Here is a 72,089-nt window from a genome sequence, read left to right on the forward strand (position 1 = left end):
ATGAAATGCTCATTTATTACAAGCATTTGAGTTTATTTTTAATAATATTGTTACTTTTGTTAATTTTCAATTTTGACATAATAATTTCCAATTAATGGCATTAAAAACATACTGTCGTATAGGTGTAAATCGAGTCATCCCGCTTGTAACCCGGCCTAACTTTGGACCGACTCGGCCCGATACGGCACAATGGCACACAGGTCGTGCCAGACCCGGCATGATGGTCTATGTCATGCTAGACCTAGGGTTCGAAGTCCATGGGCCAGTACGTTGGGATTCTGAACCAGTAATCCAGGTAAGTCCAATTAAATTAATTTTTATTTTTTTTAGAATTAAAAAAAAAAGTCTGGCTCCTCCTGGAACCAATTCCCCAACATGTTCAATGTCAACGATATTCAATTGCATCATAATAGTGTTAGCACTAATATAGATGCTATTGGTATTGATGGAACTTCCACCCCTAGTATTGATACTAGGGGAAAGAAAAAGATGGCCTCTAACTTGATTAGCCTGGTTTGGAAAATATTTAAAGTAGTGGAGGTTGAGGGGAAGGGAAAAAGAGTTGTTTGCCAAAAATGTAGGAAAGACTTTAGCTACTATAGCAATGGTGGCACTGGCCATTTGGGCAGACAATTGCTCACCCATGAGAAAAAATAAGAAAAATAATAGAAAGAAACAACACAAACACAAATTGTGAAAATATTAACATTGAAATTGGAAATAAAAAAGAAGAAATTAATAGTTTATTATTTGAAATGTATAGTTTATATAAATCTGAAGTAATAGGAAACGATTCTACAAGTTGTACAGCTGCACCTTCTACTTCTGAACTTGATCACAATAGTAGAAGAGAAAAATTTTTTTATTTAATAAGAAAAAGGCACAAATCTGTTAACTCAACAACAAGTTCATTTATGAAACTTAATTTTTATTTACAAATAAATTTTTCTACTTTAGGTGAAGGAACAAATAATTTTGATATTTTAGCCTAGTGGAGTGAACATTCAAAAAATTATCTAGTTCTCACCACCATGGCACGTGATCTACCAACCCCTCTGATGTCTACAGTTCCATCAGAGTCTTGTTTTAGTGCAAGTACTAGGGTGTTGGATGACAAGAGAAGTTGTATGAATGATGAAAGTATAGAGATATGCCTCTGCTTTAAAGATTGGCTGGATGTTGAAGGCATATTACAAGACAAAGGAGGGCATGACACTACACTCGATATTTCACCTAAAGCATATGATGAAAGTCATGATTCATGAACAATAGCTGTATAGCATTTTTTTTCAAATTATTGTAAATTTTATTTAATTTATTTGCTATTTTTTAACAATGTAATTTTGTATTTTCAGTTTATAACTATATTGTATTTTTTATATTTTATTAATTTATTCCATTTTCCAATTTTCATATTTCATTCATCCAAGTATCCAACCATTGTATGCTTTGTAATTTGTACCATTTAAATTTAAATGAAATAAAATTCATATTTTTCTTTCAATTTGTTATTCCATTCTTATTTGATTAAGTATTTTTTTCATTTATTTGTTAGATTTCTCATTTCTTATTTTTTCAAATAGTTCCCAGAGGCTAAAGGAAAGTTAAATATTTTAGTTTTACACTTTTACTTAGCAAACAAATAAAAAAAATCAATTTTTTCAAAAAAAAAACAAAAATAAAATAAAATAAGGTAAAAAAACCAGTTTTGCCCAATTCGGCCCACGCCCAAGGCCCAGCCTATAGCCTAACCCAGGCCCATAGCACGGCGCGGACCCACACGGGCTTGGGCCATGGGCTGTGCCAAGCCGACCCCCCAAGTTACCCCTAGGGAGGGCAGCACCGGCACGGCACAGCCCTCACTTTGCGCAGACCGCCCGTGAGCATGACCCATTTTACACCTCTAAGCAATCGTCGACACTCCTTCTCTACCACCTCTCCCTTCCCATGCACCTTACCTTCACAACTTTCATCTTTCCATGTCTGGATCAAGTCGACCACTCATACAGAAATTGTCCCAAGTAACTTCTCATAAGCTTGGGGCAATTCACACTTGCCTCCGAGATCATGACACATAGCACTTTCGAGATTTGTATTCAATTTGATTAAATTTTGAATCAGAATTTTATACTAGTGTTTGGAACTGATGCCATTTTCTTGAAAAAAGGTGCCACATCAGTGTCATGTCTAAAATTCGTGTTTTTGGACATATCTCGACATTTGCTTATGTGTTTTTTTTTTTTTTTAATTCTCAAACCACACCTTAGAAATTGGGGAAAGTGTGATATGAGAAAATGTACTTTTTGGTGTTTTCTTGTTTTTACTATTGCTACAAACATGACATTGAAAAATGCCTACGTGGCAGCACCAATAATGATCCCACACACATTTTTTTGAGAAAATGACATGCCAATGCAGCACCGTTCTCTCAAAAAGCATCTCTTATAAAATGACATTGATGCCAAACATGGCAATAAACAATCTTATATAACAATCGGACAACATAGGATGATTATATGTATGTATTGTATTTATTAACCTTAGGCCGTGTTTGGGAGTGCTTAAGTTAAAAAAGTGCTTATTCCAATAAGCACTTATTTGCATTTGACACCCAACTTTTTCAAGTGCTTATTTTAAAAAATAAGCACTTATTTTATATTGGGCATTTGGTAGTCTTTTTCTCTAATAAGCGCTTAAATAAACATTTGTGACTATTTTATCCTTCATTTTCTTTCAAATTTTCAAAATATACTCTTTGAAAGAACTTTTATTAAATTAGTTTTATAAAAACACTTTTTTGAAAGTACTTTTATAAAAGCACTTTATGAACTGGACATTGCTCTCAAATTGGACATGTCCAAAGCTTTCGACATAATGTTCTTGCTTTTTCTCAAAGAAACACTAAACAAAATGAGTTTCCCATCAAAATGGACTCAAATGATCTATCAATGTATCTCTACCCCAACCTTTTCAGTAAAACTAAATGGCAAATGTTATGGCCATTTCAAACTAAGACAAGGCCTCAGACAGGGAGATCCCCTCTCCCCATATTTATTTATCACGGGTATGAAGATACTAACACAATTGCTAGCATGTGCTGAAAGTGAAGGTCTCATTGATGGAGGCAAAATTTGCAAGAATGGTATGTCTGTTACTCATTTGCTATTTGCAGATGATTGCATCATTTTTTGCAAGGCGGATGTGTCACATGTTAAAATTTTGAGCCAAATCTTATCTATTTTTGAGCAACTTTCGGGACAAAAGGAAAACTATGAGAAATCCTCCATCATGTTTAGCAGCAATGTCCCAAGACACCACAGAAACGGGTATGGAGATACTAACATAATTGCTAGCATGTGCTGAAAGTGAAGGTCTCATTGATGGAGCTAAAATTTGCAGGAATGGCATGTCTGTTACTCATTTGCTATTTGCAGATGATTGCATCATTTTCTACAAGGCGGATGTGTCACATGTTAAAATTTTGAGCCAAATCTTATCTATTTTTGAGCAACTTTCGGGACAAAAGGAAAACTATGAGAAATCCTCCATCATGTTTAGCAGTAATGTCCCAAGACACCACAGAAAATTTATCTCTCACATACTCAAGGTCAGAAAAACCTCTACAAGGCACAAAGTACCTGGGCACCAGATTAGGAGTTCAAGACAATAGGATATCAACACATCCGCCCTTAGTGGACTGAGTGATATCAAAAATAACATATTGAAACTCTAGATTTCTATCCCAAGCAGGGCACACCACTCTGATTCAATCAATCCTCCAAGCCATGCCAATCTACTCCATGCAGACACCTCTTCTCCCCAATGGGACACTCTCCAAACTAAACAAGTTGATGAGGGACTTTTGGTGGCATATGGGTGATAACAAGTCTAAACACACAATATAGTGGAGAATAGCGAACCAATCAAAACAAAATGGAGGTTTAGGATTCAGAAAAAAGTCAAGACATGAACAAGGTAGTTTTTGGGAAACAGGTATGGAGAATGATATCCCCTCCCAACACTTTGTGGAGTCAAATCATCAAACAAAGGTACTTCCCAACTCAAAGCCCATTTCAGGCCAAAGTCACCCGCACTTCATCACTACGGTGGCGTTCCACACACAAATTTCTAAAAGAACTGAAGCCAAACATAATATGGCAAGTCAGTTCGGGCAGGAACATTTCAGCCTTCTCGGACCCTTGGGTTCCAACTATCACAAGGGGTATCCCACATCCAAGAGATACAACCTTTGAAACTCACGATAACCAACATTTTTCATCACTATTGAACCTAGACCGAAGCTGGAACCGCCATATTCTAGCCCAATTTTTTTATGAAGAAACATGCTCTCATATCCTTCAAATTACACCTGACACTGAGTCAAGCCAAGATAATATTTTGTGGAAACTCAACACCTCTGGAACATATACAGTGAAGTCAGCATACAAGGTTTTTGAAAACCATAAACCATCACCCTCCAAAGCACATTTCCCATCAAATTACACCTGACACATAGTCTTCATTTGGAAAGTGGTTTGGAATGGCCTCCTAACCCGAAGTAAATGTACAAAATGGCTCCACCCCTCCGAAACAAACTGCCCTTTCTGTAAATATCAAAAAGGAAACAACCTCACATCTCCTCTTTACATGCCCTTTCACAAGAGTAGTTTGGTGTGAAGCTCAGGTAGGGCTGAATCCGAATGACATCAAAGAGGAAGAGGAAGTTTATGTCTCCATCATAAAGTGGTGGGAAAAATTAAAAAAGAACTTATCGCCACAAGAGGCCATACATCTAGTGGGGAAGGGTTGCACTTTACTATATCTTATATGGAGAGCCAGAAATGACCTCGTTTTTTACCACAAGAATACCAACCCAAGGGACATTATTTCTCGAGTGTGGAAGTATCAATGCTCTCAAGACCAGTGTTTCAAAAATATAAGGACTACCTCCCCTACAACGAGAGAAGGAACACCCTCACCATACTTTACATTGATGGATCGTATGACTTACTCTCAGGTTTTGCAGGACGAGCTTTCATCATCCAATGCATAGACAGAGGCATAGTCCTTGCTGAAGGAGAACCGTGCTAGGCCATTGACAGTTATGATGCGGAACTCCGGGCCCTAATTCAAGGGCTTAAAGCAGCCAATCAACTCCAGATATTCAAGATCATGATATATAGCGATTCATTCCAGGTGATAGACCGGTTACATTGGATAAAAGTCAACCAAAGAGATGGATAAACTGGTTACATTGGATAAAAGTCAACCAAAGAGATGGATAAACTGGTTACATTGAACACAATTATTAATACTTTTATCTATTTTTGAACAATTACAGTTTGTACATATAAGCAGAAACTACAACAAGACTGCTCATACACTAGCTTACCTCGCATGCAAAGGCCAACTGAAAATATCCTATAACCCATGTTTATCCTCATCTGTACAGTTTGGTTTAACTTAATGAAGGGCTGGCTGTTTTTCTTTTTGGAAAAAAAAGAATCAAGATAGATGGTTTTAGATTTTTATTATTCCGAACTCGCAACAATTCACCTTATTAGAGTCTAGAGCCTAGACTGATCCATCGTGAACGTGCCTCTTAACTCCAAAGTCCAAACAGATGGGAAAAACAAGCACCGCGAACCTGTTACTCCCCTTCCTATTCGTCTTGTTCTCATCGTCTCCACCTTTAATCACAACTGAAGCATCAAAGCTTGGCTCCTTCAGATTTGCTCCTCGTTTCTTCGGGAGATTTGCAGCAAATGCAGACCTTAACAACTTACAAACACACAAGTCGCTCAAAATCCAATATGAAACCCGATATTTCACACAAGTCCTCGATCACTTCAGCTTCTCCAACCTTCCAACATTTCAGCAGAGGTACCTCATCAACACTGACCACTGGCTCGGCCCCAATAGTATGGCCCCCATTTTCCTCTATTGCGGTAATGAAGGCGACATCGAATGGTTCGCCGTTAATACTGGCTTTGTTTGGGAGATTGCTCCTCTATTCAACGCCATGGTTGTCTTCCCTGAGGTCACCACTCCATCTTGCCAGCTCTAATTTGCCCTTTGTTTGTGTTGTAGAAGTAACTTTACTGAATTTAAGCTTAGAGTTGAGTTTTTTGGTGTTTTTTTTTTTTGTTTAATTTTCGTGGTTACACGGCAGCACCGGTACTATGGCAAGTCTATGCCCTTTGGAAGTAGAGATTCAGCGTACAAGAATGCTGCTTCTTTGTCGTATCTCACTGCTGAACAAGCTCTTGCAGACTTCGCAGCTTTGATTACTGACCTGAAGCGGAATATGTCTGCTGAGGCTTGCCCGGTTGTTTTATTCGGTGGATCTTACGGCGGAAGTTATCTCTCTCTCATTTGTTTTGTTATTTCTTGTTAGTTGAGATTGTGAGCTTTACTAGTTATAAATAATCTTTCTTTTTATTACCAAAACAGTGTTGGCAGCATGGATGAGGATCAAGTATCCACATATTGCTATCGGGGCACTCGCTTCCTCAGCGCCCATTCTGCAATTTGAAAATATTGTGCCACCAGAAACATTTTACGACATTGTCTCCAATGATTTCAGGGTCTGTCTCTTATAATTCACTTACTGGCACCTTTATAAATATGTCTTTGTACACTTTGAGTTGCAGATTTTTATCCTCTTATGTATGCAGCGTGAAAGTGTCAGCTGCTTTAACACCATAAAAAAGTCATGGGATGCAATAGAAGCTGAGGGGCAAACAGAAGAAGGCTTGCTTCGCCTGACCGAGGAATTCCACCTTTGCCGGTAAGGCATTGTCTGGATTCAATATCTAGGCCCCAATATGTTTTAGCAAGATGGTATTATGTTGATGCTTTCGTTTTGAATAGATTGAATCTTTTTTCCCTTTTTAATCATATTTTCGAAACTTAATTTACCATACATCATGAATGGAAGGAACCTGAGAAGCACACAAGATCTTGAAGATTGGTTGGAATCTGCTTATAGTTATTTGGCAATGGTGGATTACCCATATCCTTCTGATTTTATGATGCCTTTGCCAGGAAATCCAATAAAAGAGGTAAGATACAATTTACAACATAATTGAAATAATCTCTTGGCCAATGTTGGATATCTGCTATGGTATGTAGTTTCTTGGTCTTATCTCTGTCTTTTTCTTTTCACAAAATTGTGAAAGTACTATACCCTGAAAGCCACTTAACTGTGCATAATACACAGTAGTCTGCTGAGTTTATTGGGACAAAAACATATACGGTGTGTTGAGGCTCACCATTATCAGTAGAGGTTGTGCTAAATAACATGACGGTTTTTTGTTTTCTTTCTTTTTATTTTTTTATTTTTTTGATAAATGGTGTATGCATATATATTGCATTTCTATATGTGGTAAAATTGGAAGGCATACCTAGATACAGAATCCTTACATTGTCGATGAGTTGAAACCATGAACTATGCAAGTATATCTCTTTGGCCATCAAAACCAGAATTATATTAAATCTTCCAATTGATTCTGCAAATGTTCAAAAGAGAAACCAATGCAACACTAATAGGCCATACTCATGTGGATATAGGTTCATCCTAGATGGCTTTGTTAATGCTCTTATGCCCATTAACTACAGTAGGTTCTTTGTTTACAAGCTCAATATTCTTGGACCATGACTTGCAGCCCAATTCATTTTACCCACAAACCTAAGGTGGTCAAGTTCATTATGGCAGATTGGCAGGCCTAGGGTGGAAGAAACTAGAAGAAGAATATCTTCAAAAAATATCCTAAGAGATAATACCAATTAAATAATATTCTAGATGCTTGGGTATTTTGTGATTTTATTTTCTTGTTTTCCAAGGGAATTTATCTTTCTATGAAAGGCATTGTACTCCTTTTTTCCCTTTTAAATGCATGAATATTATTAGATCTGAGAATTGGAACCTAGCAGTGAGGTCATGGTAGTAATGTCTGATTTTAGTTCTTCCTCAGCCAAAAGCCTACCTGATGCTTTGGCAAGAGCTGCAGTTGTAATGTTTAATTTGGAATGGCGGCACAAGACAGGCTGTATGTGTAAAAGGCTTCTGTGTAAACTGTTTTTGACATGGAAGCTATGAGCTGTTGTACTAATTCAATATAATTTGATCTCTTGGACTTTAGGGGTCATGACTTTTTTGATAAATAACAGAATGAATTTCATTCATATAAAAAGGATTACAAGAAAAGCCATAAGGGTAACAAGATCAGAAGCTACAAGACAGAAAGAACCTTTAGGGGTCATGACTTCTCTTGCTTCAATCAATAATATGCCTCTGATAATTGTTAATGGTAAAAAAAAAGCGATCCTATTTTCCAAGTGCATGCTAGAGTGGAATGCCAGAACAGGATTTTTGCAGCTGTTCTATGCAGTTGGCTCTCAAACAAGGATACAGACATGGACATGGATATGAGAAACTGGGATACAACTCAACATTTCCTAAGATCCTGAGCATGTTTGTGTGTGGTATCCCATTTAATATGCTTAAAAGTTTCTTTCATTTCTAACTTTTTAAGTTAGATTTCACTTCTCAATATGCATATCATGTCAAATTCAATTAAATTTCTATAGTATATACATTCTTATTATGTGATTTCTTAACCATACCATTTTAATGTTTTAAAAGGGTTTACACCATGAAGTATACATAAATATTTGAGAAACAAGGAAGTATTTCCACATTTCCTGTATCAGAGTCTTTATGTCATCTTGGGTAGATAGGTTTTTTGACATCACATGTTGGTGGTTTAGCACCTTTCTTTGAGTGCCTATTAAGCCTCTGGATATCCATTATGTAGAACTGAATTATTTGTATTTATCATTTTAATAATAAGATCTTTTCTCATTAAAACTTGTTATTTATATCTGGTATATAAACTGAGACTCAACCAAAGCCTCATATGGGGTACAGAATGTCAAACAATTAACCTTCACTGAGAAGCTTATATATGTGTGTATATACTTATTTATGTCTGTCTTTCTAGGTGTGCAGAAAGATTGACAGTTTTCCTGATGGGACTAGTACTTTAGAGCGTATATTTGCAGGAGTAAGTGTCTATTACAATTATACTGGAGTAGTTGACTGCTTTGACCTGGGGGAGAGTAATCAGGATTTGGGAGCCGATGGATGGGATTGGCAGGTCTACTCTTCCTTTATCTTATTGATTATAAAGCTTTTCGATGTTTATTATATCCAAATAACTTGTGTTAAAATTTTCCTGGAAGTATTGTTATATCTAATTGAGTTTCCCTTGAAATATATAGGCTTGCACAGAGATGGTTATGCCAATGTCAAGCAGCCAAAGCACTAGCATGTTTACGGCATACGATTTCAATTATTCTTCTTATCAAGACGAGTGCTTTAAGCATTTTGGTATCAAGCCAAGGTCTCGATGGATAACCACCGAATTTGGTGGACATGTAAGATAATAATGGGTATCTAAATTTATTTGCTTCTTTCAATCAATAAACATGAATTAGTTTATATGTTTCATTAGTCTTTATAATGTCTTTTTTTTTTAATCTAGATCCTGAACACATTATGCTTTACCAGACTAAAATACCTATAAATATATTGGTGTCTATTTTACTTTATTGGTATGCATGTTTGTAAGCAATCCTTATCTTTAAAACCTTTTTTTATCAGTAAAAGGCTTTCATAACTCATAAATTTAGTACAGTCATTAAAGCATTTTCCCATCTCAAATTACATAATATTACAACTCTGCCCAAAATGGAAGAGGCCTGTCAACGCCTTGTTTTGCCAATACATCTGTCATCCCAACAACAGTCCTTACCCAGCTGAAAGTAGAATTGAACCTTTTTGCTAGGGTATCAATTTCCTTGAAATCCTGTCTGCATTTCCAAGGGGTGGAATTGATTTTCTTTGTCCAAGCGGTGACTAATTGTGAGTCTCCTTCAGTTTCCAATTCCCTAATTTCAAGTTGTACTGCAAGTCTCATTCCTTGTAGCAGAGCCCATATTTCGAGATCGGCTTCAGTCAGGGCAAGCCCGTCCTCACACCGTGCCAACAGCCTCTTGCAACCTTGCATCGGGAATATCTCCCCATGAAATAAAGCACATAAGTACGGAGATATTCCCAATGCAAGGCTGTAAAGGCTGTTCGAACAGGCGTTGCCCTGACCGAAGCTGGACGCCCATATTTCAGCCTGAACTGAATCTCCAAAGCCAATTGGACCTGAATACAAGGCCACTGCCTCTCCTCCGTTGTTTCTGAATACACCCCATATGCCTGCTCTTCCTGGATTGCCCAATGAACTGCCATATCAAAGTTCAATTTTAGTTTGGTCAAAGCTGAAATTGAAAATGAAAATGGACAGTAAAACCTTTCTTGTCAAAAAATGAAAATGATAACTTTCATGACCAATGAGGTTGTTGGTTTGATCCGACTTACCTACAATGGACAGTAAATTATAAATATTTTGTAGAAATGATGAGATTAGAGGGCTAGTCAGTTCTTTTCATGTGTGGCCATGTCATCCTCTAGTAGGTCCGTTTCTGCTTGAGTTGTTCCAAGGTTCAAAATATTGGTGTCGCATATTGTATCGAGAAGCTTGGACATGGATATGTCATACATATACAGATTTGCTTTGGATATGCATGGATATAGTGGAAAGATATTGATATACTTAAATACATTGGGGAAACTCTTATAAATCCTAAAAATACATCAGTAACATTAAATCTAAGGTTAAAATAACTATGAATGAGGTATAAACACACAAGTGATGCACACTAATAATTTATGAAGAGATGCATTGCAATCAACATTACCGAGAATCTAAAATATGTAGATATCATACAATAAATTTACTAATAATACATCAAACAAGTTTGAGTTTCCAGTCTACTAAAATCTCTTTATAAAACACATTAAATTGTTAAAATAATGAGTGTGATAGATCATTGATAAATTCATCTTATAGTTCTTTCCATGGTTTACAATATCAACAGTATTTGGCAATATATCCTCGAAATATCCCCATTTGCTAGGTGGCGATTTGAATTCTTCCAAGAATCTTTTTTATCCAAATATCCTCGATATTTTTCCGATATGTCAACAATATTTCAGATTTCATTGATAGACTATATATTTAAAATTTAAAATTTTAGAATATTATATTTTTTTTTCAATATTTTGTTACCATCATAATTTTTTAAATAAATTTTCCTAAAAGAACCAACAGGGAATTGGTGATTAGGTAATTGGTTTACTACTTTGATATGATTCCTATGTCACTATAATTCAAAAGAAAAAGGAAAGTGCATATAACTACAAAAAAGTATTCTCAATCTAACCAAAACATATAATAACAATAAAGATAAAAGTTAAAATGGCAAATAATTGACATATATAAAGAAGAGAAGATGGCTAAAGAGAAAAAGGGAGACAAAGAGAAGCATACCTGTTACAGTATCTCGATATTTCCTATTTGATTCATATAGTTCTTTGTTTGTCCAGACAGTTTGAGCCTTAAATGTGCAATTATATTTCTTCTAATGATTTTTTTTTTGATGAATAAAGATAATTTATTAAATCAGAAAAAAGGCAATACAGGAAACCCAAGAAGAGGCACGAGCTGTTACCTCTTCAAAAACTATTACATCAAATTAAAACAAAAATAGCCAGAACTAAAATTACAGAGAAGCCCAAAATAAATTTTCCCTTGTGGCCCCTGCTTAGCTAACCATTCCGCTAAGGTATTAGCTGATCTTCCCACCCAAAGAGAGGTAACAGTCATGTTTCTTGTAAGCCAATTGACTTTCCTCAATAAATCTCTGTGTCGCCACATGGCTGAAGCTGGGTCTGTCAGCCATCCCACAACAATTTGAGAGTCTCCTTCCACTACCAGGTGCTGAACTCCTAATTGTTTTGCAATCTGAATACCTTGTACCGCTGCTAAAATCTCAGCTCTATTAGAGTCTCCTATTCCCATGGGGCCTGAAAACAAGGCTAAGATATTGCTCTTTGTATCTCTTAGCACCCTTCCAATCCCCGATGGGCCTGGGTTTCCTTGGCTGCTGCCATCAAAGTTCAGCTTTATCCATCCTTCGGGTGGGGGGATCCACACTGCAGATTCCCTATCCTTCCTTGTATGGCTGTTAGCCATCGCTATCCAATTTCTCCAAATATCATCAAAGGAAAAGGTATGAAAGAAGTCCATAGTTCTCAACCAATGAATGGTCCTAGTCAAGATACAATCCTCAACAGCCTGAATGCTTCTTTCCTTTTCCTTGAATATCCTTGCATTCCTTTCTTCCCAGATTGTCCACAATGTAGCTGCTCTAATACATCTCCACATCAATTTTCCTTTTTTTGTGTTTTGTAGGCCACACAAAAAAGGAAGGATCGAACAACTGACTTAAGTCTGTGGACAGATTCCACTTGTACCCAAACAAAGAAAAAATCCAATTCTAGATAGCACTAGAAAAGGAACAAGATACAAGTAAGTGGGAACAATCCTCACCACTAGCCCTGCAAAGTACACACTAGTTAGGGGACAAACACATGAAAGGCCTTTTCTTCTGCAAGCAATCCAAGGTATTAATCTTTCTATAAGACATTAGGAGAAACCTATCTAGTCTGCTGCTTACTGCACATTCCCTCATATTATACCAGGAAAAGGAGCCATTGCTAAGAGGAAGATCTCTAAGATTGTGCCTAGCAATAAAATCCGAGAAATCCTTCATGCTTCTTGTTACTCTCCTACAGTTTGAACTTTCACTGCAAAATCTCGTGACATTAAATCCACCACCAACACACCAGGGCAGGTCCTCAAATTCATGTAGAGAGTCCAATTCCTCCCATAATCTTCCTCTCTGTGATGGAGAATTAGGCCCATACACTCCTGTCAGAATCCAGTTGATCCCATCAGAATTGTTTGCGAAAAGGATTGAAATAGATAACTCTCCTTTGTGAAATAGACTGCTAATCTGGAAATCATGTAGCAGTTTTTTCTGGGGGACGTGAAGATGTTTCATAGAAGACTCTCTTGGAGATTTGAGGGAGGTGGGAAGAGATGGGAAGTAGGGAATTGGTACAGGAGAGAAGAGATGGGCGCGAGGGCAAAACCAAATTTTTCCTACAGTAAAGCAGTGTCGACCGACGCATGGCCGGACTTCGGACACTCATAACTCAAAAAGGTGAAGGATAAGCAGGTGGTAATGACAGAGGTCCAAGGTGTTGAGGCAAGAAGAAGGTTCCTTCGTGATTGTTTGGTGGGAAGATTCTGGTGGAGAGTAGGGGTTCGAGAAGTGGAAAACTGGGTTAGTAGAACATGGAAGGAAGTGGGGGGAGTGAGGGTAAAGAAGCTGGCGGATGACCTTTTCCTTTTCATTTTCTCTTCGAGATTTGATGCAGAGAGGATCCTTGACAATGGTCCTTGGAAAATGGGGAGAAATCATCTCCTCCTAGACTGGTGGGGAGCTAGTGCAGGATGCTTCTAGCCAGAATCGAATGTGGATTTTGATCGCTCGGAAACAACCTGGGTTAGGGTGTTTGGTCTTCCGCTAATTCTTTGGTGTTCGAGTGTGATAAAAACAATAGGGGACACATGTGGTGGCTTTTTGGAAACTGACGACTCTTCGGAGGAGCTGGTTACTTGCGAGTGGATTCGAATGAAGGTGAGAAAGAAAGATCCTCTTCCTGAGAAGGTTGAGATTGTGGTCGTGGAGACTCTCTTCTTTGTTAGCATTTGGCCTGAAACTTTGCCATCAGTCCGAAGATGGAAGAACGGTAACCAAATGAATAAACAAGTCGAAAAGGAGAGGACAGGTTCAGAGATCTCAAAGACGGTTGTTCTAGAAGACGTTGGGGAAAGTTCGCTGCTTCAAGAATCCTTGAGAGGTATTCAGACTTGTAACATGCCGCCGATGAGGTCGCCGAAGATTGGTGGAGGGGAAGAAGAGAACCTCGAAGTTAATCTGGACCGTCCAACCTTAAATCCTATGGAGGGTCGGGATCTTCTCTCAAGGGATAGCTTCGAGGATCGTGTGCAAAAATTAAAATTGGGAAGTAGTGGGGGAGATTCGACGGTTGAGGATTTGAAAATCTTAATTAAACAATGTATTAAAGAGATGCACGTGGCACCCATGAAGGAGAAAATGCTGAACACGGGGAGGGAGGTTCGAGAAGGGTCAGAATTTGGGGTGTGTGAAGGAGAGGTTTTCCCAAGACGGGTCCAGGACCCGGGCATGTGTCACTCGTACCCAAATAACCCTAATACCCGATCCAAGCTGATGTTAAGGGGAAACAAAGTCTCTAAGTTTGCCAACGAACCAAGGTGGCCTATAGGAAGACAGATTCTCAATAGCCCGGTTCGACTTGAGCCGACCTGGGTTAGCCAGCCTCCCAAACATTTAGTGACGACTGGACGTGAGACTCTAGGTGAGCCGGTTTCTCTGATTGCAGACTTGGAGCCCAGAGGTGAGGATCAGGCTGTTGTGCCTCTCTCTTTGAGTCCCCCTGATTCGGAGAGTCCGCCGGAGGTTGAACTCAGGGGATGACAAAATCAATTTCTTCCTCTGGTTCCTATGGAAGAAAATCTATTGGTGGTGACTCCTATCACAGTGGTGGGGTCGGAGGTTCAAAGTGAAGGTGCGGCAGATCGTCTCAACCAATTCAAAGAGCCGGAGAGAAGTGGGAGAAGTACTGACTTGACGAAGAGAAGTGAAGAAGCTCACCTAAAGGGAAACAAGGACAAAACAATTTCTTTGGAAGGCCAGGAAGGTAAGTACAACAATATTGTTCCTAATCCTTCTTCTTGGGTGACGTCGAAGCTTTTGGGGTTGGGAAATTTCCTAGGGATTTCGATGGAGGGGATGGAAATTGAAACAGTTAAATTTTTGGAAGGGGTCGAACAAAGAGTTCTCATGGAAAGGGGAAAAATGGCGGCAAAAAAAAGGAGGTTCTAACACTAAGAGACATAGAGAAATGATGAGACTTACGTGGGGGTTGAATGATAAGGCGAGGAGTAGTGAAGGGGTAACAAGGGGGTCTAAGAAGTGTTGAGGTGGGGGTGATTGTTTTCTGATAAGTTTTTCATGGAGTTTAAAATTTTATCATGGAATTTTAGAGGTTTGGGTTTGAGAAGGGAAAGATTGGTGATTTGTGATTCCCTGAAGTTGTCGAAGTCGAAGATTGTTCTGCTTCAAGAAACAAAGTTGGAGAATGTAAATGCTGCTATTATCCGAAGTATTTGGGGGGAAGGTCAGGTGAGGTGGAAGGCTTTGGCAGCTTCTGGGAGTGCGGGAGGCCTTTTGAGTCTTTGGGATCCTTCTTTTTGTAGCCTTGTGTCCAGCAGAATTGGAAATTTCTCAATATCTTTAATAATGAAATTACAAGATGGCTTGATTATCCAAATCATAAATGTTTATGGGCCAACAGTTGCAAACCTCAGTGGGGCTTTCTGGGAGGAGCTATCAGATTTCAGAGGTTCTCTGACCCACCCTTGGGTCATTGGTGGAGATTTTAATGCGACTTTATCGGTGGAAGAGAAAAATACGAGGGGTAGAAGAACAATGTCGATGAATTTGTTTGCGGATTTTATCAATAATATGGAGCTGATAGATGTCCCTATTCAGGGTAACAGATTCACCTGGACCAATAATCAAGAAAACCCTACCCTGGTGAGGCTGGATAGATTTTTGGTTTCCTCGAATTGGGATGACTTCTTTCCTGATTTTGGCAGGTCACCCTCCCTAGACCGGTCTCAGATCACAGTCCTATTCATCTTGTTTGTGGTCACCGTGAGAGAACCAGAGCTCCCTTTAAATTTGAAAATGCCTGGTTTGAAGAGGACAAGCTTATTCCTTTGATCAAATCTGTGTGGAATGAGTTTCAGGTGGATGACTCCAGCTCTTTCATTTTGGCAAAAAAATTAGGTGCTATCAAAGGAAAGTTAAAAATTTGGAATTTGGAGAATAGATTGAATTCGGGTACTGAAAAAAAAAGCTTTATTGAGTACCATTGAAGAGATGACAGAGCTGAAGAGGTGGGTCCCTTAACTGAAGAGTTGAAATTAAAAAGATCTAAAGCAAAAATCAGATATGACAAGTTGGCTCTTCAGGAAGAAATGAAGTGGAGGCAAAGAGCCAAAACCACTTGGCTAAAGGAGGGTGATAAAAATACAAATTTTTTTCACAAAATGGCAAATGCCCGAGCAAGAGCCTCTTCAATCAACAAGCTGGTGTGGGAGGATAGGAGTGGAGACTCTAGTTCAGAGATTAAGTCAGTGGCAACCTCCTATAAAAATCTCTATAAGGAAAGTTGGACCCATAGGCCATTTCCTTATGATCTTCCTTTCAATCTGTTGAATGAAGATCAGAAACTTTGGCTTGAGAGACCCTTCACAGAAGAAGAAATAGAGACAGCAGTCAAGAAGATTGAATGTGATAAATCGCCTGGGCCGGACGGGCTTACAAACCTCTTCTACTTAAAATACTGGGACATTGTGAAGAAAGACTTGCTGAAGGTATTCCAGGTGTTTCATACAAATGCATCGCTGTAAAGAAGTTTGAATGCTACATTCATTACTCTCATTCCAAAGATTGGGGGGGCTGTGAACATTAAAGACTTTAGACCTATCAGTCTCCTGCACAGTTTCTATAAAATTTTGGCTAAAGTTTTGGCAGAAAGAATGAAAGGTGTGCTAGGCAGTGTGATTTCCAGTAACCAAAGTGCATTTGTTCTGAGAAGGCAGATGGTTGATTCAATTCTCATTGCAAATGAGTTGATAGATTCTAGAAGAAGAGAGCGTACCTCAGGTGTAATTTGTAAACTTGATATTGAGAAAGCATACGATCACATCAACTGGAATTGCCTGAATTTGGTGTTGGAAAAAAATGAATTTTGGGCAGAAATGGAGAAACTGGATCGGAACATGTGTTAAGACCCTAAAATTTTCTATCCTAATTAATGGCCAATCGACAGGGTTTTTCAGAAGTTCTACAGGTTTGAGGCAGGGAGATCCTCTTTCCCCCTTGCTGTTTATTTGTGTGATGGAAATTCTAACTCTTTTCAGTAAGAAGGCTGCAGATTATGGGTATTGGAATGGTTTTGCTATCTCTCCTGGAAAGGAAAAAGTTAATATCCTCCAGTTTGTTGATGATACCTTATGTTTTGCTGATGCATCTCCGACTCAGTTGGAATCAGTGCTTGAGATTCTGAGCTGGTTTGAAGTGGTGTCTGGTCTCAAAGTTAATTTGAGTAAAAGTCAGATTATCCCAGTAGGTTTTGTCCCAAACTTAGTAGAATGTGCAGAAGTGATGGCTTGCCAAATTGACTCTCTCCCGGTTAAATATTTGGGGTTGCCTCTTTGGGCTAAATATTCTTCCTCTGCGACTTGGGTTTCAATTATTGAGAGAATGGAGAGAAAATTGGCTTTTTGGAAGGCAAAATATCTATCATTTGGGGGCAGAGTGACTCTGATTAAGAGTACTCTTTCTAACCTCCCTACTTATTTCCTCTCTCTCTTCCCCATCCCAATCAAAATTGCAAATAGGCTGGAGCAAATCTAGAGGAATTTTTTATGGAGGGGATGGGATGAGGAAAAGAAGATTCATTTTGTAAAATGGGAGCAAGTGTGTCTCCCAAAGGAAGCTGGTGGACTGGGAACAAGAAATTTGAAGAATTTTAACTCTGCTCTTCTTAGTAAATGGTTATGGAGATTCGCTACTGAAAGAAATGCATGGTGGAGAAACCTTATTGCGGCAAAGTATGGGGTGGAATGGGGCGACTGGAGATCCAAGTGGCCTCAATCAAGAGGGGCTAGTTCCCTATGGGTAGGTATTTTGAAAAATCTTCCTATCTTCTTGGATGGGATCAGATTTAAGGTGGGAAATGGGGATAGAATTATGTTTTGGAAGGATCCCTGGTGTTCAGAGGTGTCTTTGGAAGAAGCTTTCCCCCTCCTGTTCCAAATCTCTGTGAATCAGGATTCTTCTATTGCTGAGAATTTTATTGCTTCTGGGGATTCCGTTATTTGGACTCCGCTTTGCAGAAGAAGCTTGTTTGATTGGGAGGTGGAAGAGTATGTGGCACTATTGGGGTTGATTCAAAATCAGACGATTGATTTAAGCTTGGAGGATGAATGGAGCTGGAAATGGAACACAGATGGTTGTTTCTCTGTTAAATCCATGGTTCTTAAGCTGTATAGTCCAGGTCAGGAGGATTTCCCTGCCAGGCAGATTTGGAATTCATCTAGTCCTTCTAAGATTAATTTCCTGGTTTGGACTATGGCTCTTGATAAATGTCTAACTAGAGTTAATCTGGAGAGACGTGGCATTCAGATTCCAGATCTGTCGTGTGGTTTATGTGGTACTCTTGCAGAAACTACTGAGCACTTGTGTATCCATTGCCCAATTTCCTCGTTTGTCTGGGGACATTTCTTTAAGGCTTTGGAGATTAGTTGGGTAATGCCAAATTCTGTGAAGGAGCTGCTGAACTGTTGGAGAATTGAGGGTCTTAGCAAGAAAGGAAAACTTGTTTGGAATTCCATTCTGGCTGCAGTGCTTTGGTCCATTTGGACTGAGAGAAATAACAGAATTTTCTGTTGTAAAGCTAAAAGTCCAGATGAAATAGTGCAGAGAGCTGTTGGCAAGTTATTCTCTTGGGTGTTGGTGTTGGAGGAGTTTAAACATCAGAATTTGTATCTTTTGTCTTGTTCACTGTTTTGGATGAGATTGTAGTCTGATTTGAGCCCAAGCATCCTTTATGGCCTGGGTTTTGCTTGTAATTTTTCTATGATGAATAAATTTCCTTAACTTTTTTCAAAAAATAAAAAAAATAAAAAAATAAAACACCTCCCAGCAGAAAATAACAACTTTAGGTGGAACAGGTCTAGACCAAATCTCCTTGGTTGGAAAACCCCACTGCCTCAAGGAAGAGCAAAGGGACTTAAAGAAGGAAGCACAAGAAAAGTGGCCTTTTGGATGAGGGGACCATAATCTCACGTCAACACTAAGGGGGTCCAAAAAGACATTACCAAGAAGAGACCACAGATCTGAAACACTGTTAAGTTCATCATCCCTCAAACCTCTCCAAAAGCCAAAATCCCAACTTAAGGACGAGGGTGAAATAGGAGATGGGAGAAAATGAGAGAGAGCTTTTTCCTCGTAGAGGGAAATAGAATAAAGAGATGGGAATTGGTCCTTAAGAGCAACAGTACCCACCCAAGTGTCTTCCCAAAATAAAACAGAATTACCGGAATTGACATCATACCTGACTAAGTTGAGGAATTGAGGGAGGATACTCTGGATTACTTTCCAAGGAGATGCCGACGTTGCTCGCCGTGATACACCCGCATCCCATCCATTTTCCAGTTTGCCATGTATACTAGCTAACACTTCATGCCACAACCTCTCCCTTTCTCTAGGCCACCTCCACAATCATTTTCCTAATAGGGCTTTATGCTTGAGAGTTAACCTTCCTAACCCTAGTCCACCTTCCTCTTTGCTCCTACAAACTATTTCCCAATTGATTAGATGATCTTTCTTTTCCTCCCTTGGCTTCCAAAGAAAAGTTCTCATTAATCTCTCCAGCTTCTTAGCCTCCCTATTAGGAATCCTAAAAATGGATAAAAAAATAGACCAGTAGGTTTGCTAGGGTGGCTCTCAATAAAGTCACTCTACCCTATAGTTCCTCTTCCAAGAAGCTAATCTTTTCTCAAACTTTTCCAAAACTGGGGTCCAAAAACTACTCTCTTTCGGATTAGCCTCTAGAGGGAGACCTAGGTACTGCAAAGGTCAAGAAGAAACGGGACAACCTAGACAATCTGCCACAGACTGAAGAATCCCCTCATTCATATAGATACCTACCACATAGCTCTTATCCAAGTTTATCTTCAAATTGGAGATCTTCTCAAAGTGTTGCACTAGAGCTCTAAGGTTCCTCACTTTTTTCCTGTCACCTCCTTCACAAAATATTATGATATCGTTAGCAAACTGTAGATGGGTTACCCGGACACTGTTCCTTCCTATCCTCCAACCATTCACTTCCTCTTCCCTATCTGCCTTAGAGATTAATCTACTGAAAACATCTGCAACTAAGGTGAAAAGAAACGGGGAGAGTGGGTCACCTTGTCTAAGGTCTCTACAAGCTGGGAAAAAGTCTTTGACCACCCCATTAACCAAGACTGAGTAATGGCAGGAGCTAATACAGCCCTTTACCCAGTTGCACCATCTATCTCCAAACTCACAACACCCAAGGACGTCTAGTAAAAAACTCCAATCCACCAGATCATAAGCCTTCTCTAAGTCTAGCTTACACGCAAAACCTTGATTCCCCGACTTTCTCATGTCCTCTACACACTCATTTGCTATTAAAATCTGGTCTGTTATTTGCCTTCCCTGCACGAAAGCCCCTTGTGCTTGACTAATGATGGATGGTAGTACTACTCGAATTCTCATAGACAACACTTTAGCCAGGATTTTATAGATGCTTGTCACCAAACTAATTGGCCTACAATCCTTAGGGTCCTTTGCATCTATATTCTTTGGGATTAGGGCTAAGAAAGTTGCATTCAATCCAGGGTTTACCTTTTTTTTATCTGCAAATTCTTGAAACACCCCAACAAGATCTTCTTTAATCACATCCCAACAATCTTGATAAAAAGCCATTGTGAAGCCATTTGGACCAGGTGCTTTGGATATATCCATTGAAAACACCGCTTGTCTGATCTCTTCTTCACAAAAATCCCTTTCTATCCAGTTTACTTATTCTTCAGATATCCTATTCCAATCCAAATCTTCCATTGTTGGCTTATTATTCAATGGTTTCCTATAGATTGATTTGAAGTGATCCACAAACAATTTGCTATCTCATCTTGATTTGTTACTTCCTCCCCATTCACCTCTAACTTAGCCACGGAATTTTTTCTTCTCCTCCCATTAGCCAACGCATGGAAAATTTTTGTGTTCCGATCCCCTTCCTTAATCCATTTGTGTCTTGACTTTTGCCTCCAAGAAATTTCCTCTCTCATAAGGACCTCTTCCAAATCCTTCTTTAAGTTTCTTCTCAAAACCCTTTCTTGCTCACTCATCATCCTTTGGGCTTCTTTTGAATCTAATTCCTCAATCCTAGACAACAAATTAATTTTTTGCTCCTCTATTCTTCCAAATTGTTCCCTGTTCCACTCCTTGATTTTGGATCTCAACCTTTTCAGCTTTTTGTGGAATCTCACTCCCTTCCACTTCACCCCACTTAAATCTTCTCTCCGCCACTCCCCAATCAGGTGCACAAAATCCGGGTGAGTTAACCACATATTCTCAAATCTAAATGGCCGTGGACCAGAGGCTATTGTTTCTGGACTTAACTTGATAGGGCAGTGATCAAAAGTGACTCTGGGTAAGGCTCTAGCCATCAAGTTCCTCCAATGACTCTCCCACTCTTCATCAAGAAGGAATCTATCTAATTTCGAACAAAGGGGGTTTTCTTGGAAATTAGACCAAGTAAAATTGGCTTGTAAGAGAGGTAAATCCTTTAGACCACAATTACTAATGAATTCATTAAACTTTCTCATGCTGGTTGTAACTGTTCTTTGGGGGTTGTTAGATTCACTACAGAACCTAATTACATTGAAATCCCCCCCCCCAAGACACCAAGGACCCTTCCATAAGCCTTGTATTCCATACAATTCTTTCCACATCTCATTCCTCTCTCTATAAGTGTTTGGCCCATAGACATTGGTTAGAACCTAGGTAAATCCATCCCCCACATTCCTGACCTTCAAAGACACAGAGAATCTCCCTATTAGCTCATTCGCTGATTCTACAGCATCCTCCCTCCATAATGTTACTAGACCTCTAGAGGCTCCCCAAGAAGGGGCCGAGGTCCAACAAACTCCTCTTGATCTCCATACACTTCTGACCCACCTTTTATCCACTTCTGCCAACTTGGTTTCCTGTATCAATACTATGTTCGGTTTCTCTCTTCTTAGCAAGTCTTTAATAATAGCCCATCTCTTTCTTTCACTTCCCAGTCCTCTCACATTCCAGCTGATGATTTTCATTGAACACTTCTTTAAAAAAAAACCCTTCCCAAGAAACCCACCTTACAGCAGAGTCTTTCTTCTTTCCCCTCTCCCACTAAATTCAATGTCATCCTCAATATCTGAAATCAATCTCTCCACTTCTGATCTCTTCTTCTTCTTCTTCCTTTTCTTATTACCCTTGGTCTTCCTAGATGATGCATTAGCTTCAGCCACCTCTCCCCCCAACTTGGAGCTTCTGTAGTAGTCCCTCTCTTGAGAAGTTACTACTTTCTTCCTTTGATCTAATTCCTCCTCCTCTTTGTACTCCTCCAACAGTGCGCAGATCATCTCCCATATTCTCTCTAATTCCTCCTCCCGTCTCTCTCTAGGTGCCATTCCTCCCTCTCTCAGTTCACTCTCAGGATTGTCAATCTCTCTTCTTTTCCCCCCAATTGGAATTTCCGCCCGGGATGCTGGAGTATCTGCTACAAGCACATAAGGCACATTAGTATCCAAAACCGAATGGACATTCATACCTGTGTTATTGGGGACCGATGGGCCATCATTCAAGGGAGGGGGCTGCGCACAAGGAGAGAGGCCTAAATTTGTTCCTTGTGATTGAGCATGCCTTAGAGAGTTTATAGTAGGAGTCAATACCCTGTCGGCTTTTACAGTTAAACTATTCTTCCCATGCTGTCCTTCTTCTGGTACTACGTTACAGACCAAAGTGTTAGGATTTTTCCTTATCGACCTCATATCCCGATTTTCCTGAGCTACTGGACTGACTTCCCTTGAGAGTGCAGGCAGCACCTGAACCGCAGCTTTTGTTGGACGATCCAAAACATTCGCAACGTCTTCTTCAACTCTTTGTGAATCCTCTTCTTCCTTGTTCTCTTGAAAAAGTACCTCTGTACCCAAACTGTCTTCATCAAAAACGTTCCTCGAGCTGCTCAGATCAATGCTCCCTAGACTTGCTGTATTTTCTGAATCAGTATCACTTGAAACTTCCTCCTCAGAGCACTCATAGTGCTTCCGCTCCTCAAGATCACTTCGCCTGATACTCCTTGGATTGCGTTTTTCCGGCGACATTCTGTTTGATTTTTCTGACGCAATCCAGTGTAAGGAGTACCCAGGAATAGCGAACTTCGCTCTTCGTGGTTTTTGGGCCGTTGTGCTCAATGAAGAAGAAGATAGATGGTGTTTACCATCTATTGACTCCACCCCCTGGTCATGTGACCTTTTAAAACCCTTTTGGGCCCCTTTGATAGGCTGGTAATGTTCGGCCCATATACTGTTTTAGTATGTTGTTCCCCCTGTCCCTTAGATAGGCCCAAAATGATTGGTCCACTATTAATTTTATCCCTCCTTTTATTATTTGGCCCAAATTTTTGAACGGGGTCCACCTCTTTGAGAAGGCCCATTCACAATTATCTGGCCCGGATTGGGTAGAGATTGGGCCCTATTCATTTTAAAGGGATCCAACGTTTCAGCTCCCCTAATCTCTGCCCCCTTCTCACCTTTTGTCATTCGAACAGGTGTATTTAATGTAGAATCTTGAACGCCATGTTACTGCTAATGCGTATGATCTGTCAGGTACCCAGTTAATGCCTTGTTGGTCACGTTTGTGACTTTCCATATTCAGCAAAGCTTTTGAATTTCTAACATCTTGCTTGCCCTCTTTTATGTAACTGTATCTTCCTTGCAGGTTGACCAATCCCTTACTGCCACGTAAGGTTTCTTCTTCAACCTTACCATCTTCCTCCCTTCGAGCTTCCCTCCACATTTCAGCTTCAATGGAGGAAGTCAACCAGACCTCCATGAAAGCTCCTTCATGGGAATCTCCTCAGGCTGCCACTCTCAGGTTCACTTTCCTGGGAATCCCCTCAGGCTTGACACCATTTAATAAGATTGCTGCAGACCTGAGATCTCCCCAGAAAGCACCAGCCAGTCTTGCTCCACACAGTGTTGCGATGGCTTTTGCTGTTTCATCCTTCCACAGATGGAAAGGTAGACCAACCATGCGTACTTTAACTCCATCCATTACCGAAGATTCCTTCGAGTTTGATGATGGAGACCACCTGAATATGTTCACCGAACCCAGGTTATCTTGCAAACACACAGCCTCAATTTCTGGCTTATTATCCAGAGGATCTAGCAAAGCTTTGCCCCCATCAAAAGGAGTTAATACATATGTGGTCGTCGTCCTTAACTGTTTTGTCACCAAATCAGCAATCTCCTCCCAATTTCTACCTGGTTTATCCAACTTCAACAATCGGTTTGTTGGACCACTCTCCTTTTGCCGCAGATATCAATAATGCTGTTCTATTTCCATCTTGCACTAAGGTCGGGGCCAAGTTGTTGGGAGGCTCAAGGTTCACTACTGTCTTCAGGATATCCTCTCTTACCTTTTTTTTCCAAACCTTTTTCCTTTTTCATTTTCATTCTAGATATAAAGTCTCTCAGAGCCTTGACAATTTCAGTCCACCCTTGGCTATTCCTTCCTTCTGGAAAGCAGACCATCTGCTTCCTAGTCTTGTCATATTGCTCTGAAAGTGTTATGAAGAATCATTTGTGGTTTTTCCTGCATTCCACCACATACCTCCTTCCCACCTCTGTTAGAAATTCTTTCCAGCATCTGTCCTTTCCTTTTGCACTCGCTGCAACTGCAAAATCTATTAACCATTCTACCACATTTCAGTCCTACCAACAGCACCGTAGCCGGCTTAGCTTCCCTGATTTTCAAGCTAATCTGCCCTCTGATTCTAAGTTCTTCCAGCAGAAAGTTCTTCCCCTCCACCTTGAGATACTTTCTCCATCGATTGGCCTCCACAAAGTTCTTCGCCTCCATTCCTTTCCTGGGAGGTAGATATTTTCACACCACTGCCAACCCACCTCCTTTGTCCACTGGTCAACTGTTACTTTATTGTTTACCAAAACCTGCAGTTTTCAGAAAACATCTCCAAAGATGCTTCAAGAAAAACACACTTCTTCTCTCCCATTTTGGCTGAACTTGTTAGTAAGTGGAAAGATAGGAAGACCAGATAATTGTCCTGTAGCTAAACCAAGCTAGTATCATTTTAAGTTAACCAGAAGATGAAGTTAGATCTCGTCATCATTTATCATGCAATTTGCATTACATGGGTGTTCAACTATTTTCTTCTAATGATGTCTTGGAGGTTTATTAACAAATTCTGTGTTTCTAGAAAACTTTTCAGATTTTTCAGATTTTCCAAATATCTTAGCAAAACTAGCAAAAGTTTCTCCAACTTTACATTGCAAAAAGTTCATCAATATCAAAATTACAAATCATGGTTCTTCCTTACTATTAGAAAATAAAAATCTATTCAAGTATTCAAGGACCTTACTAACACCTTTAGATTCTAGGTTGAACAGTTCCTTGACATGGTTTTAGAGCATGTTTGACCAAGTGGTCTAGTGTTCAATCCTTATCGCTCCCTTTATAATTAATTAAATTTTAGCACAAGATATGAGTGTGCCTATGCTTGTTCATGCTTGAAGCCCAATTGGCCTTCGCATGAGGGGGCATGTTAGAAAATGGAAACCTATTTAGAGACCTCACCTAACAGCTTAAGCTTTTAGGTTGAATGGTTCCTTGACACTTACCACAAAATCATTTAGAATATATAAAATATATATATTTTTTTAACTTTGAATTTTATTAAACATTAAGAAAAAATTGACATAAATTATTCTTGGATCAATGTGTTTAATAGATAATTAATAGATCCATATTATAGTACTTTTCTAAAGTGAGAATCATTTATAACATGCAAAAATTATTTTTATAATTTTCATACTTTCCAATTTTTTTTTTGGAGAAAATCCATAGATCTAATAAGTTTGGATAACTGGTGTAATTGGATATATGCTGGTGGTTCAAACTGTCTGGACAACCTATAAAAACTATTAAAAAGTTTGGATGAATATTGAATAGTAATTCATTCATCAAAGGTAATTCTATACCAAACTGGTCCAGGAGGAAGAAGATATGTTTTTCCCTGCACATTTAATCTGGTGCAAACACAGCCCATCAAAGGTGTCTTTTTTCTTCTGGACTGCCTATTTAAATTAGATTCCCACAAGAGACAACTTGGTTAATAGGGGTGTGGTGATTGACTCTAAAAGGTGTGTCTTGTGCAACAATGATGAGGAGTCTGTTGATAACCTGTTTCTTCACTGTGGCTTCACCCACAAAATTTGGGTGAGGATTCTCAGAATTTTTGCAATCAGAAGTTGCTGGCCAAAGTCTTTGGCGACTTTTGTCAACAGCTGGAATTTACAAGGCCTAAGCAAGAAAGGGAAATGGTTATTGCATCTGATTCCAGGTGCAGTGTTATGGGTGATCTGGCAAGAAAGAAATTCAAGGATATTTCAAATTAAAAGCTGTCAAGAAGACGAAATGTGGCAGAAGATCGTGGGGAAGCTCTGTTCTTGGTCATCGACTAACTTTAAAGTTGACATTTCTTTTTGTAGCTCTCTGTTTAATTTTGAAAGTCTGTTTGTATCCCCAATGGTTTTGTGGTTTGAATCTATTCTTGTATCTCATTTGTACAGCCTCTGGTTGTACTTTTCTTTTTGAATGAATTGATACTATACTTCTTATAAAAAAAAAAGTAATTCATTCATCTATGCTGGTGATCAGATACTTTTAGCGGAAGTCATGACTGCCGCCATAAGTCCTCAATGGCACAAAGTCATTCCACCTATTCCGTGTTCCCATGTCTTAGATAAATATATGATATAGGTCCTGAACGGCACGGAATCATTCCACCCTTGCCATGTGTGCATGCCTTAAATACTACAGCTGATGGTTTAGCTAAATTGGGCACCTTTAGGGAAATTCTGTACAGTGAAAGAAATCTGTCTCTGTAATTTCTTTTTGCTGGTTTTGCTGTACAGCTGTAGTATGTACATCTCCTCATGTACCTTTCTTTTTATTAATACAATCAGTTAACTCTTATTTCAATATATATCTATATATATAATACGCCCTATATCAGGCATATTGTGTCAATATTTTGAACCTCAGATTGTTTTGCAAAAGATAAGAAATGTTTATAGAGGAAGCACTAGGAATATTTTGAACAATATGCTTCTTTCTTGATCAGATCAATTTTACCATCTTTATTTCCTTCTAAATACAATAATTTGGGAGATCCAACTTGTTTCTTTATTATACAAAAAAAGAAAAAAACTTGTTTCTTTCTTCTTTCCTTTTATTATCTTTCTTGTCTTCCTACTTACTATTTATTTGATTGGGTGGATTTGATCTATTATACATTGCTAATCATGTCTTACTACCATGATCAGATTTATATTCTATCTTCACATGGTGCACCATTTATGGTCTTCAATGAAACTTTTGTCTATTCTTGCTTGTTGCTTCCATTAGGAACTCGGTTGGAAACAATGATGGAATGTTCCCTTCTCCACTGAAACATTTTAGCATGCTGCATGCATGATATGGAAAGCATTGGATGTCCCTTTCTCATTCTAATCCATCTTTGTTTCCTTGTCAAGAATTTATTGACTGACTTAAAGACGTTTGGAAGTAACATAATATTCTCAAATGGGCTATTGGATCCTTGGAGTGGTGGCGGGTGAGCTTTCTTCCAGATGTAATGCCTTGATAAAATGTTCTCACAGATTCTTCATCTAACAATTGATAGCTGTTGATATTATCTGTTACAGCGTTCTTCAGAATGTGTCTGAAACTATCACTGCTCTTGTTACAAAAGAAGGTAATGTTCCACAAGAATTTTGCTTTCATCCCTTTGCTTCTTCTTGTAGATCTTTGGGTTTTCATCCCAGATCCCACTAGCTGTATTGTTGGATGCAAATAATTGGCTCAACAGTTGCTAAATCATCTTTTATTCACATCTCTAACATCCTTTCTAAATGATATCTTTTATAAAGAAAAGTGATGACACAACAAACCATTAATTTGCATCAGCTTCAGATCCTCCAATCCATGCTTAAACCAGCTGAATGTATTGGTGTTTTCAAATTTCAATATATTACCCTATACACAATTTCCTTATCTGTTATCTTACTTGTATGTGGTTTGTGAGTTTATCATAGCCATTTGTATGGAATGAGTAATGAATGAAGCCAATTTACCTAGGGTCCATTTGGTTCATGGACAGGATTGGAATCGGAATCGATATCCTTAGGAATCGGAATCAAAATCACCTATTCCTGACGCCTATTTGGTTCATTTGGAGTTGGAATCTGAATCAATTGAAAAATTTCAATTTTGTATTAGTCTATTTATTATTTTATTATTACTTTATTAATACTTTATGAATATATGAATATTTTATTACTATTTTATTATTTTCTTATTAGTTTATTAATATTATATTATTTTGTTTTATTATTTTAAAATTAATTTATTATTATTTAATAATTAATATGTTAGTATTTTATTATTACTTAATTATTTTATATTAATATTTTATTTGTACTTAATTAAAACTTTAGTAATATTTGTATTATATTTATTAATAATTTTATATTTTATTATTTAATTATTAATTTTTTATTATTATTTCATGATTTTTTTGTTAATATTGTATTATTATTACTTTAATTATATTGTATTAATATTTTATTTATACTTTATTATTATTATCTGTGTTTTTTATTATTAATTTATTAATATTTTATTATAATATTATTATTTTATTATTATTTTACTAATATTTTATTAATATTCAGGTTTGGGGGATTTTTGTCCCGAGTTCTTTACTTATGACAAAATGTGGAATGGGAATCCCATTCACTAGGGGGAAGCCTAGAAGGCTAGAATGGCCATTCCAACAAAATAAATGGTTGGAAATGAAATAGGCCATTCTGATTCTGATTCTAGGCACCTATTCTAGGGGTGATCATGGGCTGGGTAGGAATGGTCTTTCACACTTATAAAAGGGGCATAGTATAGTTCAGGCCTGGGCCCAACACAACCCATACTAGGCTTATAGGCCTAGAATATTAAACATTATAATGTTTTATTTTATATTAAATTAATAATTAGTTTACCATAAATCAGTCACTAAAGAGGAATATAATGGAATGCATAAACTAGCAAAGATGAGAGAAAGGAAAGGCAGAAATTTAAACCATGTTAGATGCATTAAAGATGAAGATCAAAGAGTCTTGGTAAAAAATAAGGAAATCAAACAAATATGGAAAAACTATTTTGAAAAATTATTAAATGTACAACTGGGAGAGGGTGTTAATGGAAGAGAAGCTAGCAATACTAACAGTGTTAAAAATAATACATACCTTTGTAGAGTTAGACCTACTGAAGTAAAAAAAAAAGGTACTAAGTAAGATGAAGGGAAAGGTGTTAGGACCTGATGAGATTCCAATAGAAGTGTGGAAAGGTATGGGAGAGGTATGTGCTTTATGGCTAACTAAGCTATTTAATAAGATAGTAAAAGAAAAGAGGATGCTTGATGATTGGAGAAATAGTAGTATAGTGCCTATATTTAAGAACAAAGGTGATAAACAAAGTTGTATTAACTATTGAGGGATTAAACTCATGAGCTACACTTTAAAACTTTGGGAGAGACTAATTGAACAAAGATTACGACTTGAAAGAAGTGTATCAGAGAACCAATTTATGTCAGGGGGATCAACCACGAAAGCTATATTTCTTTTGAGACGATTGATAGAAAAGTTTAGAGAGAAAGAGAAAGATCTTCATATGGTGTTCATTGATCTAGAAAGGGCTTATGATAGAATTCCTAGAGAGATAATATGGTGGGTATTGGAAAATAAAAGGGGTTCAAAATAGGTATATAGACCGAATTAAGGATATGTACAAGGGGGCAACAACCAATGTTAGAACACCAGTGGTAGAGATTTCAGATTTTACAGTTACAATGGAACTTCACCAAGGTTTAGCACTTAGCCTTTATCTATTTGCATTGATCATAGATGAATTGACTAAACATATTCAGGAAGAAGTTCCATGGTCCATGTTGCTTGCAAATGACATTGTTTTAATTGGTGAAACTAATGAAGGATTAGATGAAAAATTAAGCTTATGGACAAATGCCCTAGAAACAAGAGGTTTTAAAATAAGTTGGACTAAAACAGAGTATATGACATGTAATTCTTTTTGAAACAGGTAAAGTATGTCATGTAATTCTTTTTGAAACAGGAAAGTATATGCCACGTAAATTTAGTAGTAATAGGAGTGTAAATTAGGATACACTCAGGATTGGAGACCAAGAGATAATTCAATGTGACCATTTTTAGTACCTTGGTTCAATAATTCATAACAAGGGAGAGATTGAGGAAGATGTTACCCAAAGAATTAGAGCAGGTTGGGAAAAATGGAGGGAGTGTATTTGGACTTTTGTTTTGATAGGAGAATACCACTTTCATTAAAAGGAAAATTCTATAAAACAGTTGTAAGGCCAGCTGTGTTCTATGAAGCAAGTGTTGGGCAGTCAAGAAGCAACATGTTCAGAAAATGAGTGGTAGAAATGAGAATGCTAAGATGGTTTGGTCATCCCTAGAAACGATAGGATTAGGAATGAAGTCATCCCTAGAAACTTAGGGGTAGCTCCAATAAGCGATAAAATGAGAGAGAGTAGACTAAGATGGTTTGGTCATGTGCATAGAAGATTACCAACAGCTCCAGTTAAAAGAAGTGATTTGTTACAAGTGGAAGGGGCTAGAAGAGCTAGGGGTAGACCAAAATGGACATGGGTAGAAGTAGTAAGAAATGATTTAAGCACTAATAGTTTAACAGTGGATATGGCTTTAAATAGAATAGATTGGTGAAATAGAATTCGTGTAGCCAAACCCCCGTATAGTTGGGATAAGGCATGGATGATGATGATGATGATGATGATGATATTATTTATATTAAAACTTAAAATACTATAACTTAAAATATTATATATAAAATATATTTATATATTTTAGGCCAAGTCCGGCTTGAAATGGTAACCCCTATGTTGTTCCATCCAAGCAGATTTTTTTTGTTTGTTCAGGGAATGGTTAAACGAAATTATCCAATATTATGGTTATTTTGGAGAAGTAATTTGTTGTATCTTTTTTATTTATTATATTTTGATATGTAATATTCATTTTGTTTTATATTCATCCTATTATTACCCTTACCTACCGTTCTTCTATTTCCTTGGGGGGAAGGGGGGTTGAGATGGCTAAGTGGGTAGCAGTTGGTTTTTAGAACGCTGAAGACCTGTTTTGTTCTTGCCTGCAACTTGGGTTGAGCCAATCCAAACAAATTATTTATTTATTTATTTATCAATAAAGAATGAATTCATTAAGATCAGATAAGAGTTACAGGAAATGGGTAGCCTTGGGTACCCCATTAGAAATTAAATCAAATTACAACTTTGATTTTTCAGCCTTACAACTGAGCCCAGAAACAAAATTCCCTATTAGCCCCTTGTTTAGCTAACTGGTCTGCAAATCTATTTGCTGCTCTTGGAGTCCATTGAAATGACAGCTGCATGTGCTTGGATATGCTTTTAACCTTCTTGATTTCGTTTCTGAATAACCAGGTTTTTTTTTTTTTTCATTTTGCTTCAGCCAGCCTATAACCACCTTAGAATCACCTTCTACAACTAGCTTCCTCACCCCCATCTCCATTGCTTTTTGTATCCCATAGGCCACTGCCTTTAGTTCAGCTGTAGTAGAACCTCCCACTCCAATAGGGCTCGTGTACATCCCCACTACAATCCCCTTGTCATTCCTTAACACACTCCAATTCCAGACCTTCCTGGGTTACCAAAACTACTTCCATCAAAATTTAATTTGAGAAAGCCTGAATTGGGGGGTCCCAATCCCTCAGAACCTGTTCTCCAATTCCTAATTATGTCATCCCCACTGAAATCTGAGAACAGTCCCAGAGATTTTACCCGCGAGGTCACCATTATCATAATCCTATCTACCAGCACCCAAAGCACTGCTGCCCTTGTGCATCTCCACAATGCTCTCCCTCTTTTTTTTGGCCAGCTGAAGGTAGAGGAGTCAAATAGCCTATCCAAACTCATTGGGGGATTCCAACTGCAACCAAAAAGATTGACTAACCAAATCCAAACGCTGTTAGCAACAGGACAGGAGATGAGAATATGAAAAGCAGTCTCACCACTCGATTCCACAAACAACACCAATTAGGTGAAAGACACCAGCCATGTCTCTTCCTCTGCATCAGATCACAGGTGCTGATTGCACCATGGTAGACCTCCCAAGAGAAAGCACCCACTTTAAGGGAATAGGGTGACACCAAACTTCTTTCACTGGAAAGGGTACCCTAGGTACATTCAGAGCAGACAAGGATTTGAAGAAGGAAACACAACTGAAGACTCCAGATGGATGAAGGGTCCAAAGCCTAGTGTCTTGCTTATAAGTGTCTAGAAACACCTCATCAAGTAGCTGGAGAGAAGACAATGAAGCCAATTCAGAGTCCCTCATATTTCTGCAAAGGCCCAAATTCCAAGCAATACCAGACAGAGAGGGGGAAGGGGCTAAAAATTCAGCAACCGGCTTGCCTTTGAGGGAGGAAAGGGCAAAAATCATGGGGAACATTGTTCTTAAGGAGGACTCACCCACCCGCACATCTTCCCAAAAATTGATTTTGTTACCTGAATTGAGGTCAAACCTTACATGATTGAGCACCAAAGGTAGAAGCTTGTGAATCACTTTCCAAGGTGAGGCACTGGATACCCTGCTAAATACTCCAGCATCCCAACTGTTCTCTGAGAGCCCGTGTATGCTGATCACAACTTTGTGCCAAAGCCTGTCTGTCTCACACGGGAATCTCCAAAGCCATTTGCCTAGTAGAGCCTCATTCCTTTCCTTCAATCTTCCTAATCCCAGACCTCCAAGCTCCTTGCTTTTAGTCACTACTTTCCACCTCACTAAATGATCTTTTTTCTTCTCCCCTGGTTCCCACAAGAAATCCCTCATTATTTTCTCTAATTTCTTTCCAACAGCTTGCGGAATACAAAACACTGAGAGATAAACCCAATTTGAGTTTTAGGTTGAGTTGACTTGCTCCTTATGACCTTGGTTAGGGTTGGGCATGGACCTGAAAACCCCAACTGGACTTCAGCTTTTAGTCATAAATAAAATAAAAACTGGATTTCATTTTTGTTTGGGCTTTATTTGGTTCCTTGAGAAATCTCATGCAACCTGACTTGTGACATCACTTGCCCTCTCCAACCTTTTCAGGTTTTATTAGTTTCAATTGAAGTCCTATTTTCTGTTATTGCTTGAACTTGTCACATTGCATATCAAGCAATACCCTATCTAACCTATCCATACTATCTCAAGCCTGGTCACCTAACCCAACCAATCAACTCAGCTGGGCTCCATCCACACTGTACTTGGGCCAGAAGTACCTTGGGTTGGCCTACATCGAACCTGACCTGCCCAGGCCTGGCATGAAACAACCCCTCCCTAGAATAACATAATAATAACAATAAAAAATAAAGATCTTTACTGACTGGCTAGTCGCCACCTTTTAAAAGCCTTGCCTTTCTTACTCATGTTTCGAAATCTTTCAGATATGTATGAACCAAGATATTTCATCCTTTTTCATCTTTTAATAATTTCAGGGCTAAACATAAACTGAAATTTCAGAGATGTGAAAAATTGTCCATTCCAGTTCAAAATGTCAAGTCAACAGAAACTTATGATATTTTAGGAAAATTAAAGACATTGCCTTGTTATTTTTTTTTTCTCTGATTTATCAAATCATTTAACTGATGTGTGTCTAAGATGTAGCTTAGCCACAAACTTGCTAAAGAAATCCAGAATTCTAAGACAGTTAAGAATGTACGCTTATAATTTCTGGATTGTTGCGGCCCATCATAGCAAAGTCTACTGAATGAATTGATTACCAGCAGTATATCTCAGTAAATATCTTCCATATTGTTGAGTTGGTCTGAGTTGTTTTTTATTTACTTAGGAAGTTGTTGGGCTTTAGGCCCATTAGTTTTTTTTTTTTTTTTTTTTTTTTTTTTTTTTTTTTTTTTTTTAAGTTGTGACTGTTCAGCTATATTAGTAGCCACCCTACTAAGGGCATCCTTGTAATATCTCATTCTTTAAGTTAAGTATAAATATAATGAGAGGTAGGCGGCTAGGGTTAATTTAGAATTCTGGTTGACTTCCTACCCTTTTCTTCTTCTCCTTTCTTCTCTACTGCTGAAATCTTCATCTTCCCCCTCTTTCCTTTCACAAGAAACTCGACTAAATCTGCAATTAGTTATTTCTACTCTTATAGTATCTCCATTGTTGGAGGTAGTTTATGAAGATACAAAAGAAAACTCATTGCATGCTCTTTTGTTTTGACAAAAACATGGCTCTTGATAGAGCACCATGGCAGGACAGGTATCATGTAGCCAACCAGAGCGGCTGCCCCTTCTCTCTCTTCTCCCGTTCCACAGAAAAGGAATCTTTTGTGGGAACAAAGTCTAGGACACCAGAAATGTGTTGTTGGTTCCAAAAAGTGTTTTGTTTGATCCTGTTGCAAATTTTAGTTATTGTCTTTACATTTTTTGAGAAGCATGGAGGGCCACGGAGTTGAAAATAAGCCCGGGAGTGAAATGGGACCAGTGGAAGGAGGTGTTGGAGACCCTTTCGGGGCTGGGACCATTACTACAATTAGGTTGGATGGTGCAAATTACTTAGAATGGTCACAATCTGCAAAGATGGCCATTGGTGCTTGTGGGAAATTAGGGTATATCACTGGTGAAGAGGTGAAAACCGAAACTAGCAACTCCCGGTGGGTACAGGAGAATTATATGGTGATGACTTGGTTGTGTAATTCCATGTTGCCCCATATAAGTAAAATTTTTTTATGGGCAAATACAGCTAAGGAAATATGGGATGGGGTTGCAGAAACCTATTCACAGAGGGAGAATGTTGCTAGGGCTTATCAGTTGAGAAATCAGATTATTTCTACAAGGCAGGGAGATATATCTGTTGCAGCCTATTTTTCCGCCCTTAAAACCCTATGGCAGGAGATTGACTATTTAGAGACATTTGCTTGGGAAACCACTAAGGATGCAACTACCTATCAAAAACATCTAGAGAAGTATAGGGTGTTTGAATTTCTTGCTGGCCTTAATCCTGAGTATGATATTGCACAACATCACCTTCTTTCCAGGGACAATGTTACTCTATCCCAAGCATATGCCTTTGTGTCAGGGGAGGAGTGCAGGAGAGATGTGATGATGAAAAACCTTATTCCTGATCAGTCTGCCATGGTAAGTGTTGTGAAACCTAAACAAAGTGGAGATCGGGTGGCAGTGAAATCAAGAAGGAAGATAAAAGAGATTTGATTTGTGACTACTGTAAGAAGCCTAAACATACAAGAGATACTTGCTGGAAGCTTCACCCACATCTTGTGCTGATGCTCTGGAGTCTGTTGCACACATGGCAGTTACTGGTGACATTCCGGCCCCTCCTACTACAGCTGCTCTGGAGTCTGTTGCAGCTGCTGCAGTAAGGGCCGAACTTGAGAGGTATGGGCTACTTTTGAACCAGCGGGATACAACCAGTTCCAGTTCAGCCGCAAGCGGACAAGGTACAAGTGGCAAGAATCTTGTCAACTGCCTCCCAATGCTGGACTCGTGGAGCATGCATGTATTGACTTACTACACTTACTGCATAGGAAATGTTTGGTCTTGTCATACACAAGTATAGCAGCCGACCCATAAGGCTCTGATATCTCTCAATATCCTTTACTGGTTCACCTTCTGATGCATTGATTTTATGGTTCTAATCAATAGGGTGCTGATTGCCTTTGTTCCAAGCTTCCTTGTCTCTTGAAGGAGATCCAAGACATACTTCCTTTGCTCACACAGGTAGTTCACACGTCACTGCAAATTATGTTTCTACTTCAAGTAAGGAGGGACCTCCTTGGATTATAGATTCTGGAGCCTCAGAACCCATGACCCAGTGCTCTATTATTTTTTCAACTTACCAGCTTTGTTCTGGCAGAGATAGGGTCTTCACAGCTAATGGATCCCATGTTCCTATTGCTGGGAAGGGATCTGTCAAGATTAGTGATTCTATTTCTCTACCCTCTGTTCTTCATGTTCCCAGATTGAGCACTAATTTGTTATCTGTTAGTAATTTGACTAAGAACCTGAACTACTCAGTAATTTTTTCTCATGGTCATTGTATTTTGCAGGATCTGGATTCAAAGAGGATGATTGGGAGTGGTCGTGAAGTGAATGGAATCTACCTCCTAGATGTACTTCCTCCTCATCAGAGTCATCATGTCAGCAGGGATAGTGAGTCAGGGTCTGTGGGTCAAATTATGCTTTGGCATGATCGTTTGGGCCATTTACCTTTTTCTTCTTTGAGTTTTTTGTTTCCAAAACTTTTTGAGTCTATTAATTTGTCAAGTCTGGAGTGTGAAGGTTGTCAACTTGGAAAGCATTGTAGACATTCATTTAAACTTAGTGATAAAAGATGTTCTTCTTTTGATATTATTCATTCGGATGTGTGGAGCCCTTACCATGTTCCTTCTATGGGAGGCTATCGCTATTTTCTCTTATTTGTGGATGATTTCTCATGATACTCTTGGATTTACCTGATGAGATCCCGCGATGAAGTACCATCCTTGGTGAGGCAATTTCATTAGATGGTACTAACACAGTTTGGAACAAGAATAAATGTGTTCAGATCCGACAATGCCAGGGAATATTTTGAAAGACACCATGCCTCATATCTGTTAGAATATGGTGTTGTCCATTAGAGCAGTTGTCCCTACAGTCCACAACAGAATGGTGTTGTAGAAAGGAAGAGCAGACACATTGTTGAGATTGCAAGGAGCATGATGATCACATCTACAGTTCCAGTTCGGTTTTGGGGTGATGCAGTTCTCACAACAGTATATCTGATTAACAGGGTGCCCTCTCGTATACTTGGATTCAACACTCCATTCAGTCTCCTCTTTCCTCAGGGGGAGTTGTTTCATATTCCTCTTAGGGTGTTTGGGTGTGTCTACTTTGCACATATCCTTGGTCCTCACCGCTCGAAGCTTGATCCCAAGGCAAAGAAGTGTGTCTTCCTTGGATATGTAGAGAATCAGAAAGGGTATTGCTGCTATGATCCAGTCTCTGGGAGCCAGTATTGTTATAATTCAGGTCTGCCTTAGAGTTCGGCCTGACTGAGTTCAGTTATGTAGAAGAAGAAAAGGTGATAAAGAAAGAGAGAGAGAGAGAGAAAGAGAGAAGAGAGAATTCTGGTTCGAACTGAAAGAGTCAACTTGACTTCTCCCAGTCGGTCAGTAAGTATTTATATTATTATTATTAAAACATGACTGAAAAGACCTATGTGCCCTTACTTAAGTTAAGAGCACATGTTCCAACACAACATTATAGATCAACAACATCAATCAAGGTATAAAGACAGAAATACCCCTACGCTAACACTCCCCCTCAAGCTGGTGAGTATATATCATATACTCCCAGCTTGTTACATATGTAGTCCACTCTTCCCCGACTCAAGCCTTTTGTAAATAAGTCAGCCCACTGAATTCCTGTATTAATATGTGTAGTGTCTAGCTCTCCATTCAGCACCTTCTCCTTCACAAAGCGACAGTCAACCTCAATGTGCTTGGTTCTTTCATGAAACACTAGATTAGAGGAGATATGAACTGCAGCCTGATTATCACAATAGAGCTTCATTGGAGTGTTAATGTTGTACCCTACTTCCTGTAGAAGGTTCCTTAGCCACACTAATTCACAAGCGGTGTGCGCCATAGCCCTATATTCTGCTTCTGCACTGCTTCTTGCCACAACCGTCTGCTTCTTACTTTTCCATGTCACTAGGTTACCTCCTAGAAACGTGCAATAGCCTGTAGTAGACCGCCTATCAGACATAGAACCGGCCCAATCAGCATTAGAATACCCTTCTATTTCAAGTTTTCCCCCACTCTTGTATATCAGATCGCGACCCGGAGCCCCTTTTAGATACTTCACAATTCTCAGAACCGCATTCCAATGAGGAATTAGAGGTTTTTGCATGAACTGGCTTACCGCACTAACTGCAAATGAGATGTCTGGTCTGGTTAGGTAGTTTAGTTTGCCCACAAGTTGTCGGTATCTGCTAGGGTCTTCAAACACTTCACCCATATCACTGCTTAGCTTGGTATTTGTGTCCATGGGTGTTTCAGCTGGTTTGGCACCCAACAAGCCTGTTTCTTCCAGCAAATCAAGCACATACTTCCTCTGGCACAGGTTAATCCCATACTTGGATCTTGCTACCTCTATCCCCAAGAAGTATTTCAGTTTACCTAGATCCTTTGTCTGAAAGTGATCCTGCAGATAAGTGTTCAGCCTGTCAATACCAATGTTATCATTCCCAGTAATAACAATATCATCTACATACACCATTAACAGTATTTTTCCTCCCGGAGAGTCATGACTAAATACAAAATGGTCAACTTTGCACTGTTTCATACCAAACTTCTTTACCACCTCACTGAACCTACCAAACCATGCTCGAGGAGACTGTTTAAGCCCATATATAGCCTTCCTTAGTCTGCACACCTTACCATCCTCCCCCTGAGCAACAAACCCTGGAGGTTGCTCCATGTAGACCTCCTCGAGTAAGTCACCATGCAAAAAGGCATTCTTGATATCAAGCTGATATAGTGGCCACTCATACATGGCTGCAAGAGAGATCACAACACGAACTGACCCTATCTTAGCAACCGGTGATAAGGTCTCTATGCAGTCAATGCCATAGGTTTGGGAGTACCCTTTTGCAACTAAACGCGCTTTCAGGCGTTCAACACTACCATCAGGCAAATACTTAACCGTATAAACCCATTTACAACCAACAACTTGCTTCCCAGGAGCAAGTGAGCTCCCAAGTATGATTATGATGAAGGGCTAAGAGTTCTTCTTCCATGGCACGACACCACCCTAGAGAGGCAAGGGTTTCTTGGACATCTTTAGGAACAATAACTGATGATAACAAGGTAACAAACTGGCGATGGGAAGCGGAAAGGTGAATAAGAGAAACATAATTAGAAATGGGATGAAGGGTGCAAGTACGTTTACCTTTCCGCAAAGCAATGGGTAGATCAATCTTAGATGCTAAGTGCGGGTCCGGTGCCGGATCCGTCGACGGAGATGTAGCCGGAGGAGTAGTAGCTGGTGCATGTGGGCGATGTGTATACACATGACGGATAGGTGGGCGTTCAACAGGTGGTGGCACCGGAGGCAAGGATTTGATCACAACTGGAACAAAGGGAGGAGGATCGACAACAGGAAGTGGAAGAGGAGGAGGTGATGAGGAGGAAGAAGCATCACCATACCCCAAAAAGAACGGAGTAGACTCAAAGAAACTGACATCAACACACACAAAGGACCGTCGAGAACCAGGATGGTAACACCTATACCCTTTCTGGGTCCGAGAATAGCCAAGGAAGATGCACTTGAGAGAACGGGCATCAAACTTGTCGTTCCCGGGACCCAGATTATGGACAAAACAGACACACCCAAAATCTCTCGGCGTAAGAGGGAACGGAGACAAAGTGGGAAACAAGACCTGAAACGGAGAATGACCATCAAGGATGAATGTGGGCATCCGATTAATCAGAAAACAAGAGGTAAGCATTGCATCACTCCAAAAAGGTTTGGGAACATGCATGTGATGCATTAGGGATCTTGCTGTTTCAAGGAGAGGGCGATTCTTTCTCTCAGCCACCCCGTTTTGTTGTGGGGTGTAGGTACACGAGGTCTGATGTATAATGCCGTGTTGGTCCAGGTATTCCTGAAATGATGAGGATAAATATTCGCGGCCATTATCAGAACGAAAGACTTTGATGTGGGTACCAAATTGGTTACGAATCTCAACATAAAATTTTTGAAAAATGGCAAACCATTCACTTCTTTCTTTCATTAAATAGAGCCACGTCATCCTTGAAAAATCATCCACAAAAATGACAAAATATTTGTATCCATTATATGACCACTTTATAAGGACCCCAAACATCTGAATGAACTAAAGAAAAAGGACTCGACACACGGTTATCAACCCTAGAACTAAAGGGAACACGATGGTGTTTCCCAAACTGACACGACTCACAATCCAAAACAGAAAGCTGACTCAAGGACGGAACCAAGGACTTCAAGACTTTTAGCGACGGATGACCAAATCGGCAATGCCACTGGAGAGGAGAAAGAGATGACTAGAGAGCTGTTGAAGTTCTACCACCACCACCGTCAAGATAATACAGTCCACCTGCTTCATGCCCTCCACCAATCTTCATCCCCGTCTTGAGATCCTGAAAGACACACATAGAAGGATAAAAGGTAATGGAGCAGTTAAGTGATTTGGTCAGCTTACTAACAGACATAAGGTTAAAAGGCAATTTAGGAACATACAGAACTGATGAGAGGGATACGGGATCTAGGTCAACATTACCAACACCACAAATTGAGGATGTGGAACCATTAGCAAGGGTGACAGATTGTGATGTTGAGCAATGAGATAAGGAGGAAAACACACCTGGAGTTCCAGTCATGTGATCGGAGGCTCCAGAGTCAATGATCCAGGGATTGGGTGTAGATGCCAGATAAGCCATACCTGAGTGAGCAAAAGTCGCCGTGTTCTACTGTGATTGGATAAACCTCTCATATTTATCACGGGGAACACTCACCATCTCCTTCATGGGACCATCTGTGGATGTAGGAGGCAATTGGTCAAATGAATGATTCTCCTGTCTAAAGTTGGAACTTGAGTCACCGGTCACGGCATGATTGGCCCAGGTTGAGGGAGGACCATGTAGATCATAACAATAGTTGATGGTATGTCCATCCATACCACAATGAGTGCACTTCCTCGGGCCTGAGCTACGTCCTCTACCACGGGCTCCCCCTGAATCTCTGCTTCCAGTACGACCACCACCACGATTATGAGTAGACCCACCATTGCCACTTCGGCCATATGTAGAACCACTACCACCACCACGGCCAGACTGAGCTCCCTGAGCTCCACCTCTACCACCACGGCCTCTCGATGCAGCAAAGGCAGATCCATCTGAGATATTAGAGTTTTCAGTAGATCCGATAGAAATCCTCCGAAGTCAAGCAAATACCTCTTCTAGGGACGGAAGAGCTGATCCCCCTAATATCTGAGCCCGTACTGGTTCATATTCAGACTTTAGTCCCACAAAAAATCTAGTCACATCAAGCTGCTCTCTCTGTTGTTGCTGAATCTTGACATCAGAAGTGAGAGGATGATAGACAATACTCCTCAAGACTCTGATTGCCCTGTTGCAGATTAAAGTACTCTTGATAAAGCTGATAAACTCTGGTTGTATTATCCTGCCCCGATTACAATTTCTTCGCATGGTCCCACACATCTTTGGCAGTATCAAGGAGCATGAAGTTCACACTAATCCTGGGTTCCATACTGTTCCACAACCATGTGATGATCTGAGCATCCTTTTGCTCCCAGTCTTCATACTCGTGAGAGTCAGAGGAGGGTTTCTCCTCTCTGATGTGTTTTACCTTCTTCTTTGCCTTCAGAAAGACTTCAACGGATTTAGTCCAAGGCACATAATTCTCTCCATTTAACTTAATGGAGGTCATCTGAACATTCAGGTAGTCTGTAGGCACCATCACACTAGGTTTATAATCATTATTGTCTCCCATTATGTTATCACCAATTCTGTACACTTGCTGAATTCTATTATCACTGAGATCTACACACTACACACCACTAGGTCACACCTATCACACTGATTACAGCACTAATTGTTGCTGGAATGTGTGCTCTTTACACCACAAACCCTAAATCACACCTGTCACACTGATTTCAGCACTTGTTGTTGCTGAAAAGTGTGCTCACACCACAAACCCTACCCCTACAACTACCTGAAATCTCACCACTATATGATCATATCTCTTCCTTCAAAATGCACAAAGAAACCAGCATAAACCCTAGCATATGGTCTGAAACACACCTCCTATTTAATCCATAACAGATATCATGCACTGAAATCTCTTACCTTATCGCTGACTGAGTTCTGAAACACACCTCCTACGCTAACAGGTATGTTACCATGGATGTCACTTTTTTTGAATCCACGTACTTCTTCTCAAAGAATCTTTCTCAGGGGGAGTGTTTTGGGGAAGTGAGTCAGCAGTCTATTCCTCTCCCAGTTCCAGTCCATGTGTCTACTCCTGTGCTTGACCACCACCCTGTGTCACCTACCTTGCCACCTCCTTTGCGTTATGCTTCTCAGCATTACTTACGACAGAGACTTCACAAGGAAGTTGATCCCACTACAGCAGAACTCACATCACTTCCTGTCGATTCCTTAGAGACTCTAGATTCGGATGACATGGATTCAGGTATTCCTCTTGGTCCCGCTACTGTTTCAGTTCCCATTGATCCTACTAACACTGTTACAGATAACCTTGATCTCCCTATTGCTCTCAGAAAAGGGAAGAAAAAGTGTATTGCTCATTGTATTTCACAGTACTTATCCTACAGTGGACTTTCTCCTTCCTACCGTGCTTTTCTTTCCTCTCTTGATTCAGTGTCTATACCCAAGGGTGTTAGTGAGGCTCTCTCCAAACCTGAGTGGAAGACAACTATGTAGGAAGAGATGACAACTTTGATTAAGAATCAGACATGAGACATTGTGGATCTACCAGAAGGCAAGGAGACAGCTGGATGCAGATGGGTTTACATAGTAAAATATAAGGCAGATGGAAGTATAGAAAGGTACAAGGCAAGGCTTGTTGCAAAAGGGTACATACAGACTTATGGCATTGATTACTTAGAGACCTTTGCACCAGTTGCAAAGATGACCTCTGTTCGGATACTTCTTTCTCTTGTTGCCTCATACTCTTGGCCCTTGTTTCAACTTGATGTGAATAATGCTTTCCTAAATGGGGATCTGCAAGAAGAAGTGTATATGGATCTTCCTGCTAGTTTTTACAATGATACTGAAAAGGGAAAGGTATGCAGGCTTAAGAAGTCACTTTATGGCTTGAAACTATCTCCTAGAGCATGGTTTGACAGATTCAGAAAGGCCTTGATTGCTTTTGGCTACATTCAGACTCAATCCGATCACACCTTGTTTGTGAAGCGAAGGGGATCTTTGGTGTCAGTCCTAATTGTCACCGGGAATGATCTGAGTGAGATTGATGGTCTGAAAAGGAACCTACATAAAGAATTTGAAATTTAGGATCTTGGAGAACTGGGATACTTCTTAGGCATTGAAGTTGCAAGATCAAAACATGGAATTTTTATCTCTCAAAGGAAGTATGTCTTGAATCTCCTTCAAGAGACAGGGAAGCTTAAAACAAAGGCAATCAACAACCCTATTGATCAGAACCATAAAATCAATGCATTAGAAGGTGAACTAGTAAAGGATATTGGGAGATATCAGAGACTTGTGGGTCGGCTGCTATACTTGTGTATGACAAGACCAGACATTTCCTATGCAGCAAGTGTAGTAAGTCAATACATGCATGCTCCACGAGTCCAGCATTGGGAGGCAGTTGACAGGATTCTTGCTTATCTGAAGGGACACCCGGGTAGAGGCATATTGTTTACTGATCATGGACAGTTGAAACTAGAGGCCTATACAGATGCAGATTGGGCAGGATGCCTTGATGACAGGAGATCAACTTCAGGAGTGTGCACCCTTGTTGGGGGTAACCTTGTCTCATGGAAGAGTAAGAAACAAACAGTGGTAGCAAGATCAAGTGCTAAAGCCGAATACAGGGCCATGGCACATGGAGTTTCAAAATTTCTCTGGATCCGTTCCCTGTTAGAAGAAATTGGCGTACATGCAAAAGAACCTATGATGCTATACTGTGATAACCAGGCAGCAATTAACATTGCCCATAACCCAGTCCAGCATGACCGAACTAAGCACATTGAAGTGGATAGACATTTTATCAAAGAAAGGGTAACTTCTGGAGAAGTTTGTCTTCCATACATTGCTTTTGATCTGCAGCTTGCTGATGTTCTCACAAAAGGTGTTGCAAAGAACAAGCTGGAGCATGATCTACGCAAGTTGGGAATGTGTGACATTTACTCCCAACTTGAGGGGGAGTGTTGAGTTGGTCTGAGTTGTTTTTTATTTAGTTAGAAAGTTGTTGGGCTTTAGGCCCATTAGTTTATGTTTTTTTTTTTTTTAAGTTGTGACTGTTCAGCTATATTAGTAGCCGCCCTACTAAGGGCATCCTTGTAATATCTCATTCTTTAAGTTAAGTATAAATATAATGAGAGGTAGGCGGCTAGGGTTAATTTAGAATCCTGGTTGACTTCCTACTCTTTTCTTCTTCTCCTTTCTTCTCTACTGATGAAATCTTCATCTTCCCCCTCTTTCCTTTCACAAGAAACTCGACTAAATCTGCAATTAGTTATTTCTACTCTTATAGTATCTCCATTGTTGGAGGTAGTTTATCAAGATACAAAAGAAAACTCATTGCATGCTCTTTTGTTTTGACAAAAACATGGCTCTTGATAGAGCACCATGGCAGGACAGGTATCATGTAGCCAACCAGCCCGACCTCAAATAGCTGGAATTAAGGCTGAATTGAGTTGAATATGCTCTTTTCTGCATCATGTTGATTATTCAATTTCAATCAGCATACAGGAGGTAATTGAGAACAGAGTATAGAATACTCTGGGTAAGGGATTTTCACCAATGCCCAGATTAGAGCTAATAGCAGCATGAAGTGGCATAATATTTTCAAGTTAGTTTAGATCTAGTGCAGCCACACTTTGTTATCTGTGATTCTATGATGTATGGCTTGACCCCAGTAGAGGTTGCACGGTCCGAACTCTGCTTGGCAGCTAAATTGTCACTGTTGATAACCTTTTTTGAGATAAGACTTGTTTAAGTTGTTTACCATCAAATTGATGGTTTGGAGTTTTGACCAATAAATCTTATTGAAATACCAGCTGTGCAGCCTTTGTTGTGTGGAATACCTGTTCATAATTTTTCCCTCCTCACCTGTCGTCCAGTAGAATTGTAGTACATGTATCAGCATGCTTTCTAAGTGGTGTATATTTCAAGGTCTTCATAATTGTACCTCTAGCTAAGTGCTTTGTTTTTGTTGTTTTATTATTTTTGGGGCAGTGGGGAATGTGAAGTAGGCACGTTTATCTCAGTGCTTCCGGTATGTTTTTCATGTTATTCATGGCCTTCTCTGCCACATGAAGGGTAAAAGTTGTTAATGTACCATTATTTTTTTTCCTTAATCCTGCATTATCTTTTATGAAATAGCTGAAATTCAGTGGCATCTACTATGTATAACGTGGTGCTTCTCATTAGGAAGGAAATAAAGGGTAACTAGACAGCCCATGACTCTATAAAATACTGAAACTCTAGCTTGAGTAGCTTCTAATTTATTGCTTCCAGATACTGGTCTAATTTCCTTTTAATGCATCCAATTGACAAATTGTTCTTTAATTAAATGAACTTTTCCTTTGTTTATCAGGTGCACATCACATAGATTTGCGTCCTTCAATTGATGAGGATCCAGATTGGCTGGTTGAGCAGAGGGCATCAGAAGTCAAGTTGATTACAGGGTGGATAAATAAGTATTATCAAGAGAGGTCTGTATTATTCAGCAGCATATAGAGGCAAATAGCCCTGGATCCACATATAGGTACCCAGTCTGCATTTTCTTCTCTCCCTTCATCAGATGGAGGTATTGTTCCTTGGATGAGCTTTGGGAATTCTTACTGACTTGGCAAAATGACATTATTCCTTCAGAAAAGCTTTGACTGAAGGTCGAGTAGAAATTGTTATAGGGAGGATGCTCAATTGCACATGGCCTATGCGTACCATCAGTATAATCAGTCTTCAGTTTCTCATTAGCACCAAAGTGATCAATGTGTTCTCTCACCCACCAAATTTAAACCCAATAGATTTTGACAGCCTGTGCTCTCCATTGGTTTCCCCACGTGACGTTAGTCCATACAGTCATGCCTCCAGCACTGTTAGGAAAGCCCTGCATACAGTACAGGTTAGGTTCAGCCAGAAACCTTACCAACCAACCCGTTGGCACCTTGCATGATGGCTATACTTTTAAGAGAGATTGATGATAAACATATTTAGTCCATGTATGAGATTGCTTATTTGACAAGTGTTTATCCTAATAAGCGTTCATGAGTGTTTGGTGAAAAAGCACTTATTTCAAATAGGGGTGGTATAGGTATTTTCAAAATGATGTAACGGACCAAGATGGGTTAAAAAGCAAATAAGCACTTACTGAATAAGTGCTTAAAATAATATCAAATTTTGGGTTTCATGAATAAGTGCTTATTTTTAAGTATGAGTACTTATTCAGACTTATTTCCCATACACAAATAAGTGTTTATTTGAATAAGCACTCCCAAACTTAGCTTTATTTGTTGAACTAACAGATTTGAACATGATAATCTGACAAAGGGTTAATTAGTTATTTAGTTATATAAACACTAAGGTTTGAAGAACTAAATATATATGCCCCCTGTAGTTTTAAAAATTACAAATGGACTATCTATTAAAGAAAACATTTAGTCCCGTTTCATATGCCCACTAAATTTTTCATAATCTCAATTTTATCCGTGTCATCATCTTTCTTCATCTCTTTTTGATTTTTTTCCCATGCCATTTCCTTCTCTGCAGGTTCCCTCCTCTCTCTCTCTCTCTCTCTCTCTCCTTTCTTCCTCTTTAGTTCCCTGCGAATTTTTACAAGGGGCAAACAGGGGCAAACGATTCAATTGATTTTAGGGGAAAGGCTCAACATCAGTCTTCAAAGAAAAACGTGGTTCATTAGCCCTTTTCATTTTAGTTTCAGAGGACATCCATTATTGATTTTAAAACACCACCATTGTCATTTAGTGGTGTTCGTAGTAGCAGAGAGGGAAGGGAAGAAAAAACGGAGAAAGAAAGGCATATTTTAAAAATTTAAGGACACTTTGATCCTTTTAAGTTTTATCTTAAACTTTTGAAAGATCAACTAGGTATATATCAATAATTTTTGGAACTACATTATATATAAATGATTGCCTCCAGGTATATTTAAGTAATTATCCCTATCACAAATTACAAGAATATCATGAGAAGAAAAGTACATGCAACGACCAACTTATCCCAACCTGCTTAATTGGGACATACAATTGCAGCTCCAGACCCTATTATTCAGTTTGGACAGTCCTAAAAGTATGGGTTTCTTTTTTTCTTATTTATTTATTGAATAAATTTCGATTTTGATTTGACCCTCTCAACCTCTCTGGTGTCTTCATGAAGAAGATTGGAAAGCGCCAACGTCTACATTGGTTTGTCATTATATATTGAAGGGCAAAGAATGTTGGTGTTTGGTGTAGACAAAACTATATATGTGTACAAGAGACAAAGCAGATGGAGTAATAAAGCAAGTTGCAGTGATGCAATCGTCGTCGACCCTACTGTTAATCAAAGCATTGTTGTTTGTGGTTGGCTTAGCTCAAGTCCATGTGTCCCTAGGCCAAACTTCTCCCGTAGATTTCCTGAAACTCCAGAATACTGCCCGTGCAAAAGTCGGGGTCGACCCCCTGAGATGGGATCCCAAGTTAGAAGAATACGCTCAGAATTACGCGATGCAGGTATCAAGAAACTGTAAAGTGGTTTATTCTGATGGACCCTATGGGGAGAACATCTACTGTGCTAAAGGTCTTGCCAACGTAAATGCTGCAACTGCCGTGAAAGCTTGGGAAGACGAGAAAAAATACTACGATTATGACAGCAATTCTTGCATTGGTGGACACGAATGCAGGCATTTCGTCCAGCTTGTGTTTTGATACCGAGCGCGTAGGTTGTGCTCGATCAACGTGCCCAGACGAAAGTGTTTTTATAATCTGTAACTACGAACCTCCGTTCAATGATCTTACGAACCCTTACTAGGCTTCGCCAGGCCCAGGGTTGGATTTGAATCGACCCTTTAATTAACTGAATTGGGTTCTGTGGGAGTGTGGGTTCTGAATTCAACCATTTCCTGATAACACCCAGCATTCATCAATTCATGACATGGGTACGTATATCGTCAAATCACAATCTTTTAATATATTTTATTCTCTTTCTGTGAGTGATTCTTTCTCATGGCGGTTAATTTGCTTGTTTTCTTTTATGTTACACTGAGAAAAACCCCTTGCAGTATATAATAACGTTAAAGTATATAATGAGCATGGATCGATCCATCTTCATATATAATTGATGAATGACAACATTAATTAATATTAATCTTTGTTGTTTCATTTCATATATTATTTAGGATACGAGATCCATTAATTGTTTATTAATTTAATACTTAACCCTGATACAGTGATACGTACAAGTAGTGAGTGAAAATTTCCTAAATCAAATCAGTTAATCACTGCAACTAGTATGGACGTTCGCCTATATAGTTGCCAGGAGGATCATAATTGCAGATTATGAAGATGCCTCCATTGTTGCAGTGAACTTTAGCACACCCAAGACGAACAGAATTGCGCCAAACCACCTGAGTGTAGTGCCCGCACTCTCCCCCAATGCAGGAGTTGGAGGCGTAGTCGTAGTATTGTTTCTCTGAGGCCCACATCTTCACAGCATCTACGCCAGGAAAGGGATCACCACCTCCGGCTATGTTCTCACCATAGGGTCCATCTGAATGCTCAAGCTTGCAGTCTCCGATTCTCTGGCTAGCATAGTTATGAGCGTAAGCAGCTACTTTGCTGTCCCATGTCAAAGGGCCAACCCCCACTTCAGAACGAACTATGTTGTGGGCATGGAGGTAGTCCTCTGGGGAGTCTTGGGCATGACATAACACATGGAACAGGGTTAAGACCAGCAGAAACAAATGAGCAAATTCAAGCTTGTACACTACTCCCACCATCCTCTCGATCTCTCCTTTCCTTCCTCACACGCCCACAGTACTATTTTTGAGTGTAGAAGCAGTAGTGTCTTGTCTTGTTGAAGAAATGGGAGGTATGGGTTTGGGTATTTATAGCCAAGAACTAGCTGCAGGAAGAGTCACATATGGATAATCAACCTTTTCAAAAAAGGTGATTCAATATTAAGTATTAAAGGCCTCTCTCTTTTCTCTCTGAAAAGTCGCCAAAACATCCATCCGCTTTCATTCATGGAAGGAGGAAGAGTGTTCCGATCCCTTAGTTTGGAAGTTATCATCAACGTCCTTTTATCTTCTTAACGGGAGAAGAAATGTGGAGCTGGGCTGTGATGAATGATGTCATGGAGAAAGTAGCTATGGAAACTAATTAATTAAAGATAAAGTTGTTAGTTAATGTATAATGTATAAATCTACATTTGTACGTAGTGGGGTTGTTTAGATTTTATATTATCCAGCTGCTGGAGATCTATCCTCCAAGTGTCAAATTTATTTGAACATGAACGAAGCTTCATGCGGCACGACTGGACATGGAATTTTCAACTTTGGGCTACACCAAAAATGAAAAATCAAAGGCGTAAATCATGTTTCCTTTCTTTTTAGTTTTTATCACTTGACAATTGTGCTGTGGCTCCCGTACTGAAACCATATCCCATTATCCCCGATTTATGGTGGAACTTCTAGATAGATGTCCAAATGACAATAGATTATGGAGATGCCTGAGCCTGACCTCTGCGCGCACGCAACGCAACACAGATTGAAGGTTGGTTTGTTACGTGAAACGGATTTTCTTTGACTGTGAAATCACGTAGGAGAAACAAAAAGAGAGCAGAAGCAACAAAACCATTAAATATTAAAATAAAAGCAAAATACCGCCCGTGAAGAGACTGCCGAGTGGGCTATTTCTGCTGCAAACATTAATTTTATTACATAAATTAAGAAGATAAACAGACCGAGGTTAGGGATATGGTAATGGGCATGTTCGGGGAGTTTTGCCTCTCTAAACCTCCCAAGTCCCAATTAGTATCTGCCCCAAAATTTTTAACGGGTTGGATTTTGAGAATCTAAATCCTTTTTGTATATGAAAATGTAAAATTCTCTTTGATTCCTCTTCTTGCATTTAAGTATAGGGCAAGTTGGGTTTAGAATTCACATCTATTTTTTAATCATTTTTTGTTAAATATAATTAATAAATAAGTAAAAATAACATACAATTAACAAAATTTTCAACTATTTGATTAAGATATGTAAAAAACACAAACTATTAATTATTCTTTACATAAAATTCAAAATATTATTAAATTTATCATCTAATACATAAAGTTCATATGCTTTCCAACAATATATGAGATGTAGGTCAGGGAGGGTTGGGTTAATCTTATAGTTGTAGAATCCCAAAACCCATTCTTACTCTAAAATCCATCATTCAAGCAAAAAAAAAAACTGTCCTATGAATAAATAGGCACGTACCTTATAAATAGGGTAGAAATTGTCATCCCTAACTGAGATAATTGTGTGGAATTTATAGTTTTAATATTAATGGATGTCAATAGATCCAGTTTGGCATGGGTTAGGCACAACCCGACCTGACCCCAACATTAAAATAAAAGTAAAACTAGTGATGGTGATACTATCACACATACCTTGTAATAATTAGTGGATGGATTGCATCTAGCGGAGCTTATCACTATCAGTGTGTTTTGGGCTTGTTTGGGCCCTACTGGGCTTGGCATGGTTCTTAGCGTTTTCTGTTTTTTACCCAATACTAAACATTGGTTATGACCCTAAACACAATAATTAGATGTATTACGTTCAATTGCTCAAAAACTAAAGCTCTCTACTATACACACATAATGATAAAGCAATCTTTTCATGAATTTAGAATGGTGCCCCCTGTACACTTAACACTTGTATTAAGATCAAGGCTATATCCATGAGATAATCTTGAGTTTGGGTGATTTGAATCAAGGCAAGGCCCGTGATCTGGCATACGGAATTCCATCCTCACTTAACATATCAACTTTGGAGTTCGAAAGCTTTGTTGGGCCTGGTTGACTGTCTTACGTGGATAAAAGACTTAAACCTCTCCTTTGAGGTTTGTTATAAAATACAGAAACCTTCTCGTTTTTTTTTTTTTTTTTTCCAAAATGGATTAACACCTTCCCCGTAAAATAGATTAGCCGTTATATCTAACAGGGTTAAAATGTCTAATACCTTTACAAATTAAATCTTGGAGAACTGTAATGGTGAGAAATAGGTCAGAGAATTGAGGAAGCTATCTATCTGGTGAAGACAATTTGATCGAATTCACATCTGCACCGCATAAAATGTGCCCGGCAGAGTGGGAATGCACATCTTAGTGTGCATTGGAAACATCTCATTGGGAGATATTCCTAATATATGCTGTGGGGCACCCGTGTGACACGTTCTGTGAGGCACAGATTCGAATTCAATTTCATCCATGGCCATGGGTTCCACCCCTGCTGCATGGAGCTTGAGAAGCCATTGAAAAATATAGACTAGCGGAGCCAACGATAGATCATGCAAAAAAACTGATCAGGGAGTCCAGAAAGACCATGGGACCCACTGCTTCCAGTGCTGTCGTAGGACCCATGTTTTGCCACCGCAGACAAGGAGTCACTTTGCACAGTAACCCCCATACACCCACCTACGTGTTTCTGGTGTTGAGCTGTTTGTGATTGGCAGGGCCCTCCTTCCTTAGACTCTCATTATTCTTGAAAATTTTCATCATTTGGTTTTATTTGAAATTTTGGAAAATAATAAAGGGCAAATTTGATATTTTGCTTTTTCCATCAATATTTAATAAACAATGTCTATCATCAAAAAACTTATTTGGTAAGTTTGTGTCAATTTGTTAAACCATAAGAGTGTCTTTTTCTTCAAAATTTGACATAATCTCGGACAAAATTTTGGTCATTTCAACTTCATGCACATGACATGGTAACGGGTGAGGGATAAAATAATAATTGTGTTCAATGAAAATTATTGTAGCTTTAGCTATAGTGATAACATATAGATTAGGGGACTCTAGATCTCCTGTCCACGAGAACCCTGCCCACACCTACCCACAATATATTATCCTCCGTGAATTGGGAACATCTCCCCCTGTATAATACTATGCAGAGGATGAGATGTTCTCCATGTGTGGCTGTGATAAACATGGGCAGGGTTCTCGTGGGTAGGAGATCTGGACTCAGATTAGGGATATATGCTCCCAATAATTTATCAACTGTATGTATATTGGGAATATCTCCCTTATCATTTATTCAGAATTGGGATCTTCTGCCAACAAAACATGTTCCAATCCGGCATCAACATCATCTCACATGGCACATCTTAACTTGAGACTGGAATCCACCATAAAAAGGGACCCGTCATGTATGAGATGATGTTGGTAGAGGGTTGGAATGTGTTTTATTGTTGGGTGATCTGGCCTCCATTATTCATGGGGAGATGTTCCCAATATACAACTGTAATGGATGGTTGGACTTGGAAATAATATTTGGAGTTATTGTTAACTCTAACGTATGATGCTCATAGACAAGTTTTTACTTGCTCACTATCCTTTAATAATAATAATAATAATAAAAATAAAATCTTTAGTCGTTCATCAGGACAAATGGAGAGTATTAAAACTTCAAATAAAATTTCCCAAAAAATAAAAATAAAAATTCAAATTACATGTCCACCCCCCTTAGGTAGTCCAAACTCGGAAGTTGTTTTATTTCGCTTTTTAATGAAAAGTTTTTATTACAAGGAACTTAAAAAGGTTAAACATATTTAACACATCTAACAATTTTTAAGCCCACAACTCTTAGGCTCAGTTTGGAAGGAGAATAAATACAAATATGCAATCTTATATTTTGAATATATTTGTACTGTACATATTTATATTTTTACTCTTTTTAAATTGAGCCTCAATTATTGATCATTGTAATTTTCCAAACAATTGATCAATGAACTTTCTAGAAATCATTTTACCTCTCAAACGATCACAATAAATTTTGCACCATTATCTCAAATCATGCCGGCTCATTTAAATGATCATGTGATGACCTAAGTGATGGTGATACTCATGGTTTTTGAACCATCATTGGCTCGGATAGTCAAACCATTCAGCCCAAAAATTGTTCAAGCAATCAGTTCCATTTTACACTAGACCTGGTCCCTGGCAAAAAATCATTGAATCAATCAACAATCCATTGACCCGAACAGCTGAACCGGTAAACTGTTCGACCCATTCAATTGTTTTTGGATGTTTTTAATTTTAATATTTTTTTTAAATTTTAAATTTTTTTTATCAGATCATCAGTTTGGATCAAATAGTCGAATCATCGACTAAAAACCGATGGCCAGAACAATTCCAGTTCTGAGCCATTTTTTAAAACATTGAGTAAATTGCAGTCTTACAGAGAGAGATAGATCAACCATGCCACATGCGGCATTTTCCTTTCTGCCTTATCTCGACTGAGGGCCTCTTACTTACCTTTTCAAGTTCTCTCAATTCCCACCTCAACAGGCCCCACTCCCTTTCCTCTCACCCTTTTCCGCTCACTAATTTAGGATTTTTCACTAATAAATTAGGGTACAACTTCCATTCTTGCGATTTTTCACCCACTATCAATATGCTTGTGTATTTATGCCTGTTAGGTCTCTCTCTCTTTTACCATTATTGAAAATAAAATAGGAAACCGATATTGTTTTGGGGGAAGATACTATTTATAAGTTGGAAAATGAAATAGGAAACTGATATTGTTTCGGGGGAAGATACTATTAATAAGTTGTTAGAAAACGTGTAGAATATACCTTTCACCAATATTGAAAAAAAAAAAAGAAATGTAACAGACATTAGTAAGTTGTTAGAGAACGTGTAGAAAATATTTTTCAAATTGAGAACGTGTAGTAAGATGTTAAAATTATCTATTTTAACAATAATTATTGTTAAAATTAATTATAATAATATTACAATTAATTTATAATAACAAAGTCTAACATTATTAAAAGTTTTAAACATTAATAAATTCAGCATAATACCATAACTTGAAATTGACTACACATCAATAATAATCTACTAAAAATTAAAATCAATAAAAATAAAAATTACAATTTAAGATCGATTTAAATTCAATGTAACATAATGAAATATAAATACAATGGTCCAGGTTTAGTATGGATTTTCCTTCACCCTAACCCAACCCTCCAATGCTTCTACATGAACCTGACTTAATAACATAGTTTATGAAACCAATCCAACCCTAAACTTGATACCAATCAGACTTGCATCTTTTCAATTGTATTTTTTTTTTTTTTACAATGCATTTGAAAACCTAAGAATAGGTGGCAATTTAACCATCCCCATCCTAATTGGGGTGAGCTTTTTGACCATTGATTGGGTTCGAGGCGGGTTTAGGGAAACTTAAAACATTTGTGACTAGGAAAAGGGCTAGGGATGACAGATTTTCCCATTTCCCCCCATGGGGATTTGTCCTAAATGGGGTGGGGAAATTTTCATCCCCATTGGTGGGGATGAGGAGAGCACTCTCCACCTTGCGAGGATCTCCATTTATGTATGTATATATATTAATATTTTAAAAAATATGGATGATATGTTTGAACATATTGAATTGTTTAATGGGATTTTTGTCTATTTTATTTTTAATTTTTAAATAAAATAAAAACAAAATGATTAATATCATAACCGAGGAGTGGAGGTCCCCATGAGGACAAGGATTTTCACATGGATGTTGCCCCACCCCATTGACATTCCTATGAAAGGTGAGGGTGATATTTTTCCACTCCAATAGTTAAATAAATATAGATATTATAATATGTTATATTTGGAATCTTAGATTATATTATAAATATTATAATATAAAATAGTATATTATATATAAATATATAATATGTTATTTTATATTATATAATGTATAAATATTATAATATGTTTTTCTCAAAAATAGGTTTGCAAGGAGGAATGGCGGGGACGGGGTGGGACCGTAGGGAAATTTTGGGGATCCCCCTTCCTCGAAGGAATTGCGGATGGGGAGTGATTTCCAACCTTGTCAAGGTACTGGGTGGGGATAGGGCGGCGTATGCATGTTTGGGGTCAAGGACGGGGTGTATAAAAGCTAGCCTTGCCCAAACCCATTGATAATGACATAAGAAAAAAAAACATGAAAAATAATTATGACCCTCCACGTAGAGGTATTATGACCTGGTAGAGTCAATGAAACCCAAATTCAATTTGTGTATTAAAGCATCAATACAATAACCCAACCTTATACCATGACCCTAACAGTTATAACAAGTTTATTCATGGTTTTCGAGCTATTGTTGGCCTGAACAGTCAGATCGTTCGGCCTGGGATTCATTCAGACAACTGGTTCTGTTTTATCCCAAACTTGGTCTTTGGCCAAAAACCGTTGAATCAGTTAATGATTCATTGACTCAGGCAGTCAAACCGTCAACCCATTTGACGGTCTTGACCGTTTTTATTTTTATTTTTTAATTTTTGTTTTCAGAATGGGCCATTCATTCAAACCGTCGACTCGAAAACTGGTGGCTAGAACGGTTTCATTTTCAGATCGTTTTTTAAAACCATGAATTTACCATGATCCATTGACATCCCTTGATGGACATAATTCACTTAACTTAATCTATTTAATTGACTTAATTATTAATACAAATTAACTTAATTCACCTAATAAGTAAATTAACTTAAATGGCTTAATTAAACTAATGATTCAACTTTAACATAATTAACTAATTTGACTTAATTAACCTAATTAATTTAGCTTGGACAATTGACTTAATTAACTTAACTTATTTAATGGATTGAATTTATTTAATTTTAATAACTTAACTTAATTGACTCATTCTACCTACATTTCACTTAAAATAATATAAAATATTAAAAATTGAAAAGTTATTATTTTAATTTTATTTTTTTTAAATACAGTTTAGGTTCCATTTAAAAACGATAAAAATAATAATTTCAATACTACTTTTAAATTTAAAATCTATCTAAAATAATATAAATTTATGTAACAATACATAACCCAAAAATAATATTTGTATTGGACCTAGACCAACTCTCCCCAAGTCCAATTGTCCAAATGTCTTAAGGCTTTACTTTAATTTCACTTAACAAAGCTCATGCATTACAAACAATAACTAAAACGTTAATATTCATTTAAGTTTAATTTAAAAATAACAAAAATAATGCAAATTTATCTAAAAATAATGAAACTTAATAAATATTATTAAAAAATTCAATGGAAATTAATACAACCTTATCAAACAATACATAACACAAGAAGAATGCTTGAAATGGATTGAATCTGACTTAACCCAATTACGAATGGCGTAAGACTCCCAGCTCAATTTCTCACAACATATATTGGAGAAGCATCGCATGGGTGTGGGTCTTGACTAGGGGGTTATGATAGTCCCCACATTAACTTTGTTTTGCGACAAAGATCCCCTTTCACTTCTGGCCGGATTTCAGCACTTTGCCCTTCCCCAATTGTCCATCTGAGGCTAATAGAGAGTTGGATCTCCTTGACATGTCAAGCATATGATGATTTTGATGCCATCATGGTTATTGGCAAGCTGAAAGTTTCAATAGGTTTTGGCTTCAAAAGCTTTGTAATATTTCAATTATGAATCACCATTTGAAGGATGGTTACCATTTTACCGATGCAAATGTAGGGGCTGTTTTCAATTGCTGTTTACAGTAAAATGTTTTATATAAATTTTCTTCTGAAAATTGGGACAAAATATTTATTTTTATACCATTAAACACTACATAAACCAAACAGTAAAAAAATCTTACACAACTCAAGAAAAACATTTTTTTTTTTAAGTCAAACCCCATTAATTAAAAAAATGCTTATTTGACACTGAACTGATGCCAATTTTCTAATAAACGACAATTAATAAAACCAAAGGGATATACACTAATAGTAATGACGAGGTGGTAATGGTCCAATGTCGCTATTTAAAGCAAAGCCAATGCCGCTATAGGTAACCTCTCTTAATAGTCAATACATATGCAACGCCAACGCCAAAGAGGTTTAACCGTTTGAGTCAGATCACAGAGTAGGTTCAAATGAGTGCGTTACGAGTGCCCACTCGAATGAGAGGCGAACACGTCATCTCATTCATCTTGATCACGATGGCGTGGGCAGGAGATCCGGAGTCTTTCTCGTTACCAGTCGTTCGGCTGATTGAACCGATCACAAAACACGATTTAACTTTCCCTTTCATCGGCTGACGCTGGAGACAACCAACTGGGGATTCAGCCGGGTACGACGATGATGTGATGGGAGACATGGTTATAAACTTCATAATGGCGGGAAGGGACACAACATCAGCGGCAATGACGTGGCTCTTCTCGTCGCTTTCCCGACACCCCAATACTGAGAAAGATGTTGTCAAGGAAGTAGTCACGGCACTTGGCAACGACGAGCGGAAATTGTTGGATTACGAAGCTCTGAAAAACTTGTCATTGTTGAAAGCTTGCCTCTACGAGTCCATGAGGCTTTATCCTCCGATGGCCTGGGACTCGAAGCACTCCCCCACCTACCAAAAAAAAAGCAAAATTGCAGAAAAAGGCGAAAAGCAGGGAGCGAGTGAAAACGAAGGTCATCATCAACATAAGCAGATCCCGCCGTTCACCTCACTAAGCCGATCAGAGAGAGAGAGAGCGACGGTGGCCTCCGTCTCGGTTTTGGCCATCGTCACATCCCTCCATCTCGTCGCCTTCGTCCTCGCTGTAGGCGCCGGACGTTGTCGGAGCACAGTTACAACCTACTCTTCTTCACAGGGGCTTCGAACGTCCCTCCATCTCTTCTTCACGTGTCGGACCACAATAAGAAGGATCAAAACGATGAACAGGAAGCCAAAAACATAGTAAACATGTCCCACCCAAATGCTAGACATTATAAGGAAGAATTCAATGAAGAGGGTAACGAATGGGAGGGTTCCAGCTCCTAGGACTAATAGCCAAGAGAGTTCAAATCTGCGCCCCACCCAGTCTTTTCCCACAAACGCCCCACACGCTCACCATCCGCCACCTATCCTTTGACACGAGAGACGCTAAACAGCGCGTGCAGGGCCCCGTTAGCCCCTTCCGTTATCCCCAACCAACCCATTGGTTTTTCCCACTTCTCAAAACCCTCTTCTCCCTTTCCTCCCTCTCGAGTGCCTGATCCTGACTGCTTCTCCCTCGCTAGAGCATTTTCTCCTTCTCCGGCACCGGCACCTACAACGGCAACCGGCGGTACTCTCCAACCCATCTTTTCACCTCATTTTTTATTTTTATTTTTTTTTTTGATATTTTCGTTTTCCAGATATTAGAGAAACCGGCGGCAGAGTCATCTTCTCCTTTTCCAGCACCGGCACCTGCGCGAACTGCGCGCGACCTGGCCGGATCAGCCTGCCACATGCGCCGATCTGGCAATCTGGCCCGGATGCAGGCGCCGACCTGACAACATGACCCGGACACAAGCGCCGACCTGATGACCTGACCCGGACACAGGCGTCGACCTGGCAACCTGGCCGGACACCGACCCGTCGACTGACACAGGCGCCGACTTGGCAACCTGGCCCGGACACCGAACCGCCGACTGACACAGGCGCCGACCTGGCAACCTGGCCCGGACACCGACCCGCCGACAGACACAGGCGCCGGCCTGGCAACCTGGCCCGGACACCGACCCGTCGACTGACAACCTCGAGGAGTTCATCACCATACCCCGGTTCTGACGGGATATGACGTCTTACCATTTGAAGGCTTTTTACCCACCTAACCTGCGAGGGCACCACTATATAAGGACTCCGACCCCCAAAGCCAAAGGAGGAGAAAAAAGAGTATGGTAACCCCCGCTCTCTAGCTCTCTCATTTCTCTCCAAGCCCTCTGTAATCAGAATGCTAACTTAGGCATCGGAGAGTCCCCGCCAGGAAAATACCCCCGGGTCCTCTGATTCAGTTCCCGTAGGTCCCTCAGTTCCCGCCGTCTACAAAGGAGAGAAAATCACCTCACGCAGGGGGTAGTCGGGTAGCGCTGCACCAGGGAGCTCCACCATCCTCTGAGTTGCAGACCGCCTAGGAGCAAGTCAAGTGACGAGTTCGCCATCAGGGAGCACTACCAAGTAGTTCGCCACCAGGCAATTCGCCATCAGACAGTTCGCCACCAGGTAGCACTGCCGGGCAGTTCGCCACCAGGTAGCACTGCCGGGCAGTTCGCCATCAGGCAGTTCGCCATCAGGGAGCACTGCCGGGCAGTTCGCCACCAGGCAGTTCGCCATCAGGCAGTTCGTCACCAGGCAGTTCGCCATCAGGCAGTTCGCCATCAGGCAGTTCGCCACCAGGCAGTTCTCCACCGGGTAGTTCGCCACCGGGCAGTTCGCCACCAGGCAGTTCGCCATCAGGCAATTCGCCACCAGGCAATTCGTCATCAAGCAGTTCGCCACCGGGCAGTTCGCCATCGGGCAGTTCGCCACCAGGCAGTTCGCCACCGGGCAGTTCGCCACCAGGCAATTCGCCACTAGGCAGTTCGCCACCAGGGAGCATCACCAGGCAGTTCGCCACCAAGCAGTTCTCCCCCGGGAAGTTCTCCCCCGGGAAATTCGCCACCAAGTAGCTCATCACCAAGGCACGTCAACACCAGGTCAAACACGAGGTACTTAGCCAAAAAATTTTACACATCCCAAAAAATGGTACGTGACCAAAAACGGTTACATCAGGTACTGGTTGGCGGAGAGCCTTCTGTACTTCCATCCCTCGAGACACAGAAAAAACAGTTGCAGACAAGCAGCAACAAGCCCGCACTACCAGCCCCAACCCTAGTCCCAGAAGCTGTACAAAGCTAGCCCTTTTTCTGTCCGGCGGTAGCAATCCCTCAACGCCGCGCTTGAAGTCCAATCCCTCCACCCCGCGCTTGCAATCAGAACCAATTTCAAGCCCCAGCTTGCGGTGCCGAACGACCGCAGCATCTACTGTGCCACCACCATCTTCGCACGACAACAGTTCCAAGCTCCAATGCAAGACTACGGTGACAACAAAAAGCCGCCGACTATTTCAGGTCTCCAACCCATCGTCTCCCAGACCGCCTTCGACATTTTCCCTCGTTAAAGGGGTTGGTTTCGTACTGGGAATCTTGGTGCCGGTGCCGGTGCCGGAGCCGGAGCCGGAGAAGGAGACCAGTTTCTCTGATATCTGAAAAACGAAAACATCAGAAAAAAAAGAAGAAAAATAAACAATGAGGTGAAAGGTGGGATGGAGAGTACCGCCGGTTTCCGTTGTAGGTGCCGGTGCCAGAGAAGGAGAAGATGACTCTGCCGCCAGTTTCTCTGGTATCTGGAAAACGAAAATATCGGAAAAAAGAAAAAATAAAATATGAGGTGAAAAAATGGGCCAGAGAGTACCGCCGTTTGCCGTTGTCGGTGCCGGTGCCGGAGAAGGAGAAGATGCTATGGTGAGGGAGAAGCATTCGGGGTCAGGCGGAGCTAATGAAGGGTTTGAACAAGTAAATGGGACTTTTGAGGGGTAACGGACGTTCCGTTAGCCTCGCATGCGCTGTTTAGAGTCTCTCGTGTGAAGGGACAGGTGGCGGATGGTGAGCGTGTGGGGCGTTTGTGGGGAAAAACTGGGTGGGGCGCAGATTTGAGCTCTAGCCAAGATGGGTATTTCTGAGATGGAATTTCCCAAGGGATTTGAGGATCTGATTGGTTCGAACTGGGTACTCAATGTGAGGTGCCTTGGCCCCAAGATACCCACCCAGTCACCCACAAGAGTAAGGCATACTGAGATGCAGAACCAGAGTAGAATGAGAATAATGAACAAACAAATCGGAATGGCCCCTGTGCTGTGGCTACCCCACAAAAGGAAATTGAGAGTGGTTAGTATCAGGAAAGCAATACTAGGGATGAAGCAGGAAACACGCCATGAAACAGAAACCCATCCTATGTAATCACCACACCCATTTGTCCTCCAAAGTCGAACAGCAACATAACCAGCAGCAATTCAAGCACCATGTAGAAGAACAGAGTTTGAACTATAAAATAATTGAAAATAACAACAAAGAAGAATATAAGAATGATCGACTTCAGTGTCTTGGATCACTGAAGTTCTATGTATTTATAGAACTTCTTTAGAGTTTGGCTTTACAGGTCTTATATAGATAAGATAAAACAGTGAGAGTCCTAGATAGAGTACAGTTAGAAAGCTCATGTTGATCCTAGTTTACAATTGATAAGATAACTCCTATCCTTATCTATCCTAGAGTCAAGACTAGATCTGGATCGAATATGGTTATCTCCAATATTATATCCAATATGCCCCCTCAAGCTGAACGACAGGATGTGAAGCTTGGACTGTAGAAGACCAAAACGTGGTGTAACTAGAGGATTCGTGAAGATGTCGGCAACTTGATCTTCAAAACAAATGTACCGTATAGATAATTTGTTGGCCAAGCAGAGATCTCGGAGGAAGTGGAAGTCAACTTCAACATGCTTGGTGTGGGCATGGAACACTGGATGCGGAGCAAGATATGTAGCACCTAGGTTGTCACACCATATTGCTGGCTTCGAGATAGGGAAGCCTAAATTAGTCAAAAGAGACTGAATCCATAAAACTTCTGTTACAATGTTAGCAAGAGACCCGAATTCTGATTCTGTACTAGAGCGAACAGCAGTTTGTTGCTTTTTGGAGCTCCAACTGATGAGATGCCTGCCTAAGTAAATTGCAAAACCTCCCGTAGATCGACGGTTATCCGAACAACTGGCCCAATGGGCATTTGTGAAGGCATTCAGATGGAGAGAAGTAGATGAAGAAGGGAAATGTAGACTGTGATCAAGTGTGCCTTTCAGATAACGCAGGATGCGTTTGACAGCAGATCAGTGTTCATCGGTTGGTGACTGAAGGAATTGAAAAACCTTGTTAATTGAGAAGGAAATATCAGGTTTAGTGAGAGTGACATATTGTAGGGCACCAACAACACTGATATTCAGTTGGATCAATGAAAGGTGTACCAGATGCTTGACTTAATTGCGTTAATATTGCCATTGGAGAGCTACAAGGCTTGGCTCCTTCTAGTTTGGTTCAATGCAATAAATCGAGGATGCACCATTTCTGAGATAGATGAGGACCATCAGAATTAAATTGAGCTTCGATCCCAAGGAAATAGTGTAAAGGACCAAGATCTTTGACAAGAAAAACTGCATAGAGCCTCTGAAGCAGAGAGGTAATAGTAAAAGGAGAGTTCCCAATAATGTTGATGTCATCAACATACACCAATATGTACAAGAGAGTGGAATTACTCTTGTAAATAAGTAATGAGGGATCAACCACAGAGTTCCGAAAACCCAAATGAAGAAGAGATGAAGTCAGTTGAGGGAACCAAGCACGAGGGGCTTGTCGAAGTTCATATAGGGTTTTTTTGTAATTTGCAGACATAATCCGGGTAGTCAGGGTGTTTGAACCCCTTGGGTTGACAAACATAGATATCTTTGGTGATAAGACCATGGAGAAACGCATTATTAATATCCAGTTACTGAATAGGCCACTGGTGAGCTGTTGCAAGAGCTAACATGGTATGGACTATGACTAGCATTACCACCGGACTAAAAGTATCAGAGAAATCTACACCGGGAACTTGATGAAAACCTTGAGCGACAAGTTGGGCCTTGTATCGCTCCAGAGAACCATCTGATTTTATTTTAATCTTGTACACTCACTTAGTACCTATTACGTTCATGGATGAATGGTAGGGCACGAAGTCCCATGTGCCATTATTTAATAAAGCATCGAACTCTAACTGCATGGTCGATCTCCACTGAGGAGATTTTGTTGCTTCAGCATAAGATTTGGGCTCTGTTTCTGAAGAAAGAAAGCTGAGTAGCGCAGCTGGTATGGGATACCATGTGGTGAGATGAGAACGAACACGAAGAATGCCATCCATAGAACGTGTAGTCATGGAATGCTGCTGGGTGGGTGGAGGTACTGCTGGTGTGTTAGCTAACAGATCATCCATAGTATGAAAGCGAGGTTGTTTGCATACTGGAGCTAAAACCAGTGAAGTAGAAGACTATTAGGTTGAACTTAGAGATGTGGCCTATGGAGGTGGAACTATAGGAGGAGGATCATGAACATGTGGAGGAACATGCAAGTAGAACTTGAGATTATTTGAAGATGAGAGTAGTGGAGAAGTAGGAATGTCAGGAAACAAGTCCTCATAAAAAATCACATGTTGCACAATAAACTCTACGTCCTATTGATGTATGAAGGCATTTGTACCCTTTATGAGAGTGACTATAGCCAATAAAGATGCACTATAATGAACGGAACTGGAACTTATGTGCATTGTATGGTCGCAGCAAGGGGTAACAAGCACAATCAAAACACCTCCACACAGAATAATCTGGGCCCCTTTGAAATAGTTTTTGAAATAGCAAAGAACCTTGCAAGTAGGAGAGGAAAGTCAATTGATTAAGTATACGGTCGTCTCAGTTGCATCGGCCTAGAAGGAGAAGGGGAGCTTGGAGGTAGCCAGTAGAGTGAGGGTCGATTCAATAATGTGCTGGTGTTGTCGTTCAATTGTACCATTCTGCTCATGCGTGTGCAGGCATGACAAGCGATGAAAGATGCCTTGAGAGCCAAGATAGGAAGAGAGCTTGCGATACTCTCCTCCCCAATCAGATTGGAAATAACGAATTTTGGTATTGAAAAATAATTCAACATGCCTCTTAAATTTTAAAAAAATATATTAAAGACATCCGATTTTCATTCTAAGGGATATATCCAGGAAAATTTAGAATAATCATCAAGAAATAACACATAATAAGAATACCCTTTATTAGATTTAATTGGGGAAGGGCCCCACACATCATAAAAAATTAACTCCAACGAACATTGAGACTTATGCGAAGAAGACGGTAAAAACAACCTACAACTTTTACCCATTTGACAAGATTCATAGACTAAAGAACTAGAGTTTTGACCTGAATAAGGTAAACCATACTGAGAAATAACTTGCTGAACAATACGAAGTGCTACATGACCAAGACATTGATGCCAACCTTGAAGAGATGTCCATTCACCCACAAGAGCAGATGGTGCAGCTATCGAACTCTATGAAAGCGACTATTGATGGGAAGTAGTATAACCCTCCTCTACTGACTCCTCGAAGCAGGATGTTTCCCGTATAATCCTTCACAAAACAACAATCTCTGTGGTAGATCTTGTGCCACTCCACCTGGTCATATGAAACTGGCATGCATCCTGGCTCCTGGGACTCTTCCATGGAATTCAAACAATTTCTCTCGCTCCTCAAAAGCTCACAGGGATGGAATTGATGCTCCCACATCCATAGCATGAGTAGTTGAAGCAATTGAATGATTTGAAATTTGAGTTATTTCACGGAATGACACTCGTATATATTGAGCTCGTAATGGTACCTCGCAATTCAAAAGTTCTTGGGCCATCGTAGAAACATAGATAGGGTCGACGACGGAACGAACAACGAAACTTTACGATAACTTTTTCATACACGTTCACTTGCATCACATACACAAGTTCTTTGAACCGTGCAATAAGACCACCCATAACACGACTCTCCCACTTGAGTTACCTTAGCCCCAAGACTCAAAAAATATATCATTGTCTTTTGTAAACTTACTAATTGATAGCACATTTTTGCAGATTTCAGGAACATGGCATATATCATTTAGTGTAAAAGCATACTGATTAAAGAGTAGAGAAGAAAAACTAGTACGTTTTATTTGCAAACCTTGGCCATTACCCACTCTGACCTAATTCGAATCCATGTATTCTGACCGATTTTGAATGTTGTCAGCATCATATGTCATATGGTGGGTTGCTCCAGAATCTGGATACCACATAGGATCAAATAGCAGATTATTGTTGTTGAGAAAGGGAGTGGTAAGACTATTGTTGTAAGTCGCTGGTTCATAAGTTGGCTCATTGTTATTTGCAAAGACATATTTTGCTTTTTTGTAGGTTAGCGCACCATGTCCTGGTTTGTTGCAAATATGACAAATAATAGGTGCCTTACCTTGGCTACCATTGAAAAATTGAGGCTGATTGAAGTTTTGCTGAGGATTGAAATTTTGAAAATTTTGTTGTCCTCTTCTTCGGCCTCTACCACAGCCGGACATGTTCTGGGTTGATTTATTCGGTTAGTATGCTGGATTTTGAAACCCTGTGTTATTTTTCGGTTCACTCCATCTACATTAGCGGCCGGTGAGGTAGCTGAATCGGACTGAATACGCCCTTGCTCTTCGAGCCAGCTCTCATGGTTGAGAAGAGAACCAATTATATCATGAATGCCAAGACTATTTGCATCTGGTCTGTTATATAGAAGTAACTACAGATTCATATTCACTTCCTAAGCCAGCTAGAATATACAAAACCAAATCAGATTTAAGGACTGATTCAACAACAATAGATAGACTATCTACTATCAATTTTGCTTTTTGAACATAAGCAGTAATGGACAAAGATCCCTTTTCTAAACTATGTAACTGTCTTCTAAGTTGTAAGATACGAGATCTAGCATGTGTGGAATAAGATTTAGCAGAACACCATACCTCAGTTGAAGTAAAAAAGCCCATAATTTGGGCCATAACCCCCTCAGTAAGAGAAGAAATTAGCTAACTTAGTACTAATTGATCAATATCATACCATTTGATATATTCTGGATTTACTATACTGCCTTTGCCTGTTGGATCAAGTATAACTTCCGGTGGAACTTCCCTTTTGCCTTCAACAAAATCCATGAGGTGGTGATGCTGGAGTATTGGGAGAAATTGCGCACGCCATAGCAAATAGTTATCATTGCCGAGCTTGATGGGTAAATAGTGTGTCACGTTCTAAAGAGGGGGAATTGATCGAGGACATCGATCCTAGGTTGTTCGAACTAGAATCTACATTGGTTTGGCTACCATTTCTTCCTTGAGAACCTTCGTACTCCATCGGCTCTGATGCCAAGTTTGAACTATAAAATACTCGAAAATAACAACAAAAAGAATATAAGAATGATCGACTTCAGTGTCTTGGATCATTGAAGTTTTAAGTATTTATATAACTTCTTTAGAGTTTGGCTTTACATAGGTCTTATACAGATAAGATAAAATAGTGAGAGTCCTAGATAGAGTACAGTTAGAAGGATCATGTTGATCCTAGTTTACAATTGATAAGATAACTCTTATCTATCCTAGAGTCCAGACTAGATTTGGATCGAATATGGTTATCTCCAATATTTAGGGGTGTCCACGGTTCGGTCATGGGCATATTTTACAAACCGAACTGGTATCACCGATTTTTGCATTAGTTTGAACCAAAACCAAACCGAAGCAAGCGGTTAACCGATTAACTGCTCTTTGGTTTTTGATTTTTTCATTTTTATTAAAAAAAACCTGTGAGAGATATCACTAATATTCCTCTCAATGGGTTGCAAAGGGATTTCACGGGGACTATGGGGAGGCTGTTTACTGTTTAGTAGATCAGCCTTGGCCAGAACTACCAAAAGAATGATCCTTTTTAGTGGTATCATTTGACATTCAGAGTTTCAAACATGAGACATTCATATTTTAAACAAATTTTATATCAAATGTTTAACTATTTTAACTAAAAAAAATCATTTACCACTATTGAAGTAGAACCGGCAACGACGGAGGAGAAATAGAACTGGTGACAATGACTGGAGAGGAGAAATGCTTTGGTATTCTGATTTTGTCTGAGGAGAAGAAACCATAGTCCACAGGCAACAGCGATGGGGGAGAAATAGAAAGAAAACCGGTGTACCAGATGACGGCGACAGTGACGTCGGAGAAGAAAGAAGAGGTGACAGAAGAGGAGAAGAGGCCGACGTCTTAGTTGCTAGGGTTTATGGCGACTTGCGAGTGACTTCTCTCTTCAAAGTTCAAAGAAGAAGAAAGAAAGAGGGGTTTGTTGTCTTGGCCTTTTGGGGTTCGAATGAATGAAAGGAAATCATTTTTTTGGGCTTGGGCATGGGGGAGGGCTGCTGGGGCAGGGAAATATAAAAAGTATATATAATCTATAAAAACCGGTCAGTTCGATTTAAAAACCGAACCGATTGATTTGGTTAACTGGATTTTTCGGATCGATTTTTTTATTTCTTATGGACACCCTACCAATATTATCTCCAATAAACAACATACCTGTGATGAGTGTCCCACTAGAAGCTGGAGACATGAATCCCAGGGCAGCAAACAAGGTTGTTACAACTGCCGTTCCAAGAATCTGAACCCCATCCCTACCATTATACACAACAGTTACAACCTACCCTTCTTTATAGGGGCTTCTTCAGAGAGAGAGTAAAAAGAAGAGGGAGAGGAAGAAGAAGAAGACGTACGGACTAGAGGCCGGATGATTTATCCCTCGCCGCCGATGGCTTCATCGTTCACAGCGGTGCCGGTGAATTTCTCACTGTTATAGGTGTGGGAAATCGATCTCGTGTGAAGAGGAAATGAAAGATTTTGTATTTTGCGTCCGGTTGAACCGGACGGAATCGATTGACAATCAAACCCACGTAACCATTACACAGTCTACGCTCGTTCGACGTGGCCGAACGTGATTGGTGAGTGTACTCGTCCGATGCACCCACGGGTGCACGCGGACTCGGTTCAAATCATTTCGGAATCCAGAGGGGAGATTACATCTGAGCAGATGTACAGAAACCAGATGCACAACACCCATATCGTTATAGGCAGCGTCTCTGAATAGATGTCAGAAACAAATTTTTAAATCTAGAACAGGACCCAAATCACTTTAACATGTGTTTTCTCCACGGGATCTATTACAAATTAAGACTCACCAAAGTAGAAATTGTACATTTTTTTTAGCTCCAAACTTTACTCGACGATGAATACTTTAAAATTTTATTAGCCATTATCAAACCAAAAATAAATATTGATCAGGACAGGAGGATATAACCCACCTCGCCCACCAGTTTAATCCATCCCCAAATAGATTCTTTTTTGTCTCAAGTGGTCTATGATCTTTGATATAATTCTCGATATACAGGACTATTCGTAGGTAAATATGTTCGATAGGATATAATATTTATTTTATATAGACAATATGCACACACCATCGACACTTTCTTTTATTAATTAATTATTATAAATAAAATTTTGTTTTGATTTATCTCCTTTGGATATACCCACTGAGAGTAGTTATTGATTGAGAGAAAATCTCACCTACAGAGACATGTGTGAGGAAGCCCCCAATGTTTTAATGCTTTAAGAGGATGGATAAGGCTAGCTGTTCCCTATTATTCTAGCTGTCCTCCTCATCAAGATAAAAGTTGAGTGAAAATATAACTCCACTTCAGCTTATTGAAAATGTTTTGACCAATGCAATATATATTTTGTAAATAGAATGGCAAATGATCTGGCTCATAGTTTAGTTTATAAAGTGTGTAAGGAGAGAATATGTAGGCGGTTCCAATTCCCCCATAATGGTATTGATGGTGTGCAATTTGGTCGGTCCTATCTGTCAACAATCTTGCCTCGGGCTGGAGCACAAGGTGCCTGAAACGAGGGAGAAAGCGAGTAATCTCCGGGGAAGAACCCAATGAGAATGCTCCGAAGCTCAAGTTAGTATTTCCTCAAAGGCAAGATAAAACCAGATGGCGCAAAGTTCACATACCTTGTTCTTGGAGGGTAGAGAGCCTTTTATAACCACTTCGCGCACTCACTCCTAAGCTTCTGTCAGGTTGGGTATGATTGCCTCTGCGCTTCTGCCAGTTCGGGTGTCATCACCTCTGCTGGGGCAGAACCGCCACTGCTCTCTTTGTCGGAGCCGTCTCTGTAACTGGAGATGGCGGTGGCAGGTGGTCGTTGAAGTGCGGTTGTCAAGCGTCAGATCCCAAGTCAGTCAGGTGCGTCGCCCCTGGATACAGACTCCTTCAGTGTTAGGTACAGTGCGGTTGTTCAGTTCGGCGTCCAAGAGGCAAAGTGCTGGAGTGGTGTGCGAGGTGAAGTCTTGAGTTCGGATAGAGGTGTGGCCCGAACTGCCATGGGGCAGGCCAGTTCGTTATCGTAAGGATCGGGGTCTAAGGGAGAGCTCGGGCTCCTTACGGGGAGTTCGGGCTCCTTGTAGAGAGTTCGGACCGCTGGTTCCTCCTTTCGGAGCTCACGCCTTGGGCGTGCTGTTGTGCCGAGCTGTTGCCTTTGCCACGTGTTGAGTGGTTACGAGGTCGGGCCAAATCTTCCTTCATCAATTGCCCTCCACTCCTCGCGCAAAGGGACTTGCCCTGGCGCGGGGAGTTCCCGAGGTGGCGGGTGGATTTGTCCCGTACTTTGAACTGGTTTTGACTGATAGCGCGAAGTGCGCGTTCGTCAGGATTTTTCTGGGTTTCTCGAACGCCAAAAAGTCGGGAAACGCGCCAATCCGCCTATAAATGCTGACAGACGTGACAGCACACGCTTATTTCAAAATTCAAAAAGCGCGCCGCTGGGAGACGTGACAGCCGACGTCTTTTCAAATTTGAAAAAAAAACGCGCCGCTACCGCCTTTAATGCGAGGAGACGTGCGCTGGCGCTCTTTCAGTTTCAAAAGACGTGCAGTCAGTCACGTCTTGGTCTCAGGAGATGTGCGGCCAGTCACGTCTCGGTCTCAGGAGACGTGCGATCAGTGTGACTGCAGGCCGTTAGATTTGCTTTGATCAGAACCGTTGATTTTCGGTTACTGTGGGTATAAATAGTGAGGGACCCCAGTCGCTTTGTCATTCTCCTGTGTTTTGCTTCTTGAGCTCGCATCCAAGTTTCAGCTCGCGTTCAAGCTTTTAGCTCGCGTTCAAGTTCCCGTAGTCCGTTTGCTTTTTCCGGGTGAGTACTTTCCTGGAATCCTTCTTCTCCTCCCGATGTCTAGCTCGGATAGCTCAGACAGTTCTTCAAGGGGGTCAAATGCAGGTTCTACGAACCGAGTTGCATCCCTCGACAGTCCTAGTGAACCCAAGGTAGAGCACGAGGAAGAGTTCGAACCCATAGGCCAAGCGCCTCGAGTAGTTTGGCGTCCTCCTCTCATCGAGGTCGGATGTTAGACAAGTTTGGGCCCTCAACCATGACGCCTGAGGGGCTTCACTCCCTTATTACCCAGTTCAACTTGCCTAGGGAGTACACCTACTTCATACCCTCGGGCAGTTTCCCTTGGGAACACGGTTCTGATGAGATCATGATATTCCAAGAGCAGCTTGTTGCTGGGTTGCGCCTGCCTTTCCACCCCCTCATTGTCGAGGTTATGAACCACTTCGGCGTTACTGTCGGCCAGCTTCACCCGAATTCTATTCGTAACTTGGTGGGGACAATCTCCCTATTTTGCGAACAGATCTTGCCTTTAGACCTGGAGATCTTTTCTTCCATTCTAATTCTTAAGAAGCAGGCGGGTCCCCTTCCCGGGCATAGGCGGGCGTATTACCTGTCTCCTCGCCCGGGTTTTAAACTTTTACACGATCTTCCCAACAAGGTCCCGGCGTGGAAACGAGACTACTTCGGGGTGCGAAGTGCATTGGGATGGCCGTTCTAAACCGGGTGGGGGATGGCTGCCCCTGATGCCGGTGTTACGCTTGATAGGGAGATGGCGAAGGGCCTCAGGGAATGGGCACGACTTGGGCTAAAATGCCACCATTATCTGACGGAGGCCAAGCTCATTGAGGCCGGTCTGAGTTCGGGTAGGTTCCTTACTCAGAGGCTTGTCTTTTGTTCTGCTCTGTTCTTTTGTTTTCCTGATGCCAAGCTCTTTTTACAGGTGTGATGGACTCAGAGAAGACTCGTGGTGGGAACCGGTTTCACGCCATGAAGAGGAGGAAGCGAGTCGCCAAGCGAACTCGTGCCGAGCTGCCCCGAGATGCGGAGCCCGAGGTACAAGGCTACCCATCAGTGGATCCGCTCAGGGAGCCTGAGATGGCCCCTCCAGTACATGAAGCGGCAGGGGCCCCTTATGCCGAGGCTACTTACACGTGGGCTCCCGCTTACTCTGAGTCTGCTTATACGCGAGCTGGGCCTTCAGGCTCGGGAGCCCAAGGCGAGTTCAGGAGCGTGTTGTCGCCGAACCACGCTCTTCAGAAGAGTAGGGAGGCCATTTATCCTGAGGACGTCGCGACATGGACCGAGCTTCCTTTGAACCAGGTAGCTTGTCGTGCTGCCACTCATGCCATGGTGGTAAGTCAGCGATTTCTTGTTGGGCTCTTTGCTTTTATCTTTCTTGCTATCGTTCTTTTGATCATTTGTTTTTTCCTTTTGGTAGGTGAATTCTTCTATCCACGCCTTGGCGGCCCAAGTGGAAAGGAGCTCGAGGTAGGCGCGAGCTGCTGAAGAGGCTTCCTGTGTTGTCGAGGCGGCTTCTCGCGCTGCACAGGCCAGGTTGGCGAGGTCTCAGAGAGATACCGAGGCCATGGGAGTTGTGGTGAAGCATATGGCGGGCCTGAGGATGGATTTGCAACATCAGGTTGAATACCTTCAAGAGGATATTAGGGAGAGGACACAGATCTTTTCTCAAGGCATCAAGGATGCCAAGAAGAAGACCATCGATGAATATATCGCCTCGTCGCGCTTTGATGACCTGATGGTGGGCTCGTACAGAAGGGGCTTTAAACTAAGCTGGTGGATGATCCAGAATACGTACCCCGAGCTTGATATTAGTGCTATAACCACTTTGCGCATTACTCAGGAGATGGCCAACGCTGCAGACGGTGAACCAGACTCTGAGGATGAGGTAGGACCTTCGGGTATCGTTGAAGTGCCTTCTGATGGTGAAGAAGTACCTCCGGGCATGTGAGCTCGATATTATATCTTTTTTCTTTTTTTTTGGAAATGTACACTCCCTTATTTTGCAATGGAATGACTTTATTTTGGTTAAGTGTTGTTCTTTCTCTCTCCCGAACTGACCGTATTTGCCAAACTGACCATATGCCCGATCTGTTTTGCACGGGTTACTGCACTCGTGGGGCCTGTTTTGCCTTCGCTTGCCTATGCCGAGGTCCTTGTTAACTCGGCATTCTAGCCTTAAGGCTCTGGTTGCGACTTAGTCCACTTCGCTTAGTGATCTATAGATAGTATCGTCTCAAGTTAACGACGTTCCACGCTCAGGGTA

General features: G+C 40.2%; 3 protein-coding genes across 4 annotated transcripts; 2 read left to right on the forward strand and 1 right to left on the reverse strand.

Annotated features, from left to right (window-relative positions):
- The first annotated feature begins 5,449 nt into the window (after positions 1-5,449).
- LOC104589131 (Serine carboxypeptidase S28 family protein) lies at positions 5,450-46,209 on the forward strand. 2 transcript variants are annotated; one of them, XM_010247338.3, is made up of 10 exons: positions 5,463-6,040; positions 6,173-6,359; positions 6,454-6,587; positions 6,678-6,790; positions 6,941-7,064; positions 9,006-9,161; positions 9,286-9,441; positions 27,552-27,631; positions 27,723-27,772; positions 45,518-46,209. In XM_010247338.3, the coding sequence occupies exons 1-10, from the start codon at positions 5,624-5,626 to the stop codon at positions 45,658-45,660; spliced, it is 1,560 nt and encodes a 519-aa protein (XP_010245640.1). In that variant the 5' UTR covers positions 5,463-5,623; the 3' UTR covers positions 45,661-46,209. The 2 variants fall into 2 exon arrangements, 1 of the variants encoding a protein (XP_010245640.1); XR_016076270.1 differs by lacking the exon at positions 45,518-46,209 and having other exon boundaries at positions 5,450-6,040; positions 9,286-9,456; positions 27,723-27,774.
- A 1,196-nt stretch (positions 46,210-47,405) lies between these two features.
- On the forward strand, positions 47,406-47,846 carry LOC104589132 (basic form of pathogenesis-related protein 1-like). Its single transcript, XM_019196266.2, has one exon. The coding sequence runs from the start codon at positions 47,406-47,408 to the stop codon at positions 47,844-47,846; it is 441 nt and encodes a 146-aa protein (XP_019051811.1).
- Positions 47,847-48,201: 355 nt separating this feature from the next.
- LOC104589140 (basic form of pathogenesis-related protein 1-like) lies at positions 48,202-49,399 on the reverse strand. Its single transcript, XM_010247348.3, has one exon. The coding sequence runs from the start codon at positions 48,914-48,916 to the stop codon at positions 48,425-48,427; it is 492 nt and encodes a 163-aa protein (XP_010245650.1). The 5' UTR covers positions 48,917-49,399; the 3' UTR covers positions 48,202-48,424.
- Between the last annotated feature and the right edge of the window lie 22,690 nt (positions 49,400-72,089).

This window comes from Nelumbo nucifera, chromosome 5 (assembly GCF_055504915.1).
Source record: "Nelumbo nucifera cultivar China Antique chromosome 5, China Antique-T2T, whole genome shotgun sequence".
In the NCBI taxonomy this organism is placed as follows: Eukaryota; Viridiplantae; Streptophyta; class Magnoliopsida; order Proteales; family Nelumbonaceae; genus Nelumbo; species Nelumbo nucifera.

Excerpts from the sequence above, each read along its gene's own strand:
- LOC104589132 (XM_019196266.2), top strand. The coding sequence starts at position 47,406 with ATGTGTACAAGAGACAAAGCAGATGGAGTAATAAAGCAAGTTGCAGTG.
- LOC104589140 (XM_010247348.3), bottom strand. The coding sequence starts at position 48,916 with ATGGTGGGAGTAGTGTACAAGCTTGAATTTGCTCATTTGTTTCTGCTG.
- LOC104589131 (XM_010247338.3), top strand. The coding sequence starts at position 5,624 with ATGGGAAAAACAAGCACCGCGAACCTGTTACTCCCCTTCCTATTCGTC. Across the intron at positions 9,442-27,551 it reads CCACCGAATTTGGTGGACAT|AATTTATTGACTGACTTAAA; the intron begins GTAAGATAATAA and ends TTCCTTGTCAAG. Across the intron at positions 27,773-45,517 it reads TGCTCTTGTTACAAAAGAAG|GTGCACATCACATAGATTTG; the intron begins GTAATGTTCCAC and ends TTTGTTTATCAG.